Source organism: Sapajus apella, unplaced genomic scaffold (assembly GCF_009761245.1).
Source record: "Sapajus apella isolate SASKATOON/1434 unplaced genomic scaffold, GSC_monkey_1.0 scaffold45, whole genome shotgun sequence".
Taxonomy (NCBI): Eukaryota; Metazoa; Chordata; class Mammalia; order Primates; family Cebidae; genus Sapajus; species Sapajus apella.
This window is the reverse complement of record NW_022436985.1, coordinates 15,498,370-15,570,458: the sequence shown is the minus strand read 5'-3', so window position 1 is coordinate 15,570,458 and position 72,089 is coordinate 15,498,370. Positions and strand designations below refer to the sequence as shown.

Below are 72,089 nucleotides of genomic sequence, written 5' to 3'. Positions count from 1 at the left end.
GGTTGGGGACAAAAGACTTGATTGCATGGTCACCCATGTGTCCATCAGCCAGAGGCCTCAGTTCTTCACTAAGTGGGCCTTTTCATAGGTCTGCTCACAATATGGCAGCTGGCTTCCCCAGAGCAAGTGATCCAAGAGAGAGAGAGAGCAAGAAAACAAGTAGGAAGCCACAGTGGCTTTTATGAAATGGCCTCTGAGTTTTATTCCATCGCTTCTGCTTTATTCTATTCATTAGAAGTGAATAGTATCCATGAATTTGTAGACATTTCAAAACCACAAATGACAGAAGAGGAATATTTATGAGGTAAATATAGAAAGAAAGAGAAGTAGGACTTGATGTATTGAAGTAGATTTGTGGAAAGAACACTAGCCTTGAATCAGAAGAAATAGGGTTTATTTCATCACATACAGGAAGTACTTAATAAAAGTTTGGGGCCAGGTGCAGTGGCTCAAGCCTATAATCCCAGCACTTTGGGAGGCAGAGGCAGGTAGGTCACTGAAGTTAGGAGTTCGAGACCAGCCTGGCCAACATGGTGAATCCCTGTGTCCACTAAAAGTATAAGAATTTGTCGGGCCTGGTAGTACATGCCTATAATCCAAGCTACTTGGAAGACAGGCAGGAGAATCACTTGAACCTGGGAGGCGGAGATTGCAGTGAGCCGAGATCATGTCACTGGACTTCAGCCTGGGTGACAGATTGAGACTCTGCCTCAAAAATAAATAAATAAGTGTTTAGTAAGTGTTCATTAAATAAATGAATATGGAAATTATGGCTTTTCTGAGACTGTTTTCAAGTCTTTGATTATGTGCATAAGCGCAGTTACCACATTACAAACGCTCTCCAGAGGGTTGGGTGGGATAATGGATATTAGAGGTCTTTGTAAATTTAACACTTGTAGCTAAATTCTGCTTGGACACAAATGTGGCCTGGGAAAAAATGAAGAGGCTGTGGCACAGTGGAGTCCTTGCCCATGCCGAGTGTCTTTTCTGCCTAGGAGGGTCCCAGGACCTGGGGCGGCACTCTGATTCCAGCTCCATCTGAACTCAGCCCAATCCACTCCTTGCCATGTCTTACTTCCAGTTGTTGCTAAAAACGCATTTTATTTTATGACAGCAGCAAACTCATTGGTCTTCCCTATCTTGATAAATAGCAACTCGATTTCTCCCATCACTCAGGCCAACACTTGGAGTCATTCCCAACACCGCTCTCTCTCTCACTCCTCACATCCAACTGATCAGTAAATCCTTCTAACTATATCCAGAATCCAGCTTCTCACCACTTCTATCACTACCACGCTATCCAAACAGTCCCCTTCCCCACCCCCAGCCAAACATGTCACCTGGTACACCAACATGATTTCTCTCTAAAGCAAAATCTCTTTTCAACAAGCCATTTGCCTGGCTCTAACATCCAAGTCTGGATACAATTTCTGACCCTGCCATCAGCATCATTTTGCAACATTTTCCACAGATTATATAATCTAATATTTTATGATAAGTGTGAGGTATGCCTGGTGGCACCACATTGCAGCTCTGTCGTGCCTACCAGTCTGTATCATTTGTCTCCTGCATCACAAGTAGGGTCTACCATGGCAGGTGACACCTGAAACTACTAAGCTGTATGTGACAGGAAGGGGAGATTCCGCCAAATACTGAGATTTATAAAGCAGAAAAAGTGAGTATACATGATCCTCTATATCACACCATGGAATTAACCTGTCCTGGAACTGCCAGACTTCTTGTATCAGATAATAAAACTCTTATTTCTTAAAACCACTTAGTTTTTCTGTTGCAGCCAAAAGCGTCCTTCATCCTTATCAATACATCAGCTATTGGTAAGTGTTCGTTAAATAAAGAGCTAAAACTAGAAAGGATGATGGCAATTTTTAAAAAATCAAACACAATCTGAAATGATTCAAGAAACATAGCAGAGAAATAGGATACATGATGCTACTGAAAATCTCAGATTAGATAGTCATTAATATTAAATCTAAAGTTCCTGACTCCAGCAGAAAATAAAAAGCATACCAACACTTTAGGAGAGAAAAGCCTTTTCCTGACACTAATTCTATGCGAAATCTACCATGAGAAGATAAAGGATACAGAATAACATAATAGAGGTAATGTTTCTGTGGCAGAGATTGTTAATGCTCACCAAATATCCATGTGCTCCACATCCAAGACCCCATGAATCCCAGTGGGATCATGTCACTAATTCTTAATGGAATGTGAGCTAAAGTGATGTATCACTTGTGATTCAGGAAGGATGCACTTTCCCCACACCTTCTCTAACTCCTGTCCATACAGCTGGAAACAAAATGCTCTCAAGATGACAGTTCCCAAATAAAAGCAACTTGGATCCCTGAGTTGTCACTTGATGGAAAGCCAAGCAGGAGACCAACCCAATCTACATCAGATTGTGATATTAAAAAGAAATAAATCTTGTTGTGTTAAGCCACTGAGATTTTCAGGCTTATCTGTCCCACTGAATAGCTCAGCTTAGCCTGGCTACTATAGCATCCATCAATAACTTTACACTGTGCCTAAGATTTTGGAATCAAGAATGCCATTTGGAAAAGACAGATGGTTGAGGTTTAATTCTTCTAAGTTGAACACATCCTTCCTTTTACATAACCATCCTCAGTTCCTCTCCCAAACACACGCAGAAATGCACACCATGATTTGGTATATTTTCTTGAGTCCAGTAAGTATCTTATCTCTCTAAAAGCTGTCTTTCTCAGGAAACTCTTTTTCACATCCATTCTATTTCATCCTTTCAATGCAGCATTTAAGAAGCTGAAAACAGAGAAGGAAGACAAGGATAAGTTTAAAACACCAACTTTGTGATGGCAAGAAAAAGAACATCACTGAAAGGTTTTATACATATTGGGAGAGTCATCTTTTTTCAGCACTAAAAATCATATCAATTGTATCATTTCAAATGCTCTGGAATTCAATAATCCATTGCTATAGAAAGTGTGCCAAACCAAAAATATCCAAGATCTCCAAATGAGCACTTCCTCATTTGGAAAAATCTGGGCACCTACATCATCTCAAATGTATAAAATTAAACTGTAAAAGTGTAAAACATGGGGGGAGGAAGGCAAATACTTGTATTTTATCATTTCAGGTGCCAATCTGTAGATTTTTCTACCTCTGTCTTTCTGGGTGTAATGCATGGACTGATCCGAGTTTCCCTGAGCTGCTCCAGCACTCAATCTGGGGATGTTTCACTCTGAGTCATCCTTCCTATTAGGTTGCTTAGGGAGGGAATTACTGGGATTCACAATGTAATCTGAGTGCCCTTTACTGCCACTTATACCAAAGATGCTCTATCCCAAAATGATAACTAAGTTCCTGTATGGACCCTGAATCTCTCCTCCTACCCTAAGTTTTTATCATTAAGCTCCTACTTTTGACTTTATAGGATTTATTCTTTGGCCGCTATTTCAAGCTATTGCTCCTAAGATTATTCTTACTAGTCCTGCCCTCCTCCAAAATACCCTGGTCCCTAAAGTTGGGGACTACGACCAAGCATGTTTAATAATACTGGGTATTTGTCATATATCAATAATAAATACATGATGTTTTATCATTTAAGGTAGAGGTCACCAACCCCCAGGCCACAGACCAGTACCAGCCCGTGGCCTGTTAGGAACTGGGCTGCTCAGCAGGAGGTGAGTGGCAGGTTAGTGAGCAAAGCTTCATCTGTATTTATAGCTGCCCCCCATGACTCCCATTACTGCCTGAGCTCCGCCTCCTGTCAGATCAGCGGCAGCACTGGATTCTCACAGAAGCACAAGCCCTATTATGCATATGCGAGGGATCTAGGCTGCACACTCCTTATGAGAATCTAATACCTGATGATCTACTGCCTCCCATCAGCCCCAGATGGGACTGTCTAGTTACAGGAAACAAGCTCATGGCTCCTACTGATTCTACATTATGGTGAGTTGTATGATTACTTCATTGTATATTACAATGTAGTAATATAGAAATAAAGTGCACAATAAATGTAATGCACTTGAATCATCCTGAAACCATCTCCCTGCACCCCACCTCCATGGTCCATGGAAAAATTATCTTCCACAAAACCAGTCTCTGATGCCAAAAAGGTTAGAGACCACTGATTTAAGGAATTAAAGAAAAATGATTTCTAAAAGTTAATAAACATTTTTTAAAAGACTGAAGCCACAAAGTGCAAAGTCAGTTAGTTTCAAAGGATAGTCCAGACATAATGATCAGGCCATAAGCTAATTGGTTTTCCTACAGAAAACTTTAAGGCAGGTACCATTATATTAGCCCTACTCTGTAAAAGAGGAAACTGAAAACTAAAGAAGTTAGGTAACTTGTCCAGAGTTTCCAGGCTAGGAAGTGGCAGAGTCACTGCTGTCTGACACTATTTAATTAAGGAATCAAATATTCCAAGTTATAATGGTTTTCAACAAATTAATATATTGTCCAAAGGCAAGCCAGTGAAAATGCTTAATGGGCTGACAGAGCACAGTGTGTTCCTATACTACCTAGAGCCTCCCAGGCTTAGGGGGTAAAACAGCACCTGCTCGAGAGAGACACTTGAGTGTGTGTGTGTGTATGATGGTGGATGTGGGAAAGAAGGTCCAGCTAGGAAGGCGTTACCCATGTCAGTCCATAAATGGGCAGCTAGGATACAAAAGCAGAACCTAAAGATAATTTTTCCATCAGTAAATCAAGAAGGACAAATGTACACTTCAGAACTTTTGTTGTCAGCCAAAAGTTTAGGGAAGTTAATCTAAGAACTGAGGGTTTGCACAAAGGAATCCTACCTACATCGTGCCTGGACTGCTACGCCTGGGTTGGGAGAAGAGGGTGAGAAGGGCTTTTTAAAGGCGTTTCCTCAGCTGCTTACCATTCTCAGTGCTGGACAGATCCAGCCTCCCTTCCCATATTCCCACACTCTCCCTCCAGAATCAGAGTTAAATCAATCTGATCTTTGGAAGGTTCTTTACTGTTTTAAATCTATACTGTGGTGTCTTCAGAATAAGGAGGAGAGTTGAGATCCCAGTTCTTTGCACAGGTTTGAAAAGGGGGAAAGAGCTAAACTAAGTACTCTATTTGGTCTGAGATAAACATACTCACACACTCATTTACTTAAGCAATATGTGATGTTATAAACTAGACTAAGCATCAATTCTCAAATCATGCATTGAATAAGAGCACCCTCATCAGGCCACAACTAATTTATTGAGTTATAGTAACTGTGCTAAACGATCATTTGGCTTCCAAAATGAGAAAGTGATGCAACAATACACGAAAATTGCAGAAGCATATGCCAACTGTCCCAAAATTGTCCCCCAAAATCATCTTACCCAATTATCATTTAATAAAGGCAATTGCTAGACAATGTTATGTGTATTCATAGGGAAAAGAACACTAAGGTCAAAATGTTTTTGTTGAAGCTCTACCACTAACTGTGTGACCTTCACAAGTTGATGAACCTCTGTTAGCCTCTATTTACTCATCTCTAAAATGGGCATAACCTTATTAAGTCTGCCTCACTACGATCAAATAAGATACATTTCAAAGTCCTATGAAGTAAAATATAAAGCAATTAATAAAACAGTTATAAATTCAGGTATTATCAGTATTATTTTTACTGAATATGATATAGCATAAAGAATCACCTCATTTTGTTCACATCACAAAAATAACACTTGACAAAAAAGACATTTGTTATTTCTGTATTATAGGTATCCACATTTTTTTATTATACTTTAAGTTCTGGGGTATACAGGTGCAGAATGTGCTGGTCTGTTACTTAGGTATACACGTGCCACGGTGGTTTGCTGCACCCATCAACGCATCATCTACATTAGGTATTTCTTCTAATGCTATCTCTCCCCTAGCCCCTCAACCCCTGACAGGCCTTGATATGTGATGTTCCCCTCCCTGTGTCCATGCGTTCTCATTGTTCAGCTCCCGCTTAGGTATCCACATTTTTTAAAAAGTGAATGAAGTATTTAATTATAAAAAAAAAAGCACTGGCTATACAGAGGATCTTATAAAAATGTGTACTTCAGACTCATGTCTTAAATGATCTGCTTTTTAGCTCCTTGTCAAGGCTCTGAATCATTTAAATTGGAGGTCAGTATCAACAAAGATTCATTTAAGTACCACCATGAGGGCACTGTGCCAGGCTTTCAAGAAACACACTAATTTTGTATGTAGATCTTAGATCCTAGGAGACACCTCAAGAAGTCATCTACTGTACAGAGTAAGTTTCCCTTACAGCTCCTGTGTCAGAGAAAGATCTCAAAGGATAAAATCTGTTAATTATGGTGACCCCTAGAAAGTGTAGTTAAAGGTAAGACCATCATGTCTGTACTGTTCAAAAGTTTTAAATAATAAATACATGGCATTTTGTCATTTAGGGAATCAAACAAAAGTGTCTTGTAAAGCTAATAGACATATTTTAAAGAATGAAGCCAGAAAGTATAAAGTCAAAGGCTTAGGTTCCCAGAACACGTCTCTACTAAAAATACAAAAATTAGCTGGGAGTGGTGGTGCATGTGTGTAATTCCAGCTACTCAGGAGGCTGAGGAAGGAGAATCACTTCAACCTGGGAAGCAGAGGTTGCAGTGAGCCAAGATCATGCCACTACACTCCAGCCTGGGCAACAGAGCTAGACTCCATCTCGAAAAAAAAAAAAAAAATGAAAAAAACTCTTCTTTAAAAGTTGCAGATTCTTATAGGTGAAGGGGAGGAAGGCAGCAAATCACATTGCCATGTGTGTACCTATGCAACAATCTTGCATGTTCTTCACATGTACCCCAAAACCTAAAATGCAATTAAAAAAAAGTTGAAAATTCTTCATCATTCATTTTTTTCCTTTAACTCTGACTGAACCAGTTAGGGTTCAGTACAAGAAACAGAAACCACTCAAGGCATTTTAAGCAAAAAGAGATTTAATACAGAGAATTGGGTTTTTACAAAATCACCAGAGCGAGCACTAAGTAGGCTTCCAAAAGTCCATCATAAGTGAATCCACAGAAACAGAAAGCAGAGAAGTCGTTGCCTAGGGATAGCGGCAGAGGAAGGGAGATGGGGGTTATGAGTGTGATGGGGGAGATGAGGTGTGGCTGCTAAAGAGTATGTAGTTTTATTGGAACACAGGCCTGTTCATTCATTTACGCACTGTCTGTGACCACATTCACACTGCAATGGGAGAGCTGCGTAGTTACAACAGAGACTGTATGACTCTCAAAGCCTAAAGTATATACTATTTTGTCCTTTAACAAAAAGTTTGGCAGCTGGGCATGATAGCTGGTGTCTGTAATCCCAGCACTTTGGGAGGCCGCGGCAGGCAGATCACCTGAGACCAGGAATTCAAGATCAGCCTGGCCAACATGGTGAAACCCTGTCTCTACTAAAAATACAAAAAAAAAAAAAAAAAATAGCTGGGTGTGGTGGTGGGCACCTGTAATCCCAGCTACTTGGGAGGCTGAGACAGAAGAATCGCTTGAACCCAGAAGGTGGAGGTTGCAGTGAGCCGAGATTGCACCATTGCTCTCCAGCCTGAGTGACAAAAGTGAGATTCTTCCTCAAAAAAAAAAAAAAAAGATTGCCAACCCCAGCTTTTATTCAAAGATGCAATGTTGAACCGTCAGGAATAAATATGTAACCTTTCACCTTCTCTTCCTTGAAATAAAGTTAAATGGGCACCCAGGACACAGAATGAGATTCTGGGGAAAGCAAGTCCTCACCAAGCTGCTTCTCACTGAGAAGTGTAAAAATTCAGAAAGGTCCACCTTGTAGATTGGTATTCCCCAGCATGCTTCTTACTTTAAATATTCTAATCTATGTTAAATAAACAATAGTTTTACTTTCAAATGGTAATATTTATATTACACCAGAAATCATATCCTTTGCAACTATTTCAACTTATGATGAAAAATTGTAGATGTCAACTTTAAAACGTATGTGGAATACATAGCTATTTTTGTGTGTTTGTTTTTTCAAAATGCTTGAAGAGGGCGTGCAAGCAAAAATGTTGAAAGATCACTGGCCGAAAGAAGAAAATCCACCTTTTTTTTTGTCAAGAGTTTCAGGTGGATGTATAATCTCCCTCCACCCCAACTAGAATTGCCCTAACAATTAGCTATCTTTTTTTGTAATTTATTAAGGTACTTGGTGTCTTTGTTCATTTTCTGTTATCACCTTACAGAAGTTTGCAGAAGTAAAGCTCTCCATACAAATTATTTGGGTATGGACACACAAGTGAAAAGGAAACTAACATCTACTGAGCATCTGTCACTTGCCAGACCCTCTACATAAATTCTCTTATCAATTCCTCACAATTTTACCTTGAGGTACATGTTATTATTATGTTAATCTCATGTCAGAGCCTAAAAAAGATACTAAGTGATTTTAGGTAATATACTCAAAACCATATAACTAGTAAACAACAGAACTAGTCTTGGAAACCCAAGACTGACACCAAAGCCCATGTACCTTCCATTCTCTGCTCTGCCTAATTCAACTTTCTGATACCTCAGTTCTACATAGACATGAATCTGAGTCTGTGACAAGCAAGTACTCTGGAACTTATGATGGTGATACTTAGTCCCTAACAGTCCCTGATACTTAGCTCCCTTATAATTACTTCTTACATTTAGAAAAAAAAAAAATGTTTTTAGACAGTCTCTCGCTGTCACCCAGGCTGAAGTGCAGTGTCATGATCACAGTTCACTGCAGCCTTGACCTCACAGGCTTAAGAAATCGCCCCATCTCAGCCTCTGAGTTACTGGGATTACAGGTGCACACCATCACACCTGGCTAATTTTTGTGTTTTTAGTGGAGACAGGGTTTCATCATGTTGCCCAGGCTGGTCTCAAATTCCTGGGCTCAAGCAATTTGCCCACCTCAGGCTCCCAAAGGGCTGGATTACAAGTGTGAGCCACTGTGCCAAGCCTAAAAAAAAATTTTATAGGGACAGTCTTGCTACATTTCCCAAGCTGGTCTCAAACTTCAGGGCTCAAACAATCCTCCCATCTTGGCGTCCTAAAGTGCCGGGCTTACAGGCAGAGCCACTGCACATGGCAAGTTCCTCTACAATAATTGTTTGGAAAAATATTCAAACCACCCAACTACCAGTAGATCACCGGCACCAGCCACTCCAAACAAAACCCAGTCTAAAGATGGAGACAGAGCCACCTGCATTTACCAGTTGACTATCAACCCTGCCTAAAAGCATAGCATTTTCCAAAAAACTGAAAAGGATGAACTTGCCCAACCATCTGATTGTTTTCAGATAAGGAAGCTAAAGACTCAGAGATTAATGCCCTACCAAATGTCACACTACCAGTGGCTGACTAGGCCAAAATAGAATCTCCTGTATTTTATTTTATTAATTTTTTTTTATTTTAGATATTTTTATTTCTCCAAATTTGTTATTTATCAGGAATGACTAAAATAAAAAATACAATTGAGTCCCATCATCATCATGGAAATGGCTTTAAGAGAAAACTGGTCAGATGAATATTATTGCTTCCCATTTTCAACCAGTAAATAGTTGCCACAGATAAACTGACAGCCAGGAATCTGCCGAGAATGCTCAAGATACATTATATAATACAACATGCCTGTTCACAGGGGGAAAATTCCCAGAAAATAGCTTATGGGTATTTCTTGATTTCATCATACAAGACAAGTACAAAAGCACCACCCATGCCTCTGAGAACATTGGACCATGCACCCTTGAAGAAAGCTTTGCCTCCTTCATCAGGAGCGATCTTCCTCCAGCAGTCAAGTGTGCCTGTGTACATGATGTCAGTTCCTTTGCGCCCAGACTGCATCATCATGCGGCGGCGAACAGTGTCAAATGGATAGGAAGTCAACCCAGCAACAGCAGTGACAGTCTGTGCGATCATCCAGCTGATAACGATGTGAGTGTTCTTGGGATCCGCAAGCATTCCCTTTGCAGTGTCATAGATACCGAAGTAGGCAGCTCGGTAGATGATAATACCCTGCACAGACACGTTAAAGCCTTGGTACAGGCCCTTAATCCCATCAGATTTGCAGATCTTAACCAGGCAGTCGCCGAGGCCTCGAAATTCCCTTTCAGCTCCAGCTTTACCCACATTTGCTGCTAGACGGGTACGGGCAAAATCAAGAGGGTACACAAAACACAAGGATGTGGCCCCAGCAGCACCGCCTGATGCCAGATTCCCTGCAAAGTAGCGCCAAAACTGGGTCCTCTAGTCCACACCACCCAGGAAGATCTGCTTGTATTTATCTTTGAAGGCGAAGTTAAGAGCCTGGGTGGGGAAGTATCTGATGACATTGGCCAGGTTACCGCGCCAGAAGGACAGGACTCCCTGCTCCTTGGGAATACGGACCACGCAGTCTATAATGCCCTTGTATTTTTTATCTGCGGTGATCTGCTTGCTGGCATGCTGTACCTGCAGCAGCAGCTTGACCCCCTCGATAGGCGCTACCGCCGTCTTGGAGATGGCTGCGGCCACTCCACCTGCCAGGAAGTCCTTGGCGAAGGACACAGCGGCATCTGTCATGTTGAAAGGAAAGACGAGGCAGGCTGCTGCAGGACGGGACTGGGCCGGGAACCGGCTTTGACTCCGGGGCTGCGGGGCGAATCTCCTGTATTTTAATGATTTATTGATAAGTTGGTGAATTAGTGACACACTCTGCTTTCTTTCTTTTAGAACCTAAAGGAACTGCAGGTGGCTTCCTGAACACAATCTCCAGTGCGGGAGCATGGGCAATTGAAAGTTCAGAATAGATCCATGAATACCTGTTAAATGGTTCCAGTCCTGACATCTGTCCCACTTTTCTTCCCTTTGTACCTCATCATCCACTGTTTGCATTCCCCCAGTGGAGAACAGTCCATGTAAAACTATACTCAAATCACCTGGGGATCATCCTTGTTAAATTTCAGTCTGATTCAGTAGGTGTGGGGTAAAAGCCAAGATTCTGCATGTTTTTAACAAGCTCTCAAGTGATGCTAATGTTGCTGACCACACTTTGTTTTTTGTTTTTTGTTTTGGGGGTTTTTTGAGACAGAGTCTTGCTCTGTTGCCCAGGCTGAAGTGCAACGGCATGATCACAGCTCACTGCAGCCTCGACCTCCTGGGCTCAGTCAATCCTCCTGCCTCAGCCTCTCAAGAAGCTGAGACTATAGATGTGCACCACCATATCTGGCTAATTTTTGTATTTTTTTTTATAGATACAGGGTTTTGCCATATTGCCCAGGCTGATCTTGAACTCCTGGCACACTTTGAGTAGGAAGGACTAACATAACATAGTAAGAATAGTGTTATTTCATATGAGGACTTTTCTAAATTTAAAAGGAGAAAAAAAAAAGATTAAATGGTGCTAAGTAATACTCAAATTAAGACAATCTCTAAAATCTATATTTCTGAGCCCTGAACTCTAACCAGTAAGCAAGTAGCCTTATTTGATGTGGTGGGAAATAGAATTATCACTACTTCTTAAAAAAATAAAAACATTAAAAACTTACTATATAAACACACCTACCCTGGATTACATTATCTTTTATGCCTTAATAAAAATAATAATGCTGATTAGAATACCTATTTAAAACATATGCTGTATTTTTCCCTGGCTAAGAATTCATACAATTCTATTTCTCTTTTACTTGACTCATTACTCTTCACACTACTTTCTGAAAACAATTATACCACCAAGTGGACAATACAAAAATTAGTTTATATGATGTTCAACTTTCTCCATTTCTATTATCCAACTTCACAGGTTAGTGAAGTGTTCCTGATTTGATCTAGTTAATAAAGCCCCAGCAAGACTCACTACTTGAAGATTGACAGCCTCAAAAGATAAGCCAGATTAAAAAATCATCTTCCCGTACCATTTAAACCATGGTATCTAACACTGCTGATAAGGATGTGTAACAGTAGGTAAATATTTCCTCCATGGACACCAATGACAAGTATACAACACTAAAGCAGTTTTCTGACATATGAATTCATAGCATGTATTAATTCACAGCCACAGACCTTGGATAATGAAAGCAAGATAATTTTCACTGCTTTTATCTTGGGTTTTTAAAATTTACGCCTAATTCAAAAACAGAAACAGGCAACATTACAGAGAAGAATAACAGTGAGAACACCAGTGCCCTTCCACTATGGAGAGTGTGTTTGCCCCAGTCACATAATTTATTTTGGCCAATAGGGTGTTAGCAGACATGACATCAGCACACACTTGGAAAGAGCTTGCTCATTAAGCTTATTTGGTCTTGCCTCTCTGTTATCACCATGAGAACATGCCCTGCATAGTCTTCTGGAGGACGACAGGCACATGGATCAGAACTATGCTGCCCCAGTAGCCCCAGCCAACAGCCAACTGACTCCAAATGTACAGGCAAACCCAGGCAAGAACAGATGAGCTACTTAATTGACACTCCACTGAACTCAGGCACTTGAGCAATAAACTTATTTTTTTTATGTGCTAAGGCTTTCTGATTGTTTGTTATGCAGTATCATTGTGGTAATAGATAGCTGATACAAGGTTAGATATAATGTTTTATTTGTGAAATAAGTGATGTTCTTGATGTGTAGTTAGCTTAACAAATCGTGCAGACACTTCTGCCCTTTGATGAATGGGATATAAGAATCAGGCAAGGCTGGCAGCTTAACATCTTTAGAGTTGACTCTAGAAATAGAAGTGCATTCAATGCTATGATTCCCCCTACCTACATCAAGACAAAGAATTTGATTGCCTCACCCAACTGGAAGGCTAGCTGATCCTGCTTTCACAATATTTTTGCATTGGCCTTAGAGTGACTCTTTCATGTAAGCATCTTGCTCAGGAACCTAAAAGGAGAGAGAATGAGGACTTCACTGAGAATATAGGAACTGACTATACAATTGTTTTAGTGCTTGCGGAACAATAGATATTTGTACCTGAGGCAAAATTTGATTCAAAGCTTGCTTTTATCAAAATAAATAAAGCTCTGGCTAGCAAGGTTGTAGCAAAGGAGATACAGCTTCCACCTACCTCTAATAATCAGAGGTACCAACCTTTACTGAGAGTATCTGCCCATAGACAATGGCCAAACTGGCTTAGGTCAGTTTGCAACACAGAATAATTCACATCTCGTACAACAGGAATTATATCTTATTAATGGTAGGACCTTGCCTTGCAAATGCTAAATTTGTTGAAACAGATTTTATTGAATCCAAATGAACTGCTTTTTTTTTTTTTTTTTTTTTTTTTTTTTTGAGAGAGAGTCTCACTGTCACCAGGGTGGAGTGCAGTGGCACTATCTCAGCTCATTGCAACCACTGCCTCCCAGATCAGATCAAGCAATTCTTTTGCCTCAGGCTCCCAAGTAGCTGGGACTAAGGCACGTGGCACAACGCCCAGCTGATTTTTGTATTTTTAGTAGAAACCAGGGAACTGCTTTAATTTTAAAAATAAGAACTGAAACCTAAGAAGGTTAAGGGAAATTCTCAAACTCACATCAGAAATTTAGTAGCAGATTTAGGTCTCAAATCCAGTTCTCCAAATATATAAATAATTATTTGGCCAGTCACAGCGGCTCACACCTATAATCCCAGCACATTGGGAAGCTGAGGTGGAAGGACTACTGGAGGCCAGGAGTTCGAGACCAGCCTGGACAATATAGCAAAACCCCAATCTCTACTAAAAATTTAAAAATTAGCCAGGTGTGGTGATACGTGCCTATAGTTTCAGCTATTCAGGAGGCTAAGGTGAGAGGATCGTTTGAGCCCAGGAGTTCAAGGCTACAGTGAACTATGATCACACCACTGCACTCCAGCCTAAGCAATAGAATGAGACCATGTCTCTAAAGATAATAATAATTATTATTTTTTAACTTCCAATCAGTTACTTTTTCATTCAATTTTGTTGGTCTTTTCAAAGAACTAGCATTTTGTTTTGTTGACTTTCTTTATTGTTTTTCTATTCTCTATTTCATTATTGCCACTCTAATTTTTTTCTTTCTGTTTATGTTGGGTTTCATTTGTTCTTTCTCTTTCTTTCTTTCTCTCTCTCTCTTTTTTTTTTTTTTCTTTTTTTTGGAAACCAGGTCTTACTTTGTCACCCAGGCTGGAGCAGTGGCACAATCTTAACTCACTACAACCTCTGCCTCACTCCCAGGTTCAAGCAATTCTCCTGCCTCAGCCTCCCAAGGAGCTGAGATTACAGGCATGCACCATCACACCTGGCTAATTTTTGTATTTTTATTAGAGAAGGAGTTTCACCATGTTGGCCAAGCTGGTCTCAAACTCCTGACCTCAAGTGATCCACACACCTTGGCCTCCCAAAGTGCTGGGATTACAGGCATGAGCCACCACACCCTGTCTTGTTCTTCTTTTTCTATTTAAGATGGAAGATCAGATTGTAGATTTAAAAAAAAAAAATCTTTACTGAGCTGTAACTTACATACCATACAATTTACCCATTTAGAGTATACAACTCAATGATTTTTAGTTCACAGATTTAATTCACAGATATGTCCAACCATCACCAATTTTAGAACAGTTTCATCACCTGAAAAAGGTAATATGTCTTTTAGTTACAACCCTCCCTTTGGGCTGCTATCTATCCTGCAGCCCAAAGCAATCACTATTCTGTCTTCTGTCTTTATATATTTCCCTATTCTGGACTTTCTTATATATAGAATAATATAATATGTAGACTTTTTGACTGGCATCTTTCACTTAGCATATTTTCAATGTTTAACCAAGTTGTAGCATTTATCTGTACTTTATTTCTTTTTATGGTTTAATAATGTTTCATTATAGTATGCACCATATTTTATTTTTCCATTTGTCAGATGATAGACATTTGGGTTGCTTCTACCTTTCAGCTACTATGAATAACGCTGCTATAAAGATTGACATACAAGAACACACAATCTTAAAATTCATATGGAACCACCAAGGACCCTGAATAGCCAAAGCACTCCTGACCAAAAAGAACAAAGCTGGAGGCATCACACTACCTGACTTCGAGATATGCTACAAAGCTATAATAATCAAAACGGCATGGTACTTGCATAAAAACAGACACATAGACCCAAGAAACAGAATAGAGACCCCAGAAATAAATCCAAATATTTACAGCCAACTGATTTTCAACAGAAGTGCCAAAAAACATACATTGGGGAAAGAACAGTCTCTTTAACAAATAGTGCTGAGAAAACTAGACATCCAGATGCAGAGGAATGAAACTAGACCCCTCTCTCTCACCATATACAAAAAGCAACTCAAAATGGATTAAAGACTTTAGTGTAAGATCAAAACTAAGAAACTACTGGAAGATAACAGGGGAAATGCTTCAGGGCCTTCATCTGGGCAAAGATTTTATGGATAAGACCTCAAAAGTGCAGACAACAAAAGCAAAATTAGATAAATAAAATTCTAGCAAACTAAAAAGCTTCTGCACAGCAAAGGAAACCATCAACAGAATGAATAGACAGACCACCTGCAGAATGGGAGAAAATATTTGCAAACTATTCATCCAACAAAGGATTAATATGCAGAATACACAGGGAACTCAAACAATTCAACATAATAATAATTAAAACAATAATATGAGTTTTAAAAGGATCTGAACATTTCTCAAAAGAAGACATACAAATGGTCAAGAAGCATATGAAAAAATACTCAACATTACTTATCAGGGAAATGCAAATCAAAATCACAATGACATATCATCTCAGCCTAGTTAGAATGTCTTATCAATAAGACAAAAAATATCAAATGCCAGAGAGGATGTAGAGAACAGGGAGTTCTTACACACTGTTGGTGGGAATGTAAATTAGTATAGCCATGATTATGTTCATAAGTGAAACACACCAGGCAAAAAAAAATAACACATATTGTCACTCATATGGAATCTTTATTTTTTATTTTTTTATTTTCCCTCATTACATTTATTTTTTATTATACAAAAAGCAACTTTTATTTTTTATTTTCCCTCATTTACAATGTTGTTGGATGGAATCTTTTTAAAAACGATATAGAAATAAGGAATATAATAGTGATTACAAAAGGCTATAAATAGTGGGAAGACGGGAATAAGGAGAGATTGGTTAATGGATACAAAACTACGGCAACATAGGAGGAATAAGTTCTAGTGCCCTATAGCACTGCAGGGTGACTATAGTTAACAATATTTTATTTTATTTTTTCAAATAGCTAGAAGAGAGGATTTTTAATGTTTCCAGCACAAAGAAATAATAAATGTTTGAGATGATGGATATGCTAATTACCCTGATTTGATCATTGCACATATATGTGTGTATTGTATACATGTATTCAAATCTCATACTGTACCCCCTAAATATGTACAATTATTATGTGTCAACTAAAAATAATTTAAAATTGTACATACAAGTTTTTATGTGTTTTCATTTCTCTTGGGTGGAACTCCAGGGTCACATGTTAACTCTGTTTTGTTTTGTTTTTTTCTTTTTTTTTTTAATTTATTTTATTGCATTTTAGGTTTTTGGGTACATGTGAAGAACATGCAAGATTGTTGCATGGGTACACACATGGCAGTGTGATTTGCTGCCTTCCTCCCCATCACCTACATCTGGCATCTTTCCCCTTGCTATCTCTCCCCAACTCCCCACCCCTCCACCTTCCCTCCCCTATTTCCCCCCAACAGACCCCAGTGTGTAGTGCTCCCCTCCCTGTGTCCATGTGTTCTCATTGTTCAACACCCGCCTATGAGTGAGAACATGCGGTATTTGATCTTCTGCTCTTCCGTCAGTTTGCTGAGAATGATGGTTTCCAGGTTCATCCATGTCCCTACAAAGGACCCAAACTCATCGTTTTTGATGGCTGCATAATATTCCATGGTGTATATGTGCCACATTTTCCCTGTCCAGTCTATCATCAATGGGCATTTGGGTTGGTTCCAGTTCTTTGCTATTGTAAACAGTGCTGCAATGAACATTTGTGTGCACGTGTCCTTATAGTAGAATGATTTATAATCCTTTGGATATATACCCAGTAATGGGATTGCTGGGTCAAATGGAATTTCTATTTCTAGGTCCTTAAGGAATCGCCACACTGTCTTCCACAATGGTTGAACTAATTTACACTCCCACCAACAGTGTAAAACTGTTCCTATTTCTCCACATCCTCTCCAGCATCTGTTGTCTCTAGATTTTTTAATGATCGCCATTCTAACTGGCGTGAGATGGTAACTCTGTTTAATCATCTGAGAAACTATCATCAGCTGCACCATTTTATATTCCTAGTAGTAGTGTATAAAGGTTCCGATTTCTCCACAACTTCAGTGATATTTTTTTATTATCTGGCTTTTTGATTCAAGCCATCCTACTGGGTTTGAAGTGATATCTCAAAAAGATTTTGATTTACAAATAACAAATAATGCTGAGTACCTTTTTATGTGTTTATTGGACACTGTATATCTTCTTTGGAGAGATGCTATTTAGGTCCCATTTCTTAATTGAGTTACTTGTCTTTTATTACTGAGTCATAAGAGTTTTTTATATATTCTAGGTACAAGTCCCTTTTCAGATACATGATTTGCAAATATTTTCTCCTATTCTGCGGGTTACCTTTCTCTTCCTTGTTGGTGACCTTTGAAGCACAAACGTTTTTAATTTTGATTAAGTCCAATTTATCTATCTTTCCTTTTGTTACTTATGCCTTTGGCATCATATCTAACAATGCTTTGCCAAATCCAAGGTCATGAAGATTTACCTATTGGCTGTGTTTTCTTCTACAAGTCTTATAGTTGTAGCTATTACATTTAGGTCTTTTATCCATTTTGAGTTAGTTTTTTATACAGTGTAAGGTAAAGGTCAAACTTCATTCTTTTGTGTATAACTATCCAGGTGTTCCAGCAACATTTGTTGGAGGGACTATTCTTTCCCCAGTGGATGGTCATGGCACCCTGGTCAAAAATCAGTGGACGACACATGTAGGACTGATGTCTGTGCTCTCAGTTCTACTCCAGTGATCTACATGTCTATCCTTATGTCAGTACCATGCTGTCTTGATAACCATTGCTTTGTAGTAGGTTTTGAAATTGGGAAGTGTAACTATTGTACTTTGTTCTTCCTTTTCATGATTGTTTTTGCTATTAGTATTTCTGGACATATTTTAGAATCAGCTTGATAGTTACTATAAAGAAGTCAACTGGGATTCTAATAGGAATTGTATCATATTTGCAGATTAATTAGGAGTATACTGTCACATTAACAATGTTCAGTCTTCCAATCTGTAAACATAGCATTTCTTCTATTTAGATCTTTAATTTCTTTCAAACATATTTTCTAGGGAGAGAGATCCAAGATGGCTGATGACTAGCAGCTCGGGATTGTAGCTCCCAGTGAAAGTGCAGAGAACGAGAGGATGCCACACTTTCAGACGAATTTTTGTTGCTCATGCACCAGGAGATTCCCAGCAGAGGAGCCCCACAGGTCGCCAGCGGGACTCTTGTGGCTGGCGAGGCCGTTTTGCTGCTGCCTTGGTGTGGTGGTTCTTGGTGCAGAGTCAGAAAAACACCATCAATCTTCATGCTGCTGTTTTGGCTGGCACAGTGGGTTGCTCAGATTTTAGTGTTGGGAATCAACAAGCTGGACGTCCATTCAGAAACCCAATTATAAAGACGGTAATTATAAAGACCACAGATGGATAAATCTATAACAAAGGGAAGAAACCAGCCTAAAAAGGCTGAGAATACCCAAAATCAGAATGCCTCTCCCTCTATAGGGGATCACAGTTCCTCATCAGCAACGGAACAAGGCCTGATGGAGAACGAGTGTGCTCCATTAACAGAAGCAGGCTTCAAAAGGTGGATGAAAAGAAACTTCAGTGAATTAAAAGTACTTGTTCTAACCCAATGCAAAGAAACTAAGAACTTTGAAAAAAGGTTTGATGAAACGTTAACAAGAATACACAATTTAGAGAGGAATATAAGTGAATTAATGGAGCTGAAAAACACAACAGGAGAACTTCGTGAAGTATGCACAAGTTTTAACAGCCAAATTGATCAAGCAGGAGAAAAGATATCAGAGGTCAAAGACCAACTAAATGAAATAAAATGAGAAGACAAGATTCAAGAAAAAAGGATAAAAAAGAACAAGCAAAGTCTCCAAGAAATATGGGACTATGTGAAAAGACCTAATCTACATTTGATAGGTGTACCTGAATGTGACGAAGAGAATCAATCCAAGCTGGAAAATACGCTTCAGGGTATTATTCAGGAAAACTTTCCCAACCTAGCAAGGCAGGACAATATTCAACTCCAGGTAATACAGAGAACACCACAAAGATATTCCTCAAGAAGACCAGCCTCAAGGCACATAATCACCAGATTCACCAGGGTTGAAATGAAGGAGAAAATACTGAGGGCAGCCAGAGAGAAAGGTCAGGTTACCCATAAAGGGAAGCCTATCAGACTCACAGCAGATCTCTCAGCAGAAACCCTACAAGCCAGAAGAGAGTGGGGGCCAATATTCAATATCCTTAAAGAAAAGAACTTTCAACCTGGAATTTTACATCCAGCCAAACTAAGCTTCATAAGCAAAGGAAAAATAAAATCTTTTGTGAACAAGCAAGCACTCAGAGATTTCATCACCACCAAGCCTGCTTTACAAGAGCTTCTGAAAGAACCACTACACATAGAAAGGAACAACCAGTATCAGCCTTTCTAAAAAATACCAAAAAGTAAAGAGCATCAACATAATCAAGAATTTACATCAACTAATGGGCAAAACAGCCAGCTAACATTAAATGGCAGTATTAAACTCACATATATTATTATTAATTCTAAATTTAAATCGACTAAATCCCCCAATCCAAAGACACAGACAGGCAAAAAAAGCCAAAACCCATCGGTATGCTGCATTCAGATCCATCTCACATGTATTGTATAGCATTGCACAGGTTTAAATGAAACATTGGTTGGCTGCTTGTTTGTTATTTTCTTCCTTCATTTTTTTTTTAATGTCTCCATTATTAAGCACAATTATAGGCATACCCATTTTTAGACTGCATTCTAGCCCGGGCAATAAAGCCACACCACCGTTCTCTCTCCCTTTTCCTCTTCTTCTTTCTTCCTCTCCTTCATTTTTTTTTATTCTTTTTTTCTTTCTTTCTCCCTTTCTTCTTTTTTTTCTTTAAAAAAAAGCTGATAAAAAAACATTTTCTAGTTTTCAGACTATAAGGTTTGTACTTCTTTTGTTAAATTTATTCCTATCTTTTTAACTATTTTTGATAACATCATAAATGGAATTGTTTTCTTAATTTTATTTTGGATTGTTCATTGCCAAGTGTCTAAAACTATAATTAATCTTTGTATATTGACCTTTGTATGTTATCTTGTATCCTGCAACCTTGCTGAAATAATTTGTTAGTTCTAACAGATTTTAGTGAATTCTTTAGGATTTTCTACTAAATCTGAAGAGTTATTGACTGACTGTTTAATTGATAGAATTTGCATTTAGAAATTTGTATTTCTATAAATTCCCTCCAAGTACTATTTAGCTGCATCCTATATTTTGGCACGTTGTGTTTTCATTTTTATTCATCTCGACGTGTGATTCAGTTTCTCTCGTGATTTTTTTTCTTTGACTTCTCAGTTATTTAGGTGTATGTTGTTTAATTTTCACATGTTGAATTTCTCCAAATTCCTTCTGTTATTGATTTCAAATGTCATTGAATTGTGGTTAGATAACATATTTTGTAATAATTTCAATCCCTTTAAATTATTAAGGTTTCTTTTATAGCCTAATATATGGTCTACCTGGTAGGATTTTCTATAGGTACGTGAGAATATTATGCATTTTGCTTTTGGAGTGTCCTATGGTTATCTATTAGGCACCATTGCTTTACAGTGTTAAGTCTTCTATTTCCTTACTTATTTTTTGCCTAATTGTCCTCTCCCCTTCTGAAAGTGAAGTCCCAGCTACAATTTTTTTAATTTTCTATTTTCTTAATTCAACTCTGAGTTCTTAGTTTGTGTAATGTGGGACTCTGTTATTAGGTGCATATATGTTTATAAATTTGTCTTCCTGATGGACTGATCTTTTAAGATGACAAAATGTCTTTCTTTGTCTCTAGCAAACTTTTTTGTCTTAAGTCTACTTGTCTCTTATTGGTAAAGCTACTCCATCTCTTTGGTTACTGTTTGCATGGCATATCTTTTTCCATCCATTATTTTCAATTTACTTGTGCCATTAAATCTAAAGTGTGTCTTTTGTAGATGGCATACAGTTGGATCTTTTTTTAATCATTCTACCAATCTCTGCTTTTAAACAGAGAGCATAATCCATTTATATTGAATTTAATTACTGATAAGGTACGATATAAGTCTGCCACTTTGCTGTTTTCTACATGTCTTTTTTGTTCCTCAAGTCCCCCAATATTGCCTTCTTTTGTGTTAAATAAATATTTTCTCATGTACCATTTTAATTCCCTTGTCAATTCTTTTATTATCGATTTTTGAGTTATTTTCTTACTGGCTGCCCTGGGAGTTACCATTAACATTTTAGTTTATAACAATCTAGTCCTAATTAATACCAACTTAATTTCAATGGTATACGTGTGTGTGTGTGTGTGTGTGTGTGTGTGTGTATAAATTTTTTTTGAGATGGAGTGCAGTGGTGTGATCTCAGCTTACTGCAACCTCTGCCTCCCAGGTTCAAGCAATTCTCCTGCCTCAGCCTCCCAAGTAGCTAGAACTACAGGTCTCCACCACCACGTTTGGCTAATTTTTATATTTTTAGTAGAGGCAGGCTTTCACCATGTTGGCCAGGCTGGTCTCAAACTCCTGTCCTCAAATGATCCACCCACCTCGGCCTCCCAGTTCTGGGATTGCAGGCGTGAGCCACCACACCTGGCCCAATGGCATATTTTCTTAAATGCTGTAAATAGTTCAACTCCTCTATGCTATTATCATTATGTGGTCATCAATACAGATCTATAGTTATTGCCCCATGCAATTATCTTCTAAGTCAGATATGAGGAAAAAGAGCAATAATAAACAACAAATACATGTATATGCCTTTAATATTTACCTACATGATTACCTTACTGGTGTTCTTTATTTCTTCATATAGATTTGAGTTCCTGTATAAAGTTCTTTCAATTCAGCCTGAAGGACGTTTTCTTATTTCCATCTGCTATAACAAAAATACCATAGCCCAGGTGGCTTACACAACAAACATGTATTTCTTACAGTTCTGGGAGCTGGGAAGTCTAAGATCAAAGCACCAGCAGTTCCAGTGTCTGGCAAGGGCCTCTTCCTGGTTTGTAGACTCATTGTATCCTAACACAGTGGAAAGGGAGGAGGTAAATTATCTTACATCCCTTCTTATAAGAGCATTTTAATCTCAGCATGAGGGCTCCAAGCTCATGACCTGCTCACCTCCCAAAGGCCTATCTCCAAATATCATAGTAATATAATAATATTGGGGAATAGGGTTTCAACATATGAATTTTGTGGGGACACAGATATTCAATCCATAGCATTTTATTCCAGGTCCCCCAAAATTCATGTCCTTCTCACATGCTAAATATATTTATTCTATTTCAACAGCCCCCAAAATCTTAACTCATTCCAGATTGACTCTAAAGTCTAAGGTCCAATGTCTCACTTAAATATTCAAATCAGGCCAGATGCAGTGGCTTATGCCTATAATCTCAGTACTTTGGGAGACTGAGGCAGGAGGATACCTTGAGCCCAGGAGTTTGAAACCAGCCTGGGCAACATGGCAAAACCCCATTTCTAGAAAAAAATACAAAAATTAGCTGTGCTTGGTGGCACATGCCTATAGTCCCAGCTACTCAGGAGGCTGAGACAGGAGGATTGACTGAGCTGAGGAAGTCAGGGTGCAGTAAGCCATGATTGAGCCACTGCACTCCAGCCTGGGTGACAGAGTGAGACTCTCTCCAAAAAAAAAAAAAAAAAAAAAAAAAATTTAAATCAGATATGGGTGAGACAAGTGACAAGTCTTCCTGATGCAAAATTCTTCTCTAGCTATGAACCTATGAAACCAAACAAGTTATGTGCTTCCGAAATACAATGGTAGGACAGGCATAGGATAGACATTCCCATACAAGATGGGAAAAATAGAAAATAAGAAAGAGTAATGGATTCCAAGTACTCATTTTTTGTTGAAAACTGGACATTAAAAATAATATAATGTTGGCCAGGCACAGTGGCTCACACCTGTAATCCCAGCACTTTGGGAGGCTGAGGCGGGCAGATCACCTAAGGTCAGGAGTTCAAGACCAGCCTGGCCAACATAGTGAAACTCTGTCTCTACAAAAAATATAAAAATTAGCTGGGCACAGTCAGGTGCCTATAATTGCCTCCTAGCTACTCAGGAGGCTGAAGCAGGAGAATCACTTGTACCCAGGAGACAGAGGTTGCAGTGAGCCAAGATTGCGCCATTGCACTCCAGCCTAGGCAACAAAGTGAGACTCCATCTCAAAAAAAATTAAAAATTAAAATATATATATAATGTTACAACTCTTACAATCAAATTCCTTTCCCATCATCTACAGGATTTGTTGTTGTTTTAGTAACTATTCTGAACTAATTCTGTAAAGTCTGTATTCATTGCCATGTTCCTGTCTTTACTTGGTTAACTTTTTACAAATTAATGATTAAACAGAGATTTCCTTAAATACCTGGAACCAATACATCTCCCAGAGTTTTCTGAGCAACTTTGTGTGGGTACGGGGGCATGCCTTTAAAACTAGAGTATTTTACAATTCCACCTTAGCCTTCACTTCCTGCTTGTACAGAATCTCAAGATAAACTAGAAGTGAGAGCTTAGCTTAGAGTCTTCTCAGTTCTTTTCTAAGCGTATTTACAGCCCTTCCATGTAAATGACCTTCAGATTACCAGGAACATATCAAAGCTTTTCAAAGCCCCTATGCATATTTCATTCTCCAGTTATGCCTTTTAAACTTTTTGTTAGTCTATTTTGCCCCAACTATTGTCTATCACCTCAGGCAACTTTGTAGGCAAAGTTAAAACACTTGCCTACAATTATTTTTTACAATGCCCCCCTGCCCAGGGCAGAAAGGGGCTTAACACTGAGTGAGTTCTGAGTCAGCCTTATAGGTGGGGCCTTCTAGGGAACCATCAGACAAGTTGGATGACAATTCTTGGAGAACGAGGCTTTGAAAGAGTTATGGATCCACTCTGGTGGCTGCCCCAAAAATACAGATTGTTATTTTTTAAGGCTACTGCATAGCTGGAAAGTGGAAGGTAGGACTAGGGTTAGTTAAAAATGCCACAGACTTCACTGTTCTTACTGAGATGCAGCCATTGTTCTTACAAAAATGATCCCTGGTTTGCTACAATCTGTTGGTTAATTTCTAGAGTTCTGAAAATGTTAATTCTGAATATTTTTGCAAGTTTTTTCATTGCTCTTAGGGAAGGGAAATTTTTGTGAGGTCCTTACTCCGCTATTTTTGCTGACATTCTCCCACAATCTTTTTAAAGCCAAAATAATCCAAATCATAACTAAGTCCAAAAGCAACAGTAGTTAGATACCAGCATCATGGAAATGGAGGGCTACAGGTTGCAAAATAATGAAGACATAACAAAGAGCCCATGTCTTCTATGAAATTGCCCCATAAGGCCCATTCAGAATATCCATGAATTTCTAATACCTCTTCATCCTCTTTTAATTAAACCTACTCTTCCTTAAAACCAGCACCCAAAGATAAATGAGAATAAGCTAATTCAGTCTTATTGATTTCCTGTTTTGTTTAATTACTAGAGATCTGATTTGTTTAATCACTAGAGCTCTGATTTGTTTAATCGCTAGAGATTGCTTTCTACTGTTTTTATTGCAAATGTGCCTTGACTTAGTTACAATATTTCTGCAGAGAAATGTGCTCTACATTCCAAACCAATCAACTTTATAACCTTTTGAAATCAAATAAATTTGGTAACAAAGAATTGGCTGTATGCAATTAATGACTAAAACCAGTAATGTAAAAATTAAGTGATATATAGGCATAGATTACCAGGGACCTCAGAAGGAAGTAAGACTTAAGTTAAATGTTGAAAGATGGAGAAAGAATTAGGAGAGCATGGGAAAGACTATATAACCAGAAGCTTCCAGTCTGTAACTAGCATAATATAATCTCAGATAAGTGAGTAAACTAAATTGGCTGTGGTAGTGGTTAATAGATTGTGTCTTATGACATGAGTATCTCATGAGTGGTTAATGTGGGGAAGAGAAGGTTAAAGTAAGGAAGACACTGAAGCTGGAGAATACAATAGAAAACCTCAAACAACATGCAGAGAATTTGGGGTTTTATTTATTATTTTGTTGTTGTTGTTGAGATGGGGTCTCATTAAGTTGCCCAGGCTGGTCTTGAACTCCTGGACTCAAGCAATCCTCCCACCTCAGCCTCCCAAAGTACTGGGATTATAGGCATGAACCACTGTGCCCAGCCATGTAGAGAATTTTTGACTTGACTTGAGTAACAATGGTTTACAACCACTTTCTTTCCTCCAATACAGCAGCTGAGAGATGCAATCATTTCCAGTAATAGCAGTGGCTCACTATTCAAAAGATCCTCAAACGTAGTGAAGAGATAGTGAGAATGTTATAGAAATAACTGAGAGGGAGAGATTTCAAAAAGCTCCACTCAGGATTCTGATATACCTCCCTTCACCACCCTACTCATGCCTCCACACTTCTCTGGGAATTAAAAGCCACAGGAGGCCTTAGAAAACAGTGGCCTTTTGAAAGTGTTATGGCGATATTTCGTGGTTTAATTACTTAATTTCCTAAACATTAGGCAAATTTGTTTCAACACTTTCCAAAATGTAATTATAGAATACTCATCTCATAAGACACAATTTATTGTTCGAACTACTCAAAAAACTAAGGGGGGAGAATCGCTTGAGTACGGGAGTTCAGGTCCAGCATGGACAAGATAGTGAGACTTTGTCTCTAAAATAAAATAAAATTCAGTCCACATAAGTTGGGAAAGCCCACATAGCATATACCCTTCTATCAGAAATTCACAAACCATATTAATGTGCCTAATAAAGGATCTAAGAACTTCCAGAGTAAACTGTTTAATTTTTTTAATCCATACACATATTTGATTATAAATCTTATTCTTACATAATACCTATTAACACTCTAGTATTGCAGAGAAAAAGTTGAGAAACTCCAGCCTACATTAGCTTCTTTGTGGCCAGGGACATGTCACATGTGGTTCTGTGCCTGCCACAGATCTGCTTATGTGAGACAATGTAACAGGAAGTGGCATCTTTCCTCTCTCCAGAAACTCCACTCCCTACAATACTCCCTGGCCAGCCTTCATTTGCCTCTTTAAATCCTAGTGCAGAGATGAGCCAAGGCCAGTCCTCTCTCCCATCCTTCAGGTCCCAACATGGCTTTATTCAGTATAGATGTGTGATCAAGGCTCCTGGGTTCCTCAGTGTTTTTCTGGGAATCTAACCAATACTCACCCACTGCATCTGAGCTAAGTAACTGAGCTGTCCCAAAGAGAAACCAACATGAAGAACATGGTGGCACTTGTGGGTCTTCTTGTGTAATTAACTAAAGGATAGGGATGGGCTGTGGAAAGCTGCAGTGCAGGGGACGAAAGATGAGAACTGGCCTGTCTTAGCCTGAATGAATTACAAAAGAGAGCAAGGCAGACAAGAATGAAGATGAGAAACCACCTTCTTCCCAGCTCTCATTTCCTTCCCCTGTAAAAGCCCTGAGTGGCCTTACAATTCTTCCCTAGCACAACTGTAGGCTGCTTTCTCCCTCAAAGCTGTGCTCTGTGCTCCCTCTGCTGGCTCTCACATGCCAACTACATTTAAAACCAACTACAGGATAGTACGGTGCCCACATCTGGATGGCCTTTGGCGGTTAGCCACTTGTACATGCTCTCTTAAATTTGGCTATACTTCCTAGAACAAAATTAGAATTCAACGTCTTTTGTATTATAAAAAAAAGTGGAAATAGGAGGGGAATTATTAAATAAATTATTGTACTTCATACTATGAAATGCAACCACTTAATTTGTGTCCAAAACTGTGTGAGGTACTGAGGATAAAAAGATTTGCTAATATATGGTCCCTGCCTTCTGTAAATTTATAAGCTAGTGAGGGGAGACTGACGTATAACACATTTTTCAAAAGGAAGAATTTTAGAAAATTTCTGTAACATGTGCCTTAAATGATGACTCAAACATGTCCTCTAAAAGTATAAAAGGCATCTCACATAGTCCAGGCTGGCTTTCTTTAATATGCATCTTGGGCTGGGTGCGGTGGCTCACACCTATAATTCCAGCACTCTGGGAGGTTGAGGCGGGCGGACTGCTTCAGCCCAGGAGTTCGAGACCAGCCTGGGCAACATGGTGAAATCCCATCTCTACAAAAATATACAAAAATTAGCCGGGCATGGTGGTGCACGCCTATAATCTCAGCATTTTGGAAGACTGAGCCAGACTCATCACTTGAGGCCAGGAGTTTGAGACAATCCTGGCCAACATGGTGAAACCCCGTCTCTACTAAAAATACAAAAATTAGCCTGGTGTGATGGTGCATGCCTGTAATCCTAGCTACTTGGGAGACTGAGGTGAGAGGATAGCTGCAGTGAGCCAGGATCATGCCACTGTACTCCAGCCTGGGTGATAGAGTAAGACTCAGTCTCAAAAAAAAAAAAAAAAGAAAGAAAAGAAAAGAAAAAACGTTTAATGTGCATCTTATTGGATAGATTTGGTTACAAGACAATATGAAGCCATCATGATCATAACTGCCATCTGCTATGGCTACCCCCACTATGGACACCTACTAGGGACCAGTCACTATACACTTTATGCTTTTTATGCCTTAGGTCATTTTACGAATTAGGCACAGAGATGAGCCTAAAGAACAAACTGTAGTTCACAGATGCAAAGGAAGGATTCAAATCCAGGTCTGCCTGGCGCCAAAGTCCCTTCAATGTCTTCTTACTACACTACCTTGAATCATTATCCAGTTTCCACAAATATTGTCATCTGAGGTTTCCTCCACTGGTTGCTAAGCATAGTGGAAAAGTCTAATATGACAGTCAGCAACAGTATCCTATGTCATGTTCAGATTGAGCAGCGCTCTTTGTGCTCTATGGGAAGCCCCGGCCTTAAAAAATTAATATATAATGGAGCACGAACTATACGCAAATAATTAAATATAGCTAATAGATTTTCTACATGCCAGAATTATCCAGTGTGAAAACATTGTGGAGAACAAATTCCATTAACAAGAACAACCAAAATATGCCAGAATAAACTAACAAAAATTTGTCAAGCCTTTATGAAAAAATTCATAGAGCTTTCATAGAAAGTCAGTAGAATAAACAGAAAGACAATTCATGTTTCTAGATGAGAAGACTCAATGACTGAATATTGTTAATATATTAATTCTCTCCAAATTGTTAAATGTAGCCATTTAAGCTACCATTTTTTTTTTTTTTTTCTTTGAGACGGAGTTTCGCTCATTACCCAGGCTGGAGTGCAATGGCGCGATCTCGGCTCACCGCAACCTCCGTCTCCTGGGTTCAGGCAATTCTCCTGCCTCAGCCTCCTGACTAGCTGGGATTACAGGCACGCGCCACCATGCCCAGCTAATGTTTCGTATTTTTAGTAGACACGGGGTTTCACCATGTTGACCAGGATGGTCTCCATCTCTTGACCTCGTGATCCACCCGCCTCCGCCTCCCAAAGTGCTGGGATTACAGGCTTGAGCCACCGCGCCCGGCCAAGCTACCATTAATAAATCATTGTAATATTAGCACAGAAATCAACCCTAAAGTCCAATGAAAAACAAATATGTGTGTGTATATATATATAAAGTCCTGTATATATATTATGGGACTTTAACCTATGGTAAAAGTGGCATTTCAAATTACTGTGGAAGCCAGGTGCGGTGGTTCAGGCCTGTAATTTCAGCCACTCGGAAGGCTGAGATGGGAGGGTGGGGCCAGAAGTTCAAGGCTGCAGAGACCCCACTGCACTCCAGCCTGGGCAAAAGAGTGAAACTCCATCTCTTAAAAAGAAAAAAATTAGTGGGAAAAATATATTCAGTAAGCGTTATGAAATAGTCAGCTGTCCATTTGGGAAGATGCAAAGTCCTACCTCACAAAGGGCACAAAAACAAATTCCATTAACAAGATTAATAGATTGAAGGTGGATTAAAGATTTAAACATTAAGACAAACAGATGAAAGTAACAGAAAAAAATAAGACAAGATTTACATTTGGGGATAGGGATAGAAAAAGAGGCCTTGCCTAGCAAGACATTACAGTCCAACAAAAATGTCTACAAAAAAATAGACACCAAAAAGAAAAAGAAAAATCAAATGACAAAACTCAGAGGAGACATCTGAAGTATATATGATAGTCAAAGAAATATTGTTAATTCTAAAAACAGGCCAAGTACAGTAGCTCATGCCTGTAATTCCAGCACTTGGAAGGCCAAGGTGGGCAGATCACCTGAGGTCAGGAGTTCAAGACCAGCCTGGCCAACATGGTGAAATCCCATCTCTACTAAAAAGACAAAAATTAGCCAGGCACGGGGCACACACCTGTAATCCCAGCTTCTTGGGAAGCTGAGGCAGGAGAATCACTTGAACCTGGGTGGTTGAGGTTGCAGTGAGCCGAGATCGTGCCACTGCACATCATCCTGGGCAACAAGAGGGAGACTCCATCTCAAAAAAAAAAATGGAAAAAAAGAACAGGCTGGGCATGGTGACTCATGCCTGTAATCCCAGCACTTTGGGAGGCCAAGGCAGGTGAATCACTTCACTACAGGAGTTCAAGACCAGCCAGGGCCACATGGTGAAACCCAGTCTCTACAAAAACTACGAAAATTAGCCAGGCATGGTTGCATGCACCTGTAGTCCCAGCTGCTCAGGAGACTGAGGTAGGAGGATCACTTGATTCTGAGAAGTTGAGGCTGCAGTGAGCCAAGATTGTGCCACTGTACTCCAGCCTAGGTGACCAATGAAACCCTGCCTAAAAATCAAAAGAATAAGGTTAGCAGAGCATGGTGGCATGTCTATACTCCCAGATACTCAGGAGACAAAGGGAGGAAGATCACTTGAGACCAACAGTTGAAGGCTACAGTAAGCTATGATCCCACCACTGCACTCTAGCCTGGAAAACAGAATAAGACCCTGTCTAAAAAAAAAAAAAAAAAAAAAAAAGTTTTCAGAAAAATGTATACAAAATGCACAAAAATGAAAAGACAAACATAAGTAAGATTATTACAGTGGTTCTTTTATGAGATGGTAAAAATAGAAATTAGTATTGTTTGATTTTTTTTTTTTTTTTTTGAGACAGAGTCTCGCTCTATTGCCTACGCTGGAATGCAGTGGTGCGATCATAACTCACTGCAGCCTTGACTTCTCAGACTCAAGTGATTCTCCCGATTCAGCCTCCCAAGTAGCTGGGACCACAGGTTGTGCACCACCACATCCAGCTAATTTTTGTAGAGATGGGGTTTCACCATGTTTCCTAGACTGGTCTTGAACTCCTGGGCTCAGGTGATTCTCCCATTTGGGCCTCCCAAAGTGCTGGGATTACCAGCGTCAGCCACCGCACCCAGCCTGAATGTTTACAGTGATCACATACTTAAGAAAAAAAATTATAAGAATTTTCCATTTTGAAGAACAATAAGTAAAAGAACAACTCTTTATGAGAGAACTTCAATACTTAATAAGACACATCTTGAATTAGTGAGTGCTTGAAAGTCTCCAACTAATAAAACACTTACAAACTCTCTAGTGGCCTAAGAAGTCAAACGACTAAAAAAATCAGTGGCTCTTCCTAACGGAAAGCTAACTTCTAAAAAGCAATGACAATCCAGGCACAGTGTCTCACGCGAGTAATCCCAGCACTCTGGGAGGCTGAGGCGGGTGGATCACTTAAGGTCAGGAGTTCAAGACCAACCTGGCCAACATGGTGAAACCCGGTCTCTACTAAAAACACAAAATTAGCCAGGTGTGGTGGCCCACACTTGTAATCCCAGCTACTCAGGAGACTGAAGCAGGAGAATCATTTTAACCCCGGAGGCAGAGGTTGCAGTGAGCCAAGATCACACTACTGCACTCCAGCCTGGGCAACTAAGACTCTGTCTCAGAAATAAATAAATCTACAAAATAAAAAGCAATGATAGTAGTATTCACCAGTCAATGAAAGTAGTGATGAGTCTAAAAGCATGTTGTGAAAGAAATTAACAACAGTGAAATGTCCCATTTTGCCTTCCCAGGATCCTAGCTTCTCATCCACAAGATTTTATCAAACTATCAAGGGAAAGGTGGAATGTCTGTGATATTTTATATTACTTGCTATGGTTTTCATTCTCAATTATTCTCTTTGGCACAAAAATGGAGAACGAACAAAATGGAAGAGGAGGAAGGAGAGATGGAGGAAGACGAGGGTAAGACTAAAGCTTGTCATTCTCAAAATTTTCAAAATAGATTTGGGGAACTCTCTGAAAACAGTATATGGGACAAAAAAAGGTTTCAGACAATCAATGTTCATGGCATAAATTGGAAGAATACCTACAGGGGTCAGAGGTTCCCTACCTAGACTTGCTGGAATGTCCATATGACAGGTCAGAGAAGGACAGAATTGACTTGACTTTCCAAGAAGCACTCCAATTAGCTAGAGTCCTCTGTAGGAGGTGAGGGGGGACGGAGTGTGGTGATGAGAAGACTCCTGGTAAATTGGAGATTCAAGGGCTTACTTCCCAAATAGGTAAGGTCTAAAAGCCACTCCCCACATCAGTGACAGAGCATGACAGGAGAAAGCGACAGGAGAGCATGGTGTGATGCAGCCTCTGGAGCCTCCCGCAGCCTCGGAATGGCATGAGGGAGCCGTGGGAATTTTTCTTCACCCCCAAGAGGACCACAAAGGTGGCTGAGAGAGAGCCGGAGCACCTAAAGGGGCCTTGGGGTTCCAAGTGGAGTGTGTGACTGATGATCAGAGACAGACAGAAAACAGAGTCGCTGCAGATGCCACCTTAGAGGGACGAAGGTCACGAATTGGAAGATCTTTCCCTCCACCAAGTTTCCCACACTCAGAGATGCCACCCCATGGAGAAAGAAGGAAAGGGAGAAATCCTCAGTTAACTGAAGAAACCTGGCACTGACTAGAGTAAGCCTTGGCTATCAGGGAGAATACAGCATACAGGAAACATTCAGGAAGGAAAGCACAAGGGGCAGTATGCAATTGGAGAGGAGGATTAAAGGCTTAGAATAACTGCTGTGCTGAAAGCTCACCAGGGAGAAGGGGCTCAAAAAAGATAGATTTCTGTTATAAATTAAGTTTCGCATTGATGTAGGCCTGAATATAGGGACTACGCAATGTGCACCCAACACACCTGCTTCACAGGATGACTTTAAAATATGACAAGGGGAGAGCAAGATGGGGAGGTCCCAAAGACACCTCTCCAATTATCAAATGCTTGGTGCCATTACTACAACTTACAATCTTTTTGCCCAGTCATTTTCAGCTCCATGGTTTGCTAAATGCACTACATTGTGGTGAGGTTTATTCGGCTTGTTTTTACCATAAGCAAGACTATACAAAAGCATTACCCCAGAGTTAACAAATTTCCCCTTCCCAGGAATAAGTAATGTGACCAGTGCTTTTAATCAGTCACCCTGCCTGTAACACAGACACACTTATCAAGCTGGTAAGATACACTGATTCGAGATTTCCCGTATATAGGATACATGATTCAACAAGGCATTTTTCTCAGGAACTATAGTACCATCCAGTTTTGCTCCTTCCTCGTCAAATCCAACTTGATTACACTGTGTTAAAGGAAATGGAATTGACTACCTGCCTTCACTCCCGGACAGGCACCCAGAAGGATATTGATTGTCTTTCTTTAAGGTTACACTATTGGGTTAAGGTGCAGCGACTCACACCTGAAATCCCAGCACTTTGGAAGACCAAGGAGGGTGGATCACTTGAGGTCAGGAGTTCAAGACCAGTCTGGCCCACATGGACAAACCCCATCTCTATTAAAAATACAAAAATTAGGCTTGGTGGCACACACCTGTGGTCCCAGCTACTCAGGAGGCTGAGGTGGGAGGATCACTTGACTCCAGGAGGTGAAAGTTGCAGTGAGCTGGGATCATGCCACTGCACTCCAGTCTGGGCAACAGAGTGAGACTCTGTCTCAAAAAAAAAAAAAAAAAAAAAAAAAGGTTACACCATTGGTAGCAAGAAAATAATATGTGTACTTACCACAAACAATTGCAATTGCATAACTATTGTCTACTAATATTTTTGCATAATTACTTCATTTAAATTTGACAGTTACCCTCATTTTATAAATTAGAAAACTGACTCTCAGAAAGATTGTTACATAAATGCTGTTGTCGGCAAAGCCTGAGTCCTATCCCCTCACTCTCCTCCCCCGACAGCATGAGCTTCACCACTGGCTCCACCTTCTCCACCAACTACCCGTCCTTGGGCTCCATCCAGGAGCCCAGCGACAGTGCCCAGCTAGTTAGCAACATAACCAGTGTCTATATAGGTGCCGGGGGCTCTGGTTCCCAGATCTTCCACCAGCTTCTGAGGCAGAATGGGGTCCAGGGTCCTAGCCACAAGGATAGCCAGGGGTCTGGCAGGAATGGGAGGCATCCAGAGCGAGGAGACCATGCAAAGCCTGAACAACCACCTGGCCTCCTATCTGGACAGAGTAAGGAGCCTGGAGACCAAGAACCAGAAGCTGAAGAGCAAAATCCGGGACCACCTGGAGAAGAAAGGACCCTGGGTCAGAGACTGGAGCCATTACTTCAAGACATCGAGGACCTGAGGGCTCAGATCTTCGCAAATACTGTGGACAATGCCTGCATCGTTCTGCAGATCGACAATGCCCGTCTTGCTGCTGATGACTTTGGAGTCAAGGATGAGACAGAGCTGGCCATGCGCTAGTTGGTGGAAAGTGACATCCATGGGCTCTGCAAGGTCACTGATGACACCAATGTCACTCAGCTGCAACTGGAGACAGAGATTGAGGCTCTCAAGGAGGAGCTGCTCACCACGAAGAGGAAGTAAAAGGCCTACAAGCCCAGATTGCCAGCTCTGGGTTGGCTGTGGAGGTAGATGTTCCCAAATCTCAGAACCTCGCCAAGATCATGGCAGACACCCAGGCCCAATATGACTAGCTGGCTCGGAAGAACCAAGAGGAACTGGACAAGTACTGGTCTCAGCAGATTGAGGAGAGCACCACAGTGCTCACCACACAGTCCGCCAAGCTTGGAGCTGCTGACATGAGTCGAGTCCTTGGAGAGCGACCTGGACTCCATGAGTAATCTGAAGGCCAACTTGGAGAATAGTCTGAGGGAGGTGGAGGCCTACTACACCTGCAGATGGAGCAGCTCAACGGGATCCTGCTGCACCTGGAGTCAGAGCTGGCACAGACACGGGCAGAGGGACAGTGCCAGGCCCAGGATTATGAGGCTCTGCTGCACATCAAAGTCAAGCTGGAGGCTGAGATCACCACCTACCGCCACCTGCTGGAAGATGGTGAGGACTTCGATCTTGGTGATGCCCTGGGTAGTGCAACCCCATGCAAACCATGCAAAAGACCACCACCCACCAGATAGTGGATGGCAAAGTGGTGTCTGAGACCAATGACACCAAAGCATTAATATCGAAGACATTAAGCCAGCAGAAGCAGGGGATCTTTTGGGGAGCAGGAGGCCAATAAAAAGCTCAGAGGTAAAAAAAAAAAAAAAAAAGTTATATAAACGCATAGAGTACAAGGCAAGTTATATAAACGCATAGAGTACAAGGCAATGCCCATATTTGAATCTAAGTTTGTCTAACGTCAAAGGCAAACTCTTTCCACTCTACCGTAATACCCTGGTGATGAAAATATGTAAGAACGCACTTTTTAAAAATTCTTGTCAAGGCACCCAAGGTCTAAGACAACAAAAGGCATGCTACCACTCCTTCCATTCTGCCCTTCTACCCACTCTCCCATACACATTTTATCTGCCATACTGATGCCACACTCATCCCCCAAACCCACCTGCCTTTTTTCAAGCCTTTACAGAAGCTATTCCCTCTGCCTAGACTCGCCTGTCTTTCTTTCCTCCCCACTTAGAGAATGCCAACCCATCCTCTAAGTCAGGGACTTTGAAAGCTTTGCTAGCTCTCCAATCCAACTTCTGCAACTTTGTTCATCTTTACCTGACAGCACACACGTATCACTTGAGACTGGCGTTTGTCCGCATGTGCCTTTGTAACCACTACTAGAATATGAACTCCTCAACGTCAGGGTCAGGGCCAACCTATTTGCATACACAGGAATCTAAGGCATTTACCGCACAGCCGGCGTTCAATAAATGCTTGGATTAATGACTGTATTTTACTTAATATCAAGGTCTACATTTCACATGCTCTGGATTATGAATGAATCATAAGGAGGTAAACGCTATGAAGTACACTGGCGCTCAACAAATGATTTTAAGAAGACTGTCACCCAAAGCAGGTTTCTCCAGAGACCCCGCCCCCTTCCCGTCAAATGCACGTCTCCAGGCCGGAGACGGCCCCGCCTCTCGCCCTGCCAATCAGTCCCTCTTCGCGCCTGCGCACGCACCGCCCTCTCCCGAAGCCCCGCCCCGAGGTTGTCGCTGGCGGTTAGGTCTAGAGGAGCCTTTCCGTCACTGGTCCGCAAGCTCTGACTATCATCTACAGCTGCATTGCTACTGGCCGAACGGTCCTAACGGAACTGACCCGGACTGGGGGTTCTTATCAGGTACCTTGGGATCTTCGCCTCCGCCCCCGCGGGTTCAGCCCCTCGAGGGTGGTGCCCGCCAAGCCCGCCCCTCAGGACGCGGAACTGCGAGGTCGTCCAGAACCGGCTCCGGGGACACAAGCCACCCGCCTCCGCGAGAGGGTGGTGTCCTGGCGGCAGCCGCACATGCGCCACCTACGGGTCAGGGCTGGCGCTTCACGTGCTGGGTTTGATGACTCTGTACCCAGGTCCAACTCCAATAGACCCTAACATTTTTTTCTCCTGCAGAGAAATGATCTGCAGTTCAGCACACATTTATCGAACATGTTTTTGTTGCAAAATCCCAGAGTAAACAATGTCAGTGAACGAGCTTGACGTTATCCCTTTATATCCAAGGGCCATATACAGTTGTCCTTGAGTGTAAAAAGCATTTCAACGGAGGTAGGTTGCGAATGTTCCTGTAGCATTCAAGATGGATGCTTGGCTTATAAACTTTGTAAGAATTAGTCCTGGCCTGGCACAGGAAAGGGTAATAAGAACTCCATGCAGAGGAAAGAGCATGGTATGTTTGGGGATTCCCACGAACCTCAGTGTGGCTGGAGCACAGGGCTGCAGTGTGTAGAGGCTGGAGATAAGGCCAGGAAAGTGGGCAGAAGACAGCAAATGAAGGGTTCTATATACAGCTGTTTTCTCATCCCAGAGAACCTGGGGAGCAACTAAGTTTTATAAATAGAGAAATAGCAAGATCTGATTTACCTTCTGGTAAGTTTCGTCTGGTTACGGAAGATAGATTGGGAAGGTGACATCCATTTAGAATGGTATTGTTATACTTTATAGTAAAAGATCTATGGGCCTGCACTACGACAATGATGGTGCAGATGAGGAGACTTTCTAAACCTCATTGTAGGGAGTTGGTAACTGGTTGAACATGTCAGATGCTGGACAAGGTAATGTATAGGATGAGTCTTAGAATTTTTTCATAGGTGGCATTGAACTACAAAGAGAACATAGAAAGAGGAGCAAAATGATGGGAGGGAATGTAGGGGAGAAAAATAGAGTTTGGGACTTGTTGAATTTTGTTGCTTGTTGAAAATGGCCAATCTGTTTGTGTATTTATTTTTCCACCTTGTTTCCAAAAGGTCTTAAGTCAGAAAAATATCTGTTAGGTAGGAATATATTGCTCTAGCACTCAGAGAGTCCAGACTGTTAAAAAGAGTAGAAATGGATAAGATTGCCCAGGATATGTATAGAAAGTGAGAAAAGAGGAGGACCAAAAGCCATAACATAGTTTAAGAAGAGAGTAGAGAGATGGGTCACCAAATGTGAATTGTGGTGTCCTACAAGCCAAAAGAAGAAATTTACAAGAATTTCTCATATCCCCAGTAAGTTGAGTGTGTCCCCAGTAAGCTCATGTCTAGTCCAGTCAACACCTTGAGCAAGAACTAAAAGGTGTTCATTGGACTCTACAATGGGAAGATGACTGATGATTGTACTGTGAGCAGTTTGGGAGAAGAGCAGAGGCAGAAGCCCAGTTGCTTTAGGCCAAGTGAGTGAGAGATAGGGAAGTAGGAAGAACGAGGTTAGACAGTTCCTTCAAAAATTTAGAAAGGGAATAAGATGGAGTGAAAGCTAGAAGCAGCATGATCCAGGAAGGCACCTGGACCTTTCCCTATATTTCTTTAATATAGGGAAAGCTTTCACATGTATGTTAAGTTAATGGAAAGAAGAGGTAGAAGATATGAGAGAGGAGGGGGCTATTGGTGGAGTAAGGCTTGAAGGGGCACAAAAGGATGGAATCCAATTTGGTAGTAGGGATGTGAGCCTTGGATTAGGGGAATACCCTCTTTGTCTTCAGGAAAGGAGAGTGTGGATATAGACATGTGACTCAGTGTCCTCCTGGGGCTCCCGTCTTTACCACTCCCTCACATGCTGTGTTCCATAAGGTTCTCATTGTAGTCCTCTTTTAACTAGACACACTCATTCACATCCGTGGACACCTTTCCTCCAATTACAGCCAAACCCACTTCCAAAGTTCTCTCTCCTGAGTTAGATTGCCTCATAGAACATGTCATGTCCAGAACTAAATTAATTGTCTTTCTTAACAGATTCCTCCTCATATACAGTCATGCACTGCCTAATGATTTGGCCAATGACAGGCCACATACATGACAGGGCTCATAAGATTATAATACTACATTTTTACTGTACCTGTTCTATGTTTATGACATTTACATACACAAATACCATTGTGTTAGAATTGCCTACAGACCTGAGTGCAGTAACATACTGTACAGGTTTGTAGCCTAGGAGCAATAGATAATACCATATAGCTTAGGTGTGTAATAGGCTAGACCACCTAGGTTTGTGTAAGTGCGTTCTATGATGTTTGCACAAGGAAATCGGCTAATGACTCATTTCTTAGAACGTATCTCTGTTGTTAAGTGACACGTGACTGTATTTTTAATCTTGCTTAGTAGCTCTACTGAGCTATTCAACCTGGAAACTGAGAGTCACCTTCAATTGTTTCCCTTCTTCCCCTTCACATCTGTTCATACATCACCCAATTCTATCAGTTTTGTGTCTCCTAAGTATATCTCAACTCTGTCTCCTTGTTTCTGAACTGTGTCTTCATCCCAGCCCCTCTTACCAGGCTTATTGAAAATGCCTCTTAACTAATCTCCCAGACTTCAGCCTTGTCCTACTAAAAAACGGTTTTCACACTGCTGCTCCAGTGATAGTTACTAAAAGCAAATAGGATCATATCATTCCCCTGCTTAAAATAATTTGGTGGCTACTGATTATATTACCTACTCTCCTTAGCCTGGCACTCAAGACCCTCTCTGATTATCTCCCTAGCTCCACAACATACCCACGTCCTCCAGTTATCCCAAACTTCATGCCGTTCTCCAATCTCACCAAGGTCTCTCTTTGCATCTCCTGTTCCCTCTACCTGGACATTACTTTTCTCCATTTTGGGGCAGTATAACGTCTATGCTTTGAGACTTTTCTCAGTTTTTCTCCTTGAAGCCTCCCCTACACACAATTTAATATACATTCCTCTACCAAACTACTTACCAGGCTGAATTAGAATCTTCTTTTGCTTGTCTGTCTCTGCCATCAAACTCGAGGACAGGGATAGTCTTCATCTCTGTCTTTCCAGTATACAATGCCTAATACATAATAGGCAGTAAGTTCTCAATAAATGTTTGTTTAATTTGTCATTTAAGGAAGGAGAGAGAAAGCTAAACCTTTCATAAGCCTTAAGTGGCCTCTCTTGGTGAAGCATACAGGAAAGGAAGAAAGTAGAGGGGGTAGGGCAGTCTATAATTGGAGGAGAGGATTAAAGTCTTGGAATGACTGCTGTGCAGGAAGCTGGCAAGGGAGGAGAAAAAGAATAGCAAGGAGCTTCAAGGGCTAGTTCAGGTTAAAAGGAAAGAAAAGGTATCATGTTTTCCTTCCATGCCAAGGATATAAAAAACTTTATATCCATTTGAAAAATATTAGTACCAAAGTTTAATCATGAGATCCAACTAACTGCTATTCTAGAATACTAGTGCTGAACAGGGTTCTAGAGCTCATCTGTCCAATCTCTTCATTCTTCCCACAAGTAAACAGACCCAGACAAGTTATGAAGTCCAGCAACACATTAATTCTAGAAACACTACTAGAACCCACTTTGTCACTCATTTACCACCTCATGTTGCCATTTGTTTTGTTTCAAATTTTGCTAAGATACCATGTTTATGCTATGCACTAAAAAAGACACTTGGGGGGAAAAGGTGGGGATATGTTCTATTACTAATAACTGCAAGTTTATGTATATCTTTAATTTTTCAAGTTTTTTAGGAAATCCTTCCCTAGAAAATATTACCAGGACTTTACAGGCAATACCAAGAGTTTCAGGCTTTACTTTCTACGATTAATAATAACTTTTACCCTTCCATGAAAGTTTTTATTTCATGTTATTTTGTGAAAATGGAAAAGCTAATTGGTATTATGGCCGTTCAAGGCTTCTTGGGTAACTTTCAGATTTCTTTCACACTTCTAAATTAAATTAATGGGACTTCATATAATTGACTACATTTAAGGTATTCTGGATAGTCATAGTATCTTGCAAATTTCTCCCCAAAGAATGAACCTTATAAGAAACAGGTGTAAGAGTTCTTAGCAGTTGTTTGGTTTTTAGAAAGAGATCAGTGAACAATAGTGAATAAAAAATTTTATCTTAAAAAATAAGGTAAGAAGACTGCTTAGGGTATTCAGAAAATAAAAGCTGAATATCCTTGACTGTTAACATTTTATTTATAGTTTCAGTAGCTAGTGGTTACTGAAAAGATGTTTGATTAGATAGTGCTTCCCAGCCTTGAAACCATGTATAAGATATGACTATAAAATAAGTTTATGTAGTGCAACCTATATTTGCACACATACATGTATATACATATACTATATGCATATTTATATGACTTTAATATTTTTCTTTAGACCCGTATGAATATTTCAGGATTACTTGACTATTATCATGCATTATGAATCCCCACTCATTAGTTCTCCTAGTGAACTGGTTTTTCTTAATAAACTAATCAGAACATTGGTAAATATAGGAGGAGAACAATGAAAGACACTACAATCTTCTGCAAAGTAAATGCTGACAATTTATTTTTAGGAAGCAGCAGCAAAAGTGCTTAGATTAGTGCTTCTTAGAGCTGAACCAAAGACCATAATTCAAATGGAGACCTAAGGTAAGTTCTAATACAAATCTGCTTTGAACAATTACCAGAAAATAATTCTGATGATGACATAAATACTAGTTACACATACTCTTGATTGAACCCTCAGAAAGGAGAACTTCTATATGTAAAGTATAAAATCACGAATGGGGATGATAAATACCAAATTAAGATAGTGTTTACCTCTTCAAATGGAAAAGAGAAAATAAATTTGAGGAAGGTATACAGGAGATAAATTAACAGCATCTGTAACTGGGTAGCATGTCTAAAGTGTTCTTATTATCTTGTTCTTCATTCTTTTGGGTATACCCAAAACATTTCATTAATAGAAAAGGACACATCTACCTTAAAATATCTTTAAAAAGAACAAGAACAGTGGCTGACTGGGCATGGTGGCTCACACCTGTAATACCAAAATTTTGGGAGGCCAAGGCAGGCAGATCCCTTGAGCCCAGGAGTTTGAGACAAACCTAGGCACCATGGTGAAACCTCGTCTCTACAAAAAAATTAACCATCTGGCCGGGCGCGGTGGCTCAAGCCTGTAATCCCAGCACTGTGGGAGGCCGAGGCGGGTGGATCACGAGGTCAAGAGCTCGAGACCATCCTGGTCAACATGGTGAAACCCCGTCTCTACTAAAAATACAAAAAATTAGCTGGGCATGGTGGCGTGTGCCTGTAATCCCAGCTACTCAGGAGGCTGGTGCAGGAGAATTGCCTGAACCCGGGAGGCGGAGGTTGTGGTGAGCCAAGATCGCTCCATTGCACTCCAGCCTGGGTAACAAGAGTGAAACTCCGTCTCAAAAAAAAAAAAAAAAAAATTAACCATCTATGGTGGCAAATACCTGTATGGTCCCAGCTACTCGAGAAGCTGAGGTGGGAGGATTGACTGAACCAGGGAGGTTGAGGCTGCAGTGAGCTGTGATCTCACCACTGCACTCCAGCCTGGGCAATTGAGCAAGACCTCGTCTCAAAACAAAACAAAACAACAACAACAACAACAAAAACCGTGGACATCACTCTTAAGCTTCATTTAAGAAATTACATGGTATGGCCTAAATCAGCCTTGAAAACAGTTGCTAGTAAAGGAAGAATTGAGGGAAAAGAAAGCTTCTATTATTTTTAAGGCTCTTCATTTTTTTAGAGTAGGTTTGTTTTATAAGTAAAACAGAGATACAAAGAAGTCAATCTGATGAATGTACAGCTTTGTGAGGTGTTGCAAGGGAATCCTCCAGCAGCAACTATCACCTAGGCCAAAGAAAACGGAGTCCTGCCAGCCACCCCCACCATATGTCCTGTCCTCTCCCAATCTCTGCTTCCTCTGTCCCTGCAAAATCCAACACCATCCCAGCTTCTGTAGTAGTCATTTCCCTGTTTCTTCATTGCCTCAGCACCCAAATACACATCCTCAGATGACAGCCCAGCCCTGCCCATTTTTATATTTGATGTCTTTTAAATCTCTTTAAATCCACTTATTCCCCCTTCATTTCTTTTTTTTTCCTTGCAGTTTATTGTTGAATAACCGACAGAGTTTCCCACAGTGTAGCTTTGCTGATTTCATACTCAAAATTCAGTTCACCATTTACCAAGCAGCTGACCCAGAGGCTCAATCCCTTCAGCAGCACTATAGTACAAGTGTTTTTCCATCAGATTGTACATAGTATCTGATTATATCTCCTTTTGAGATGTTAACAGCCATCGATGCTCATTGCTAGGCCCAAGAGCCACTAATTTATTAGGGAGTGCAAAATGGTAATAATCTAGTTTTGTCTTCACAGACAAAATTAGCTGAAATGATTTTAAAAAGAGATACTTTCCTCATTTGCTGTTTGCTTACCTATGTTCTACATTCCAAGTTGAATCTTTTGAAGACCTTTTTCTCTGAGCTCTAGACTTGTATATCCACTTGTTCCACTCTGCTTGAATGTCTAATTAAAGTATCTCAATCTTATGTCCAAAACTAAGCCTCTCACAGAAGTCTTCCACATGTCACTTTTCCAGTTCTTCAAGCCTAAAACCTATATTATTCTTGACTCTTGTCTCTTTTACATTGAAATCCAATCCACTGGCAAATCCCATTGCCTTTCTTCTCCACATAGTTACCAAGCCACCATCATCTCTTGCCTCTTTCTCATTTTGTTTCTGATTTCTAATCGTTACTTTTTTTTTTTTTTTTTTTTTTTTAAACGGGGTCTTGCTCTTTCACTAGGCTGGAGTGCAGTGGTGCAATATCAGCTCACTGCAACCTCTACCTCCTAGGTTCAAGCTATTCTTCTGTTTCAGCCTCCCAAGCAGCTGGGACTACAGGAACGTGCCACCACACCCATAAATATTTGTATTTTTAGTAGGGACAGGGTTTCACCATGTTGGCCAGGATGGTCTCTATCTCTAGACCTTGTGATCTACCTGCCTTGGCCTCCCAAAGTGCTGGGATTACAGGCGTGAGCCACTGTGCCAGGTCCTAATGGTTACTTTTTTGAAAGTTTAATTAATAACATTTTTATTATACAAAACATGCATATGGTTCCAAAGTCAAATCTGCAAAGCAGTTCCTTCAAGAAGTCTAATTTTCATTCTGTTCCTCTCCTCACTACTCTTTCCCCCAGTGTAGGTAACCATTTTGAACAAGTTTTTGGTTTTTCTTTATTTTCTTTTTCTTTTTTCCTATAAGAAATACATTCTTAAAAAAAAAAAAAAAAAGAAAGAAAAGAAAAGAAATACATTCTGTAAGAATACATTAGCTGGATGTGGTGGCACACACCTGTGGTCCCAGCTACTTGGGAGGCTGAGGTGGGAGGATGGCTTAAGCCCAGGAGGTGGAGGTTGCAGTGAGCAGAGATTACACTTGCACTCCAGCCTGGATGAGAGAGCCAAACACTGTCTTAAAAAAAAAAAAGGCCGGGCGCGGTGGCTCACGCCTATAATCCCAGCACTTTGGGAGGCTGAGGCGGGTGGATCACAAGGTCAAGATAGCGACCATCCTGGTCAACATGGTGAAACCCCGTCTCTACTAAAAATACAAAACATTAGCTGGGCATGGTGGCACGTGCCTGTAATCCCAGCTACTCAGGAGGCTGAGGCAGGAGAATTGCCTGAACCCAGGAGGCGGAGGTTGCGGTGAGCCGAGATCGTGCCATTGCACTCCAGCCTGGGTAACAAGAGCAAAACTCCGTCTCAAAAAAAAAAAAAAAAAAAAAAAAGACTACAATATAGAGTACATACAGTAGCCCTCCCTTATCTGAGGTACCCCCAGTTTTGTGGATACCTGAAACCACAGACAGTACCAAATCCTATAACATATACTATGTGTTTTTATACATATATATCTATTATAAACTTTAATTTATAAATTAGGTACAAAAAGAAATTAAATTAACAACAATAACCAATAATAAAATACAACAATTATAACAATATTCTGTAACAAAGTTATGTGAATGTCATTTCTCTCTCTCTCACAAAATATCTCATTGCATTTTACTCACCTATTCTGGACTGCAGTTGATCATGAGTAACTAAAACCACAGAAAGTGAAGCCACAAATAAGACAGACTACTGTATATACGTTCGAACTTCCGTATGGTAGCTTATGATGTGATAGATAAATAATAGCACATCATGCACACTTTTCTCCACCTGGCTTCTGTCAATTAATGATATATCCTGAACATCAGATTTTCAATGAGAACACATGGACACAGGGAGGGGAGCATCACACACTGGGGTCTGTTGGGGGAATCTAGGGGAGGGACAGCGGGGGGTGGGGAGTTGGGGAGAGATAGCATGGGGAGAGGTGCCAGATATAGGTGATAGGAGGAAGGCAGCAAATCACACTGCCATGTGTGTACCTATGCAACAATCTTGTGTGTCCTTCACATGTACCCTAAAACCTAAAATGCAATTAAAAAAAAAAAAAAGACTCAAGATTTTCAGAAAGAAGAGTTGCAAATATAAAATTTTTTTAAAAATCAAGTAAAACTTCTAATCCCAAATTTTAGTTGAAAATTAGGGCCAGGCACAGTGTCTCATGCCTGTAATCCCAATACTTCGAGAGGCCAACGTGGGCACGGATGACTTGAGCTCAGGAGTTCCACACCAGACTGGGCAACATGGTGAAACCCTGTCTCTACAAAAAAAAATGCAAAAAAATAAAATTATCTGGGCATGGTAGTATGACTTGTTGTCCCCTGTATACCCAAAGACACATCTCATAAAGGAGAGCTCTGTACAAAACAACCAAGCTCCCAGCTCAGCACTTGAGCTCTTATAAGGGATGGACTGTCTCCTCAGGCAGCTCCCTGACCCCTGTATACCCAAAGACACATCTCATAAAGGAGAGCTCAGGCCAACATTTGGTGGGTACCCTTCTGGGACGAAGATAACAGAAGAAACTGGCAGCAACCCTTACTGTTCTGCAGCCCCCATGGGTGATCCCCAGGCAAGCAGGAGGCTGAGGTGGGAGGATGGCTTGAACCCAGGAGGCAGAGGTTGCAGTGAGCAGAGATCACACCACCGCATTCCAACCTGCAAGACAGAGCCAGATCCTGTCTCAAGAAAAAAAAAAAAGAAAAGTACTTACTGTAAAATATTTCCTTGAAAATATATCACATGTATGATATATTTTCTCTTAAAAAAACAAAAATTTCCTACCCTATCCACTAAAAAAGCCTAGAAACAATGACCAACCTCAACAGTAGTGAGCCACCTTAGTTTCTAGATTATAGTCTCTAAATACTTTTTTCCTTCAGCACTTTCCTTCAGCACCCTCCCCTCAAAGAAATCAAGCCTGATTCCAAATATGGGAAAGGAAATACATAAGCCAGAAATATGTTGTCCTATCAAACACAAGGATGGTATGAAAGTCTGTGCTCATGTCAAAAGACTTCAGGAGACAACTTGAAAAAGTTGCTTCTGGCCAGTAATAGAATCATTTGAGCATCAAAAAGGACCCTAACTACAGTGAATTTTAACTCATCAAATAGGTTAAACTCCATGAGTTCCTAGATACTACCAAAGGTGTAAAAATTTTTCATCAGTCAACTTTGATAAGTACTACTGATCCACCTCATTACTCAGAAAACATAAAAGGAAGGAATCAAGCATTTATTCTAACATTCCTGTATAAACTGTACCTCAAACAAACCAGATAGTTGATAGGGAAAAGTCATTTTTTTATGGAAGTATTCTAGCTAATAAATGATGAAGAGGTGATAAAATATCACCACTGTGCAATCCCTAATGAAATAATGGACCTAGACAATCATCATCAATTGCTGATAAAAAAAAAAATTAGGTAAAAACCTGATACAGAACTTCATAATGGATGAAACCGGCTCAAAACTCCTAAACCCACTAATTTTTCTTAAGCCCAAAATAAGAGAGATGGGAGGATCCAAGATGGCTGAATAGGAACAGCTCTAGAGTGTAGTTCTCAGCAAGAACAACACATAGGGTGAGTGCTAACTGCATTTCCAAAGAAGTTTTCACTTCCCACAGACCAGGAAATTCCTGGGCCAAAAAGCGCCATACATTTTCAGCACAGCTGGTGCCAGGGGTTGGCACACAGAAACTCACATAAATCTAGGTGGCCGTTTCAAGTGGCACCTGGAATGGGAGACAGAGCTGCCCATTCAACTGAAAGGGTGGGGGCTGAGACAGGGAGCCAGGCGATCTGGCTCGGCAGGTACCACCCCCACAAAACGAGGAAAATGCTCTGGATTGAGAGTCTCGCAGCAAGTGCAGCTGGACCAGGGATGGTACAGCTCAGTGTGAGGAAGGGCGTCTGCCACTATTGAGGCAGTCCACCAATACCGAGGCAGTTGACACAGCATCTGGGCAGAGCCTGCAGCAGCTCAGCAACACCTCTGCTGGCAGACTGTGACTAGACTACTCCATGTGGGAAAGGGTATCTCTGAAAAAAGGCAGCAGCATGACAGGAACTTATAAATAAGGCCAACATTCCTAGGTCAGAGCCCCTGGGAAAAGAGACAGTTAAGAGTTCCACTGCAGCAGACTTAAACGTACCTGCCCAGCAGCTCTGTACAAAACAACCAAGCTCCCAGCTCAGCACTTGAGCTCTTATAAGGGATAGACTGTCTCCTCAGGCAGCTCCCTGACCCCTGTATACCCAAAGACACATCTCATAAAGGAGAGCTCAGGCCAACATTTGGCGGGTACCCTTCTGGAACGAAGATAACAGAAGAAACTGGCAGCAACCCTTACTGTTCTGCAACCCCCATGGGTGATTCCCAGGCAAGCAGGGTCTGGAGTGGACCTCCAGCGGTCCTGCAACAGAGGGGCCTGACTGTTAGAAGGAAAACTAAGAAACAGAAAGAAATAGCTTCAACATCAACAAAAAGTATGTCCACTCAAAGACCCCATCCGAAAATCACCAACTACAAAGACCACAGGTAGATAAAGCCACTAAGATGGGAAGAAACCAGCACAAAAAGGATGAAAACACCAAAAACCAGAATGCCTCTCTTCCTCCAAGGGATCACAACTCCTTACCAGCTAGGGATCAAAGATGAATGGAGAATGAATCTGATGAATTGATTAAAACAGGCTTCAGAAGGTGGGTAATAACAAACTTCTCAGAGCTAAAAGAATATGTGCTAACCCAATGCAAAGAAACTAAGAGCCTAGAAAAAAGGTTAGATGATATACTAACTAGAATAAACAGCTTAGAGAAGAATATAAATGACTTGATGGAGCTGAAAAACACAGCATGGGAACTTTGCAAAGCATACACAAGTTTCAGTAGCTGAACCGACCAAGCAGAAGAAAGGATATCAGAGATTGAAGATCAACTCAGTGAAATAAATTGAGAAGGCTAGAATAGAGAAAAAAGAGTGAAAAGAAATGAACAAAGCCTCCAAGAAATATGAGATTATGTGAAAAGACCTAATCTACATTTGATAGGTGTACCTGAATGTGATGGAGAGAATGAATCCAAGCTGGAAAACACTCTTCAGGATATTATCCAGAACTTCCCCAAACTAGCAAGGCAGGCCACCATTCAAGTCCAAGAAATACAGAGAGCACCACAAAGATATTCTTCAAGAAGACCAACCCCAAGGCACATAATCATCAGATTCACCAGGGTTGAAATGAAGGACAAAATGCTAAGGACAGCCAGAGAGAAAGATCAGGTTACCCATAAAGGGAAGCCCATCATATTCACAGTGAATCTCTTCGCAGAAACCCTACACACCAGAATAGAGTGGGAGCCAATATTCAACGTCCTTAAAGAAAAGAACTTTCAACCCAGAATTTTATATCCAGCCAAACTAAGCTTCATAAGCAAAGGAGAAAAAAAATTATTTACAGATAAGCAATTGTTGAGAGATTTCATCACCACCAGGCCTGCCTTATAAGAGCTCCTGAAAGAAGCACTAAACAAGGAAAGGAACAACCAGTACCAGCCACTCCAAAAATGTACCAAATGGTAAAGACCATCAACACAATGAAGAAAATGCATCAACTAATAGTCAAAACAGCCAGCTAGCATCAAAATGTCAGGATCAAATTCACACATAACAATATTAACCTTAAATGTAAATGGACTAAGTGCCCCAATCAAAAGACACAGACTGGCAAATTGGATAAAAAGTCAAGACCCATTGGTGTGCTGTATTCAGGAAACCTATCTCACATGGAAGGACACATATAAACTAAAAATAAAGGGATGGAGGAAGATTTATCAAAGAAATGGAGAACAAAAAAAAGCAGGAGTTGCAATCCTAGTCTCTTGATAAAATAGACTTTAAAACAACAGATATCAAAAGAGACAAACAAGGGTATTACATAATGGTAAAAGGATCAATGCATCAAGAAGAGCTAATGATCCTAAGTATATACACACCCATTACAGGAGAACCCAGGTACATAAAGCAACTTCTTAATGACCTACAAAGAGACTTAGGCTCCCATACAATAATAGAGGGAGACTTTAACACTCCACTGTCAATATTAGACAGATCAACAGGACAGAAAATTAACAAGGATATCCAGGACTTGAACTCAGATTTGGACCAAGTGGACCTAATAGACATCTACAGAAATCTCCACCCCAAATCCACAGAATATACATTCTTCCCAGCACCGCATTGCACCTACTCTAAAATTGACCACACAGTTGGAAATAAATCACTCCTCAGCAAATGCAAAAGGACAGAAATCATAACAGTCTCTCAGACCACAGGGCATCAAATTAGAACTCAGAATTAAGAAATTAACTCAGAACAGCATGATGTCATTCAGAAACTGGCTCTAGAATGTCGACTGGATAAACAATGAAATGAAGGCAGAAATAAAGATGTTCTTTGAGGCCAGGCACGGTGGCTCACACCTGTAACCCCAGTACTTTGGGAGGCTGAGGCAGGCGGATCATGAGGTCAAGAGATCGAGACCATGGTGAAACCCCGTCTCTACTAAAAAATACAAAAATTAGCTGGGCGTGGTGGCACACGCCTGTGGTCCCAGCTACTCGGGTGGCTGAGGCAGAAGAATTGCTTGAACCCAGGAGTTGGAGGTTGCAGTGAGCCAAGATCACATCACTGCACTCCAGTCTGGCACTTGGCAACAAAGCAAGACTCTGTCTCGCACAAAAAAAAAAAAAAAAAAAAAAGATGTTCTTTGAATCCAATGAGAATGAAGACACAATATACCAGAATCTCTGGAACACATTTAAAGCAATGTCTAGAGGAAAATTTACAGCAATAAATGCCCACATGAGAAGCAAGGAAAGAACTAAATTCAATACCCTATCATCAAAATTGAAAGAGCTAGAGGAGCAAGATAAAAAAAAAAAAAAACCTCAAAAGCTAGCAGAAGACAAGAAATAACTAAGATCAGAGCAGAACTGAAGGAGATAGAGACAAAAAAAAAAGCCCTTCAAAAAATCAATAAATCCAGGAGATGAGTTTTTGAAAAGATCAACAAAATAGACCACTAGCTAGATTAATAAAAAACAAAAGTGAGGAGAATCAAATAGATGCAATAAAAAACAATAAAGGGGATATCACCACCGACTCCACAGAAATACAAACTACCATCAGAGATTACTACAAACAACTCTATGTATATAAACCAGTAAACCTGAAAGAAATGGATAAATTCCTGGACACTTGCACCCTCCCAAGCCTAAACCAGGAAGAAGTTGAACCCTGAATAGACCAAAAACAAGGGCTGAAGTTGAGGCAGCAATTAATAGCCTACCAACCAAAAAAAGTCCAGGTCCAGACGGGTTCACAGCTGAATTCTACCAAACATACAAAGAGGATCTGGTAATGTTCCTTCTGAAACTATTACAAACAATACAAAAAGAGGGAATCCATTCCAAATCATTTTATGAGACCAACATCATCCTGATACAAAAACCCAGCAGAGACCCAACAGAAAAAGAAAACTTCTGGCCAATATCCATGATGAACATAGATGCAAAAGTTTTCAATAAAATACTGGCATACCGATTGCAAGAGCACATCAAAAAGCTTATCCACCATGATCAAGTAGGCTTCATTCCAGGGGTGCAAGTCTGATTCAACATACACAAGTCTGTAAATGTAATCCACCACATAAACAGAACCAAAGGCAAAAACCACATGATTATCTCAATACATGCAGAGAAGGCCTTCAACAAAATTCAGCAGCCCTTTATGCTAAAAATTCTCAATAAACTAGGTATCAAAGGAACATATCTCAAAAGAATTAAAGCTATTTACAACAGCCAATATCATACTGAATGGGCAAAACAACAACCTACAGCCAATATCATACTGAATGGGCAAAAACTGGAAGCATTCCTTTAAAATCAACAATCTACGATTCCACTTTGGGAAACTAGAAAAAGAAGAACAAATTAAACCCAAAGTAAGCAGAAGAAAATAAATAATAAAATTGGAGCATAAATAGACATTGAAATCAGGAAATATCAATTAATCCAAAAGCTATTTCTTTGAAAAGATCAATAAAATCAATAAGCTTCTAACCAGGCCAGGAAAAAAAGAGAGAAGGAACAAATTACTAATTTCAGGAATGAAAGAGGAGACATACAGATCCCTTGGATATTAAAAATGTAACCAAAGAATTCTATGAACAACTCTATGTTCACAAATTTTATAACCTAGATGAATGACTAATTCCTTGAAAGCTATAATTGCCAAAACTGAATAGGCAATGTATCAAAAATAGATAATCTGATTAGGCCTATATCTATTAAAGAAATTGAATCAATAATTAATAACCTTTCAGAACAGATAGCACCAGGCCTAGATGAGTTCACTCGTGAATCCTATCAAACATTGAAGGAAGAAATGTTATCCATTTTCTACAATGTCTTTCAGAAGATAGAAACAGAGGGAATCCTTTTAACTCATTCTCTGAGGACAACATTGCCCTAATATTCTAAACCAAATACATTACAAGCCAAGAAAACTATAGACCAATATCTCTTGTGAACATAGATGCAAAAATCAACTAATATTGACAAGTCGAATACAACAATGTATCAAAAAAATTACACCCATTAAAGAGACTAAAAAAAAAAGAGAAAAGAAAAAGAAAAATGATCACCAAAACCAAGTGGGATTTATCCCAGGTATAAAAGCTTTGTTCAACATTTGAAAGTCAATTAATATAATTAGTATAATTGATTTTCAAATCAATTTTTAATTGATATCAATAGGCTAAAGAAGAAAAATCTAATGATCATATCAATAGATGCAGAGAAAGCATTTGACAAAATCCAACACCTATTTTTGATTTGAAAAAAAAAAAAGTTTAAAATGGGGGTTAACTTCCTCAAGTTGATAAAGAATATCGGCTGGGTGTGATGCCTCATGCCTGTAATTCCAGCACTTTGGTAGGGCGAGGCAAGTGGATCACTTGAGGTCAGGAGTTTGAAACCAGCCTGGCCAACATGTTGAAACTCCGTCTCTACCAAAAATAAAAAAATTAGCCAGGCACAGTGGCATGTACCTGTAATCCCAGCTACTCGGGAGGCTAGGGCATGAGAATCGCTTCAATCTTGAAGGCAGAGGTTGTAGTGAGCCGAGATTATGTCACTGCACTCCAGTCTGGGTGACAGAGTAGACCCTGTCTCAAAAAAAAAAAAAAAAAAAAAAAAAAATTATCTACAAAAAACTTACCTAATATCATACTTAGTGGTGAGAAATTCAAAGCTTTTCCACTAAAATCAGGATCAAGGGAAGAAATGTCCTCTCTCATCACTCTTCACTGCTTTTCTTTTATTTTTTCTTTAGGCAGAGTCTTGCTCTATCACTAGGCTGGAGTGCTGTGGTACAATCTCAGCTCAGTGCAACCTCCACCTCCAGGGTTCAAGTGATTCTCCTGCCTCAGCCTCCCAAGTAGCTAGGACTACAGACATGTACCACCGCATCCAGCTAATGTTTGTATTTTTAGTAGAAACAGGATTTCACCATGTTGGCCAGGATGGTCTCAATCTCTTGACTATGTGATCCACCCACCTCAACCTCCCAAAGTGCTGGGATTATAGACATGATCCACCATCCCCAGCTCTTTTTCTTTCTTTTCTTTTTTTTTTCCTAAGATGAAGTCTCACTCTGTTGCCCAGGCTGGAGTGCAATGGCATGATCTCAGCTCACTGAAGCCTTCACCTCCTGGATTCAAGAAATTCTCCTGCCTCAGCTTCCCAAGTAGCTGGGGTTACAGGCACATGCTCCAACACCTGGCTAAGTTTTGCATTTTTAGTAAAGACAGCATTTCACTATGTTGGCCAGGCTGGTCTCAAACTCCCAACATTATGTGATCCACCCCCCTCAACTTCCCAAAATGGTGGGATTACAGCCATGAGCCACTGACCCAGCCTCCTCACTGCTTTTCAACATTGGACTAGAAGTTTGAGCTAATGCAATAAGACAAGAAAAGGAGATAAAATGTGTACAGATTGGGAAGAAGAAATAAAGCTGTGTTTGTGGATAACATGATCATGTTATACATAGAAAATCCAGGCCAGGCACAGTGGCACACACTTGTATTCCCAGCACTTTGGGAAGCCAAGCTGGGCAGATCACAAGGTCAGGAGTTCAAGAAAAGCCTCACCAATATGGCAAAATCTCGTCTCTACTAAAAATACAAAAATTAGCCAAGTGTGGTGGCACGAGCCTGTAATCCCAGCTACTTGGGAGGCTGAGGCAGGAGAATCACTTGAACCCTGGAGGCAGAGGTTGCAGTGAGCCAAGATCGTACCACTGCACTCCAGCCTGGGTGACAAAGCAAGACTCCATCTCAAAAAAAAAAAAAAAAAAAAAGAAAGAAAGAAAAGAAAAAAACAAAAACAAAAGCCAAAATCATCATTAAAAAAAAATCCTGTAACTAATTAATGATTATAGCAATGTTGCAGGATATAAGATAAATACAGAAAAGTCAACTTCTTTCCTATGTATCAGCAATGAACAAGTAGAATTTGAAATTAAACACAAACACCATTTGAATTAACAGCCAAGAAATGAAATACTTAGGTGTAAATCTAACAAACTATGCACAAGATTTGTACGAGGAAAACTACAAAACAGTGATGGGAGAAATCAAATAAGAACTAAATAAATAGAGGGATATTCCAACTCCATGGTTAGCAAAACTCAATATTGTCAAGATGTCAGGTCTTCCCAACTTTTGATTGGGATATGTAGTCTCAATCAAGGTATTATAATATTTTGTGGATGTCAAAAAAGTGATTCTGAAGTTTATACACAGACATCAAGACCTAGAGCAGCCTACACAATATTGAAGAAAAAGAACAAAGTTAGAGGACTTACACTGCCCACCTTCAAGACTATAAAGCTACAATAATCAGGACAGTGTTGTATTAGTGAGAGAACAGACAAATAAGCCAATGGAATCAAATAGAGAGCCTAGAAATAAACCCACGTAAATATAGTCAAGGAACAAAGGCAATATGATGGAGGAAATATATAGTTGTTTCAACAAATAGTGCTGGAACAACTAGACATCCACATTCAGAAACATAAATCTAGACATAGGCCTTACACCATTCATAAAAATTAACTCAGAATGAATTGTAAATCTAAACGTAAAATGCAAAACTATAAAACTCCTAAGAGGTAGCATAGGAAAAAATCTAGATGACTGTATTAGTCCATTTTTACACTGCTGTATTGCCCTAGACTGGGAAAGAAGTGTAATTGACTCACAGTTCAACGTGACCAGAGAGGCCTCAGGAAACTTTCAATCATGACAGTAGGCAAAGGGAAAGCAAGGCACCTTCTTCACAAGGCAGCAGGAAGGAGAATGACGCAGGAGGAAATACCACACATTTAGAAAACCATCAGATCTTATGAGAACTCGCTCACTGTCATGAGAATAGCATGGGAGAAACTGCCCCTGTGATTCAATTACCTCCAACTTGTCTCTCCCTTGACACATGGGGATTATGGGGGTTAAGGTTACAATTCAAGATTAGATTTGGGATGAGGAAACAGCCAAACCATGTCAGTGACCTTGAGTATGACAATGACTTTTTATTTATTTACTTATTGAGACAGGCTAGAGTGCAGTGGAACAATCACAGCTGACTGCATCCTTGACCCCCCCAAGGTCAAGTGATCCTCCTACCCCACCTCCCAAGTAGCTGGAACCACAGGCATATGCCATATGCCTGGCTAATTTTTTGTTTTTTATAGAGACAGGGTTTCCCTGTGTTGCCCAGGCTGGTCTTTAACTCCTGGTCTTAAGCAGTCCTTCTACCTTAGCTCCCTAAAGTGCTGAGATTACAGGTGTGATCCACCATACTTGGCTGGCAATGACTTTTTAAAAACAACATCAAAGGTATGATCAATGAAAGAAATTATTGATAAACTAGACTTTATTAAAATGACAAGCTTTAAAACTTTAAATGATCTGTGAAAGACACTCTCAAAAGTTAGAAGACAAGACACAGACTGGAAGAAAATATTTGCAAAAGCCGGGCGCGGTGGCTCACGCCTGTAATCCCAGCACTTTGGGAGGCCGAGGCGGGTGGGTCACGAGGTCAAGAGATCGAGACCATCCTGGTCAAAATGGTGAAACCCCGTCTCTACTAAAACTACAAAAAATTAGCTGGGCATGGTGGCGCGTGCCTGTAATCCCAGCTACTCAGGAGGCTGAGGCAGGAGAATTGCCTGAACCCAGGAGGCAGAGGTTGTGGAGAGCCAAGATTGCGCCATTGCACTCCAGCCTGGGCAACAAGAGCGAAACTCTGACTCAAAAAAAAAAAATATATATATATATATATATATATATATTTGCAAAAGATTAATAGGGCTGGGTACCATGGCTCATATCTGTAATTCCAACACTTTGGGAGGTTGAGGTGGGAGAATTGCTTGAGCCCAGGAGGTTGAGGCTGCAGTGAGCTGTGACTGCACCACTACTCTCCAGCCTGGGCAACAGAGTGAGACCTTGTCTCAAAATATAAATAAATAAAAAACAAAGAAAAAAAGGACAAACCTGACAAGACTTTTATCCCAAATATATAAAGAATTCTTAAAACGCAACAACAATAATTTTTTAGAACCTGATTTTAAAATAAGCATCAAGTGGCTCATTGAGAATGATGGTTTAAAAAAAAAACGAGCCAAAAAAACCTATACAGACATCTCACCAAAAAAGATATACAAATGGTAAATAAACATATGAAAAGATGCTCAATATTATATGTCATTAGGGAATTGCAAGTTTTAACAAAGAAATACTATAGCTAGCTTTCGGCCGGAACCGCCATATTCCAGTAATTCGCCAAAATGACGAACACAAAGGGAAAGAGGAGAGGCACTCGATACATGTTCTCTAGGCCTTTCAGAAAACATGGAGTTGTTCCTTTGGCCACGTATATGCGAATCTATAAGAAAGGTGATATTGTGGACATCAAGGGAATGGGTACTGTTCAAAAAGGAATGCCCCACAAATGTTATCATGGCAAAACTGGAAGAGTCTACAATGTTACCCAGCATGCTGTTGGCATTGTTGTAAACAAACAAGTTAAGGGCAAGATTCTTGCCAAGAGAATTAATGTGCGTATTGAGCACATCAAGCACTCTAAGAGCCGAGATAGCTTCCTAAAACGTGTGAAGGAAAATGATCAGAAAAAGAAAGAAGCCAAAGAGAAAGGTACCTGGGTCCAACTGAAACGCCAGCCTGCTCCACCCAGAGAAGCACAATTTGTGAGAACCAATGGGAAGGAGCCTGAGCTGCTGGAACCTATTCCCTATGAATTCATGGCATAATAGGTGTTAAAAAAAAAAAAAGACCTTTGGACTTTAAAAAAAAAAAAAAAAAAAGAAATACTATAGCTATTAGAATGGCCAAAATCCAAAAGATTGGCAACATCAGCTGCTGGCAAGGATGCAGTGCAGTAGGAGCTCCATTCATTGCTGGTGAGAAGGCAAAATGGTACAGCCAAGTTGGAAGACAATTCGGCAGATTCTAACAAAACTAAACATACTCTTACCATACAATCTAACAATCATACTCCTTGGTATTTGCCCAATTGAGTTGAAAACATGTCTGTACAAAAACTATCACGGATGTTTATAGCTACCTTACTTGTAATTGTCAAAATTTGGAGGCAACCAAGATGTCCTTCAGTAAGTGAATAGATATAACTGTGGTAATTCCAGACAATGGAATGTGACTCAGCACTAAAAATAAATGAGCCAACAAACCATGAAAAGACATGGAAGAACCTTAAATGCATATTACTACTTGAAGGAAGCCAATCTGAAAAGGCTACACACTATATGAGTCCAACTATTATGACATTCTGCAAAAACAAACTACAGAGATTGAAAAAGTCAGTGGTTGCCAGCACCTCGTAAGAGGGAGAGATGAATGGGCAGAGCACAGAATTTTAAGGACAGTGAAACTATTCTGTATAATACTGTAATGGTGGACACATGTCATTTTACATTTGTCCAAACACATAAAAGGTGCAACACAAAGAGTGAGCCCTAATGTAAACTATGGACTGTGGGTAATAATGACTGTGGGTCATCAGTTGTAACAAATGTACCCTTCTAGTCCAAGATGTTGATAATGAGAGAGGCTGTGTGTTTGTACCAAGGGAATAAATGTGAGAAATTTGTGTACTTTCTGCTCCATTTGACCGTGAACCTAAAACTGCTCTAAAAAAATAAAGTATATTTTGTAAAATAAATACATTTAAATTTTTTAAAACTTTCCGCTGCAGATTGAATACTTTGATATACCCCTTCCCTCTGCCTTTTTTTTTTTGCAAGATTAAGGTGGGGCAATATGAAATTTAGTTGATTCCCCATGCTGAAATACAAGTGAGATATGCCTTTCACATTATCATTCCAGTTTGTACAGCATATTACAATGGCTTTTGTTTATAAAAATAAAATTTCTACATTTTATTTCTATATAGATAAAATACAATAAAAATCAAGGTGACCGCACCATTTCCACAATTAGCCATCAAGTGACTGATGTAAAAAATGTTATGACACAAAATATTGATAAAATTTTGGATAAAGAAGAAAGATTGAATACTTTCCTTGATAGAACGGATGATCTCCAAACAACTGTAAGTGATTCACACCATGTTGATGTCTAAACAGTGCTGTAAGTCATAGGATTGTGGCCCTTGAGACAAATTGTCAAAACCAAAAACACAGTAGGCAGACTGTGGGATAATCCTATGTCACCAATCTATGACTTCATCAAAAAATTCTTGGAATGTAACTAAAATATTAAAAGAATAGTTATAAAACAATCCAAATTTTAAAACCCACGGCAAGGCACAGTGGCTCATGCCTGTAATCCTAGCACTTTGGGAGGCCAAAGCCAGAGGAGAGCTTCAGCTTCAGAGGAAGCTCAGGAGCTTCAGACTAGCCTGGCCAACATAGTCAGACCTTGTTTCTACAAAAAATTAAAAATTAGCCAGTCGTAGCGGTAAGGCATCTGCGGAAATCCCAGCTACCCAGCTACTTGGGAGGTTGAGACAAGAGGATTGCTTAAACCTGGGAGATTGAGGCTACAGTGAACCACGATCATGCCACTGCACTCCAGCCTGGGTGACAGAGCAAGGCAGTCTCCAAAAAAAAAAAAAAAAGAAAACAAACCCACTAAATTAAATGGTTCTTATTTGCGTAATAGAAGGAATCCTTACGTTAAGAAAATACAGATTAGTCAACAAATAAATTACAAAGGTAAAAAGAAGAGAAGGAGAACTGATTTTAAAAATGAAGTTAAAGCCAGGCACAGCGGCACAAGCCTGTAGTCCCAGCTACTCAAGAGGCTGAGGCAGGAGGGTTTTTTGAGCTCAAGGGTTTGAGGCTGCAATGCCCTATGATCATGCCTGTGAATATTCACTGCACTCCACCCTGAGCAACACAGTGAGATCTCCGTCTCTGTAAAATGATAGTAATTTTTTTTTTTTTTGAGAGAGAGAGGGTCTCACTCATTCACCCAAGCTGGAGTGCAGTGGTGCAATCATAACTCACTGTAGCCTTGACCTTCCGTGTTCAAGCAATCCCCTCACCTTAGCCTCCTGAATGGCTGGGACTACAGGGGCTCGCCACCATGCCTAGCTAATTTATGTGTTTTTTGTAGAGATGGGGTCTTTCTATGTTGCCTAGGTTCAAGCAGTCCACCCAAAGTGCTGAGATTAGAGGCATGAGCCACTATGCCTGGCCATACTAATAGTTTATTTTTATTTATTTATTTATTTAGAGACAGAGTTTCATTCTTGTTGCCCAGGCTGGAGTGCAATAGCACAGTCTTGGCCCACTGCAACCTCCACCTCCCATGTTCAAGTGATTATCCTGCCTCAGCCTCCCAAGTAGCTGGGACTACAGGCATGCACCATCATGTCTGGTTAATAATTTTTTGTATTTAGTAGAAACAGGGTTTCACCATGTTGGTCAGGCTGGTCTCAAACTCCTGACGTCAGGTGATCCACACGCCTTAGCCTCCCAAAGTGCTGCGATTATCGGCCTGAACCACCATGCCCAGCCAATAATAATTTTTAAATGGAATTAAAAGGTATATCAATTGCAATGTATGGTCCTTATTTGGATTTTAATTCAAACAAACTGTAAAAATGAAAATTTATAACTTCATGAGATAATTAGGTATTTGAACTATGGCTGGAGATTAGATGGCATTCAAGAATTGCTATTAATTTTTTAGGTGTAATAATGGTATTGTGGTTATTTTATTTTTAAACTCTACTTGTTAGAGATTTATACTAAAACTTTCATGATTGTAATGATATGACGTCTAGCATTTGCTTCAGAATAACTGAGTAGCAAGGTAAAAGTAGAGTGGGATATAAATGAAGCAAAATTGGCCAGAAATTGACAATTGTTAAAGCTGTTGAGTGTATTGGGTTTCATTATGTCATTCTGTCAACTTTTGTGTATGTTTGAAATTCTCTATTAGAAATTGTGTGAATACTAATTTGGATAGTTCCCTTAGAGCACTTTCAGTTTATATACATCTTTTCTAGAAACACAGCCGCTATATAAAGCAAAATGTGCCCATACCAAGTTCTATTGATTCTACCTCCTAAATCTTTTTTCTTAGCCCCATTTTTTCACTTAAAAAAATTAAGATATTATTTACATATGATAATATTCATTCATTTTAAGAGTAGCATTTGATGAATTTGGTAACTGTATACAGTATGCAACCACAATCAAAATATAAAAGAGTTCCTTCATCCTAAAATCTTCATGCCCTTTGACAGCCTCACCAACCACTGATCTGCTTTCTGTCACTATAGTTTTGCCTTTTCTAGAATTTTATATAAATAGAATCATACAGTACATAATCTTTTGTGTTTGACTTTTTTCACTTAGCACAATGTTGTTGATATTCATGCATGCCACTGTATGTGTTAATATCTCATTTCTTTTCATTATTCAATAATATCCCACAGAACAACTGAATCATGTTTAAAATTTCCCTCTGCTCACCCCCAGACCACTCACGGTCTCATTCCAAGCTTTGTATCTCTTTTCAGACTGTGGTAATGCCCACATTTAAATATGCTTACACCACACTTTGGAGACCCTTACTCTACAATATAAACATAGGAATAGAATTGTTGAATCTTGAAATATGTGCATCTTTAATTTTACCAGACATTTCAAAATTGCTCTCCAAAGTGTTATGCCAATTTATACTTGAGAGTTCCTGTTGCGCTCTGCATTCTTTTTTTTTTTTTTAAGACAGCATCTTGCACCGTTGCCTAGGCTGGAGTGCAGTGATGCAATCTCCACTCACTGCAACCTCCGCCTCCTAATTTCAAGAGATTCTCGTGTCTCAGTCTCCTGAGTAGCTGGGACTACAGGCATGGGCCACCACGGCTAATTGTTTGAATTTTTAGTAGAGACAAGGTTTAGTCATGTGGCCCAGGCTGGTCTCGAATTCCTGAGCTCAGACAATCCATCTGCCTCAGCCTCCCAAAGTGCTAGGATTACAGGTATGAGCTACCACACTGGTCTATTCTTTCTAATACTCGGGATTACTAGGTTATAATTTTTAACAGTGTGGTATGGAAAAAATAATTTTTAATAAATAATTTTAACTTTGTGTATAGTAACGTTTTATGACAAAATCATTTAAATTTCATGTAATCAAATGTGTCAGTCTTATCCTTTATAGTTTGTGCTTTCTGTGTCTTATTTAAGGACTCTTCCCTATCCCAAGTTATAAAGATACTCTTATATTGTCCCTAATAGCTCTAAATTCTGTTTCTCAAACAGATCTTTGAAATACCTGGAATTTGTTTCTGCATATGGTATGTGAGATAAGAATCATTTATTATTTTCTGTATAACCAGTAGTCCAAACATCATTTTTTAGCTAGCTTATCCTTTCCTACTTGACTTATAATGCCAACCCTGTCACATATAAAGTTTTCATAGACAAAGTGGGGTTTTTATTTGTTTGTTTGTTTATTTATTTATTTATTTATTTCGAGACAGATTTATTTATTTATTTATTTCGAGACAGAGTTTCAGTCTTGTCACCCATGCTGGAATGTAATGGCACAATCTTGGCTCACTGCAACCTCTGCCTTTCAGGTTCAAGCAATTCTTGTGCCTCAGCCTCCTGAGTAGCTGGGATTACAGGCGCACACCACCACACCGGGTAATTTTGTATTTTTAGTAGAGACAGGGTTTCACCATGTTGGCCAAGCTGGTCTCGAACTCCTGACCTCAGGTGATCCACCCGCCTTGGCCTCCCAAAGTGCTGGGATTACAAATAGTTTTTATCCTTTTGATTTATATTATTATTATTTTTTTTTTTTTGAGATGGAGTTTCGCTCTTGTTACCCAGGCTGGAGTGCAATGGCGCAATCTCGGCTCATCGCAACCTCCGCCTCCTGGGTTCAGGCAATTCTCCTGCCTCAGCCTCCTGAGTAGCTGGGATTACAGGCACGCACCACCATGCCCAGCTAATTTTTTGTATTTTTAGTAGAAACAGGGTTTCACCATGTTGACCAGGATGGTCTCGATCTCTTGACCTCATGATCCACCCGCCTCGGCCTCCCAAAGTGCTGAGATTACAGGCGTGAGCCACCACGTCCGGCCCTTTTGATTTATATATCTGATTCTACTGGTCTATGTATGTATCATTGGGCCAGTACTATATCATTTTGGTTACTATGTCTTTAGAAGGATTCTTCATATCTTGTAGAAAAAGCCTGCCTACTTTATACTTACTAAAATTTGGGTTGATAAGGCTTGTCTTTCAATGAATTTTAGAATCTACATCTCAGGTCTCTCTCTCTCTCTCTCTCTCTCTCTGTCTCACACACACACACTCACACTCACACAAATATTGGTATGTTAATGGGAATTATGTTAATATAGGGAGAATTGACATCTTCAAAATATTGTTTCCCATCTCTGAACATGATACTCCTCTTTTTCTAGGTCTCTTATAAAATTTTTCAATAGATTTTTATCATTTTTTCCATAAAGTTCTCATACACCTTTTGTGAGGTTTACTCCTTTATATTTTACAGTTTCTGTTGCTATTGTAAATTAATATTTTTTATTCATAGGACTCTGCTTGATAGTGGTTTTTTAAATCCATATTAATTTTCTTTCTGAATAAGAATGCATCAGTTTTTTTCTTTTTCTTTTTCTTTTTCTTTTTTTTTTGAGAGGGAGTCTTCCTCTGTTGTCCAGGCTGGAGTGCAGTGGCATGATCTCAGCTCACTGCAACCTCTGCCTCCCGGTTTCAAGTGATTCTCCTGCCTCAGCCTCCTGAGTAGCAGGGATTACAGGCACCTGCTACCATGCCCAGCTATTGTGTATGTGTGTGTTTGTGTGTGTGTGTGTGTGTGTGTGTGTGTGTGCGTGCGTGTTTAGTAGAGATGGGGTTTCACTAAGTTGGCCCAGGCTGATCTTGAATTCCTGACCTCAAGTGATCTGCTCACCTAGGCCTCCCAAAGTGCTGGGACTACAGGTGTGAGCCACCGCACCCAGCCGAACACATCAGTTTTTAAAGGATTTTTTATAACCCAAATCTTGCTGAACTCTATTATTGTAATATTGTTGTCTACAAGTGTCTTTGCATTTTCTACATAGAAGTCATACCACATATAAATAATGACAGAAGCCAGGCACAGTGGCTTATGCCTGTAATCCCAGCACTTTGGGAGGCCAAGGCAGGGGGATTGCTTGAGCTCAGGAGTTTGAAGCCAGACTGAGCAACACAGCAAGACCTTTTCTCTACTAAAACAAATTTTTTTAATTAGCTGAGTGTGGTGACATGCATTTGTAGTCCCAATTACTTAACAAGCTGAGTGGGAAGATCACTTGAGCCTGGGAGGTCAAGGCTGCAGTGAACCATGATCGCACCACTGCACACCAACCTGGGTAACAGAGCAAGAACGTGACTCAAAAAAATAAAAATTAAAAAAAAAAAAACAACAATAAAAAAATACAAATAAATAATACAACATAACTATTTACATAATACTTTGTAGTAAGTATTCTAAGTAACCTAGAAATTATTGAAATTATACAGGAGGATGTGCGTAGGTTATGCAAATACCATGCCATTTTATATAAGAGACTTGAGCATCCTTGGATTTTTATGTTCTCAGGGGTTCTGAAACCAAGCCCTCCTCTTTCCATGGATATTGGAAGATGACTGTAATCCATTTAGTCCATACTGCACTTATGGTCAGTTCTGTTTTCCCACTCCTAATCTTTCTTTATTTGCAACAACCTTGAGGCCACTAGGTTTGAGTAGGAAGTTTACATACACAATCTGTTATCTACTGCAGGGCAGAATATATTTTTTTGATCAAGGTAAAATTCACATAACATCAAGTTAACACTGTAGTTTACAATTCAGTGGCAATTAGTGTATTTACAATGTTGTAAACCCATTGCCTCTATCTTGTTCCAAGACATTTTCCTCACCCCCAAAAAGAAACCCCATACTCATTAAGCAGCCCCTGAAAACCAGTGATCTGCTTTCTGTTTCTATGGGTTTACTAAGTGTGGATATTTCATATTAATTGACTTATATGTGATCTTTTGTATTGGACTTCTTTCACTTAGCATGATGCTTTCAAGCTTCATCCATGTTGTAGCACTTATCAGTACTTCATTCCTTCTTAAGACTAAAAAATATATTTTAAAATATATACCATTCCCATATCTCGTATTCCACAATTTGCTTATCTCATCATCAGTTAATAGATATTTGGGTTGTTTCTACCTTTTGGCTATTGTAAATAATGCTGCTATGAATGTTTGTGTACACATTTTTGTTTTTTGAATAGAACTTTGTTCATAATTGAAAACCAGTTTACAATTCTCTTTTGTATATACAACAGAGTAGAATTGATGGATCATATGGTAATTCTATGTTTAACTTTTTGAGGAATTGCCAAACTGTTTTCTACGTGGCTGAACCATTTTACTTCACGCTAGCAATGTAAGAGAGTTTCAATATTTCCACATTGTCTCCAACACTTACTAGTTTCTTGCTTGTTTTTTATTTAGCCATGAAGGATGGAACCTCAGTGTGGCTCCATTGTACTCCTCATGAGAGCCTGGGCTTAGCCTCTTGTCCCCTGTTAGCACCAAAATCCCAAGCCATGGATGACAGAGGCCAACGTCTTCATCACTGTCCCAAATCCAGAGAAGCAGCAGCATCAGTGTGAATTTTCACTGCTTTCCTAGTTTCCTGCACCTGGCCTTACTCTTACTTTCTTTTAAGTTCAGTTTTGCATTTAAAAGTTTGCTTCTTGTCATTTATCTAGTATTTCTGGGTAGTAATAGTGGTAGGATTATAGACATCCATAATCCACCATATCAATGGATCTATTAGTTTTTTCATTAGATATACAGTCATGTATCACTTAACAACTGGGATGCATTCCGAGAAACACATCAGTAGGTGATTTCATCATTGAGTGAACATCATAGAGTGCACTTGCACAAACCTAGATGGTCTAGCCTACCACATACCTAGGCTATATAGAATAGCCTGTTACTACTAGGCTGCAGACCTGTACAGCGTGTTACCATACTGAATATTCTAGGCAACTGAAACAAAATGGTATTTGTGTATCTAAACATATGTAAACATAGAAAAGGTACAGGAGAAATGTGGCATTATAATTGTATGGGACCACCATTGTATATGTCCATGATTGACCAAAATGTCATTATGCAGCATATGACTGTATGAAGTGTCTCTTACAGGAAAAGAGGCAACATCTAAATCTGAGAAAACTATGGCAAAAGAACATTTTTAAGATATTTTATTTCTCCCTGAAACTGGATGTCTGTTGTCATTAGCCTCAGTAGAGCAGACAAAGCATAAGTTTATAGCAGGAAGAGGCATTAAAATGCAAATTATCCAAGCCATAGAACCTTGGAAAGGATAAGAAGTTGGAGACATGGTACATCTAAAAGTAGACACATAGACATACAGTATGAGTCTGGAACTAAAAAAGTACGTGTAAATTCTTTAAAAGGAACATGTTACCGAAAGAGCCCCTTCCCTATTTTATACAGCCATGCTGTCTCCCCGCCTTATCCCTGACAAAGGATAAGAAATTTTATTCTCTAAAGACAACTCAGTAGAGAGGCTCTAAACTCAGAAACGAGGTCCAGTTGAGTCCAGAGTGATGAGTATATTAATATCAGATAACCTAAGTGGAAGTCTACAACCTGAATGTGGTGATCACTCCCCAACATATATCCTACCCAGATTTACCCCAGCAAGAGATCAGAAAATTCCTCTCTAGAAAAGCTGACTAGTCCAAGTAAAAAACTTACAGATACCCTCAATGAAATGGCTAGATCCACACCAAATGATTCTACAGTGAAGCCCACCAAATGGCAGGCCTCACTCACTCATACTGTTTCCAGTCATCATTTTTGTAAATCAACAATAAAGATCATGGGATATTTCAGAAAATTCTTTATAAAAAAAAAATGGGAGAAAGGAGCTCAGACAAAACATATAAAGCAGGAACAAAAGAAAGTTTCAGTTTTCAAAAAAAAAAAGTCTCTAATGTCTTGAGAGAAGTAATAGAAGAAAATATATTCCTAAAATAAGAACAGGAAGCTTATTCACAGAAAAAAAGAGCTTTTGAAAACTAAAATCATAGTGAAAAATCAAAATTCAGTATAGAATGAGTGTAATATTAAGTTGAGGTATTCATTCAGAGAGAAAGACAGTAAGAATCAATCTAAGAGATCCAACATATGAATAACAGGAGTCCCAAAAAAGAAAATGAAGAAATCAGAGTAATATAAGAAAAATTCCTACAACTAAATAACATGAGTTTCTAGATTCAGCAAACAGAAATCAGGACCATAGGAAAGCCTGTAATTTTGAAATTACAGAACATGAAACAAGAAGAGAGGACTGTGAAACCTTTCAGAGAGAGAGGCAAAAGAAAGAAAAGGTTTGGCAATTAGAATGCTATCGAATTTCTTAATAACAATACCGGAAGCTAAAGAGAAATGGAGGAATGCTTTCAAAATTCTGAGGGAAAATGATTTCCAAACTAGATTTATATACACAACCAAATTACCAATTCAATGTGAGGGTAGAATAAAGACATTTCTAGGCATTTACATTCCCAAAAATATACCTCCCATGTATCCTTTCTAAGAAAGTTTTTAGCAGGTATTTTCCACCAATAAGAGTGAATAAATCAAGAAAGACATGAGATTGAAAAAATAGAAAACACCAGAGGGGGACATTACCAGGATATTAGTCATGATCCCAAGATTAAAGTTCTGTAGCAAACCTGTATGGAGCCCCACCCAACCAGACTACAGCACTTCAAAAGTCTTCATTAAGGACTTCTTCAAGATAAAGCAGAAAGATCCAACACAGGAATGAACAATAGAGGGATATTTTTCAGCTCCTTTGGAGAGTTTGGGAATGAAATAATGGTTGATGGATTGAAAACATCTTGTTTAATTATAGATATATTATTAGCTCTAGAGAAGTAATGACGTAACAACCAAATTAATAATAGGTACATGGTTATTCTGGGCACAGTGCCTATGCGGTAGCCTTGCTCTGCAAGGAGCAGAGTTTTAAAAAAAAAAAAAAAAAAAAAGCATATTATTAGCTCTAGAAAAACCAAAGAGTTATGCATTAAAGTCAATTTAATCCATGGCTAAGTTAGTATTTACAAAGTTTTGATTAAACAAACAGAAAAGACAGAAAAGAAGGAAAAGATGATGTTTGAGGAAGGGGAATATGGGAGTATGGTAAGAGTTAAGTCCTCTTTTCCATAGATGAAAACAGAAAAATCAATAAATATATATGCTTTCTAGAAATGCAGAGGAAAACAAACTCCAGGGAAAAAGTAAACCTCTAAATGAGGTACATTAAACAAATATTTATTGAGCACCCACTATATATCAAACACTGTTCTAGGTTGAGATTTCTTGACCTTAGCACATTTTGAACTGAGTACTGTGGGGGGCCTGTCCTGTGCATTGTAGGATATTTAGCAGCATCCTTGGCTTCTATTCACTAGATGCTAGTAGCACACTCTCTAGCTGTGAGAATCAAAAATGTCTACAGGCTTTGCCAAATGTCTCCTGGAAGGCAAAATCACCCCTAGTTGAGGGCCATTGATCTAAATAATAGGGATACAGCAATAAACAAAACAGACAAAAAGAACTAAAAGTAGTTACCTCTGAGAAATAGGTTCAGGGGTGGCAAGGAGTAGGACCAGAGACTTCCATGTTTACTCATAAACTTCGTAGAATTCTGCCTTTTCAAACTATATATGCATATTTCATTAATAAAAAAGAAAGTAAATCATCTAAGAGAATATAAACTCCATTCATACCTTAGTTAAAAATTCCTAGAAAAAAGAAAAAAAATTTCTACACACAACAGTGTAAGTAATGCAATTCTGGATTTGAATTCCATCTCCACCACATACTAGCTATATAACCTTGGGCAAGTAACTCAAACCTATTTGAACTTCATTTTCCTCAACACTGTAAAATAGGAATATTCACAAGATTATGATGAGTATTGCATACTATGATGCGAAAATACATGTGTGTCATATAGTACTTGCATCTAAAGCACTCAATAAATTATAACGTCCTGCAAAGTACACTAAGTCACCTTGCTTCCATATGCCAGATCCTTGCAAATAACCAATAGTATCTTGGATATATAAACCTGGGGCTCCCATACTTATATGCATTAGAATTGTGAAGCTGTGGCATACCAGGACCAAGGCCACTTACAGCATACACTGTAATGGTGTACAGTTGACTTTGCTTGTGGAAAGTCACCATAAATATTGAGTAAACAAACTTACCTGATACATGAAGAATGTTAATCGAAATATGTTACAATTTTACTTCTTATCCAGGTGCAGATAGCACAAGTCCATGTAAACAGCAAGCAGTGTGTTTGTATCATAGCTATATAAGAAGCAGAAATCGTTATATATATATATATATGTATATATATTTTTTTTAAGACAGAGCCTTGCTCTGTCAGCCAGGCTGTAGTGCAATGGTGCAATTTTAGCTCACTGCAACCTCTGCCTCCCAAGTTCAAGCCATCCTCCTGCCTCAGCCTTGCGAGTAGCTGGGTTACAGGCATGCGCCACCACACCTGGCTAATTTTTGTATTTTTAGTAGAAAAGGGGCTTCGCCATGTTGGCCAGGCTGGTCTCAAACTCCTGATCTTGAGTGATCCACCCATCTTGGCCTCCCAAAGTGCTGGAATTACAGGTGTGAGCCACTGCACCTGGCAATCCTTGAATTCTTTTAATAATGATTTGCATGTTAATGAAAGTGAGCTATTTTATTTAGGTTCAACTGGGTTAAAATATGAAACATTTTTATATCACAAAACACTTAACAAAATCTGTATCTCATTATTCATTTAAAAAATCGGCACAATTGGCTGGGCCCAGTGGCTCACACCTGTAATCCCAGCATTTTGGGAGACTGAGGCAGCTGGACCACTTGAGCCCAGGAGTTGGAGACCAGCATGGACAACATTGTGAACTATCTCCACAAAACTTAGCCAGGCGTGGTGACTAATTTTGACACCTGTAGATCCAGCCACTTGAGAGGCTGAGGTGGGAAGATCCCTTGAACCCAGGAAGTGGAGGTTGCACTGAGCCAAGATCATGCCACTGCACTCCAGCCTGGATGATGGAGTGATTGTCTTAAAAAAAAAAAAAAAAAAAAAAAGTGTAACAAGAATAATGACATAATTTACTCTTATATGGCTGTCTAGATGTCCTGTATTCAGTATCTCAGTTAATCCACATAATCTAGGGTACTATGTGGTATGCACTATTGGCCCAATTTTATAGATTTATGTATTCATTCATTCAACAAATACTTATTGAACATCTGCTGTATGTCATGCAGTGTTCCATTCTGGGACTACAGCAGTGAATAAAACACAAAAATCTTTGCCTCCATGGACCATATATTCTAGACACACAATAAATAAAATTTACGTAATGTTAGATAAGTACTGTGGAGAAAAACGACTGAAGGAGAATACGGTTTTCAGAATGGAAATGGAGGTAGCAATGATTGTAAGAGATGATAACATTTAAGTAAAATCGTACAAGAAGATGAGGAAATTGAGGCTCAAAGAATTATAACTTGTTCAAGGTCACAAAGTTAATAAAGCTAATAAAATTACAGCTGAACACATAAGGCAGCCACCTGGAACCCTGATGCATCACTTTATAAAAATCTGTTGAATCCTATTAAGAGGTTTTAGGATTGGTCAAAATCAAGCTACATCTGTTCTTTCAGATAGCTCTGAGAAGTATTAAAGTGTACACATTAATCCAGAAATGAAAGCAAAACATGACATTTGTATTTATTTTTATTTCAGGCCAAAGAATTCCACAAAACAAGAAAGATTCCTAGGAGGATTTGGTGGAAATACTTCAAAAAGATCATAATTATCACCGGTGCAATTCTCCTTTCAATTATTATTCTTTTAAGTACAAAAGTAATACCAACATGACCCTTTTCCTCCCCATCCTCAACAGGCACCAATAAATGGCTATAGGCAATTATAGACTTCTACAACCAGCAGTTACGAAATCATTCTCTAGTGGTAATAAGACTGGAGGAAAAGGAGGTTGGAAGTATTTCCTTGTCCCTTAACTCTTGTCACTGTTCCTCTCCCATTTCTGTAATGCCGACAGACTAATTAATCTGGGCACCTTTTCCTCATCTGTAAAATGGGGTGGTTCATAATACTTAATAAGTAGTTAAGTCTCTCACATTGTAAATGCTATTTACATGTTAACTGTTACTTAATAGAAAAAGATAATTGCATTTATGGTATTGATTGAATTATCGTAATCTTCCTGCTTACCCAGAAGTGAAATGACCTTGACCTTAAAATCAGATTTTAGAAATGAGAATTTTAACATGAGTACAGTTCAGAGACACATTTACCTCTTCTACAATTTTTTATTTGAAATGAAAATTCAAACTATTATGTTTTATACTATGTATTTCCTTGTGTAAGGATTAAAAAACTAATAGACTTAAATGATTATATCATTTTCTCTAACAAATCATAGGTCCTCTCCTCCTACCTTACCATCTTAACAGCCTTTAAAAAAAATACACTACCTCCAGTAACCTCAACTTATTAAGATTTCTAATAACTAAAGCATCCAACTTTACTTTGCAGTTAGTAACAAGGTGTCATGAGTTCTGTTTCCCAAGTGGGAAACTGAGGTCTGAAGTCTGTTTTATAAGTCCTTTAGTGATTCCTGAGGAACAGACATCCTGACTTCTAGATAACTCATTTTAATTCCGGTAATGATCAAATATCAGCATTTTAAATAATCACCAACCTCATTTTTCCCCCAATCCAGTACCACCTTTCCATTCACAAAATATTTTTTAAGGCTCTTAAATGTTAGAAACTTTGGAGTTTCTGTACTTTAGACACAGGAAAAAATAGGCAATATGTTGAATGCTTACTCTGTTACAATGTACTAAGTATTTTGGAAGAGGGGTGTCTCATTTAATTTTACAATAATACTAATAAGTGAGTTAGTATCACATAAAGCACACAGAACAGTGGCTGGCATAAAAGTGCTATGTAAGTTAGTTCATATTAACAGCTTTATTTTGCAGATGAGAAAATAACAAAGTTAAATGGCATGTTCAAGGTCACACAGCTGGAAAGCTGAGATTTTACTGACTGCTAAGATAAGCCCTACTGTGGCATATAGCCATGGAACCCAGAGAGTAATAATTAAGACCCCTTAATTATGGGTCAGACAAGATACACTGTATTATTTCACTTGTTGCCAGTTTAGCAGGTTGTTTTGGCAGGGTAGAGACAAGAGTAGTGGGAAGAGGAATAGTCATGTATTTTGCTGCCATTATTTTTGAAACCCTATAAAACTTGCCTCTTACCATCTCTGTAATTTAAAATTATGTGTAAGATAACATATTTGTATCCTGATCACCAATGAGTACTAGTATAATTATTGATAGAAAACTGTAAACTTAAAGATAACCTAATCTAACCCCTGCACTTTACATATTAGGATACCAAGACCGAAAAATCTAAGCCAATCATGTGTCTTTGCAATTTCCTCTTCACTAGTAGCATGCTTAAAGCCAGACTATCGCCCTAGTTCCAAGCAAGAAGTCCCACTTGTTTTCTAAGGCAGTCTTTAGAATTTAAGAGTTTTCAAGATAATTTATATATATATATATATATATATATATAATTTAAAGTGCAGGGGTTAGATTATGTGGAAAAAGAGTTTCGCTTTTTTTACCCAGGCTGGAGTGCAATGGCGCGATCTCGGCTCACCGCAACCTCCGCCTCCTGGGTTCAGGCAATTCTCCTGCCTCAGCCTCCTGAGTAGCTGGGATTACAGACACGCGCCACCATGCCCAGCTGATTTTTTGTATTTTTAGTAGAGACGGGGTTTCACCATGTTGACCAGGATGGTCTCGATCTCTTGACCTTGTGATCCACCCACCTCGGCCTCCCAAAGTGCTGGGATTACAGGCGTGAGCCACGGCCTCCGGCCTGATAATTTATATTTTTATGAGCTGTTGGAAGCTGCCTAGTAAGGATTGTTTCCCTGGTATTTATGCTAGAACTGTCAGAACATGGCAGAAACAAATATTTAGCGATCTTAGATTTTTCATCTATTTATGCTTTCAAATATTATTGAGCTCCTACTCTGCACCAAAACAATTCTAAAACATTATGGTTTATCCTAAGCCGCTACATCTGTAGAACTAACTGATGTTTGACAAATAAAATGATTGTATATAGAAGTGTAAGATCTGGCCAGGCACAGTGGCTCATGCCTGTAATCCCAGCATTTTGGGAGGCCAAGGCAGGCAGATCACCTGAGGTCAGGAGTTTGAGACCAGCATGGCCAACATGGCGAAACCCTGTCTCTACTAAAACACAACACAAAAATTAGCCAGGCATGGTGGTGGGAGCCTGTAATCCCAGCTACCCTGGAGCCTGAGGTATAGAGAACTACTTGAACCTGGGAGGGAGAGGTTGCAGTGAGCCAAGATTGGGAAAAAAAAAAAAAAAAAGTGTAAGGCCTGTCTCTAATACTTTGAGAAAGTTTACATTCCAGTTGAGGGAGGAAGTTCAATGAATATCATAAACAAGTTAAAGCAACAGCGTCAATATTTAAGTGCTACATTGCATGGCAGAGAATAAATTAAGAGATGGTGATCAACATAGGCTCAAATAACTGAGGAAGATTCCATTGGTTATAAGTGGGATGGGAATTTGATATTAGAAATCAAATTTCTACCATAAAGTGTCATAAATTGAATTTATATCAATAAAGGCAGTGCAGTTAACAACAACTAACTCATTGAGCATTTGTGTCAGTAAGTGTTGTAAGTACTTCAGAAATTCTTTAATCCTCACAACCCTGACATAAGCGCTACTATTATTTCCATTTTACACATGAGAAAACTGAAGCATAAATTGTCACAGGCCCAAGTCCACTGCGCTAGTAAGAGAAAGGAACAGCTTGCTGTGGAGGT

The 72,089-nt window shown here is 39.5% G+C and overlaps 3 pseudogenes across 2 annotated transcripts; 2 read left to right on the top strand and 1 right to left on the bottom strand.

Moving 5' to 3' along the window:
- Positions 1 to 9,468: 9,468 nt before the first annotated feature.
- Positions 9,469 to 10,644, bottom strand: LOC116524480 (annotated as a pseudogene). The gene has a single exon (XR_004257348.1). The product of XR_004257348.1 is annotated as an ADP/ATP translocase 2 pseudogene (transcript).
- A 22,701-nt stretch (positions 10,645 to 33,345) lies between these two features.
- On the top strand, positions 33,346 to 34,751 carry LOC116524374 (annotated as a pseudogene).
- A 20,508-nt stretch (positions 34,752 to 55,259) lies between these two features.
- Positions 55,260 to 55,809, top strand: LOC116524479 (annotated as a pseudogene). The gene has a single exon (XR_004257347.1). The product of XR_004257347.1 is annotated as a 60S ribosomal protein L21 pseudogene (transcript).
- Positions 55,810 to 72,089: the final 16,280 nt, after the last annotated feature.